The sequence below is a fragment of the Camellia sinensis genome, chromosome 12, assembly GCF_055761805.1.
Source record: "Camellia sinensis isolate YWXY chromosome 12, ASM5576180v1, whole genome shotgun sequence".
In the NCBI taxonomy this organism is placed as follows: domain Eukaryota; kingdom Viridiplantae; phylum Streptophyta; class Magnoliopsida; order Ericales; family Theaceae; genus Camellia; species Camellia sinensis.
In genome coordinates, this window is record NC_138972.1 from 117,013,525 (window position 1) to 117,085,613 (window position 72,089).

A 72,089-nucleotide genomic window follows, 5' to 3' on the forward strand; every position below is an offset into this window, starting at 1 on the left:
AAAGAAGGTGGCCACAGCCCCGCCTTGGGATGCGTGAATGATGCATTCTTGACTCATCTCGTCCAGAAACTCGCTGCCATAGTACTGCTGCCTCTGTTTTTCACTGCCCTGCTCCTCTGAGGACTGCCAAAGTCCAAGGGCATGCTCTCTGGATGTTGGGGAATACCACTGACCAAGTAGAAACACCACCGGCCTAACAGGATGATCACCGGCCACCTTTTAACCTGTCGGTTACAGATTACTGGCCGGTCGGCACTGTATTTAGCCGACCGGCCAAAGCTTCCTGCAGAACCTGCAATTGACAGCAGCAGAGGGCAAGCAGTGTATGGCATGGAATTTTCAGGCAAATGTATGCATGGCCACACCCCCTATCATGCAATGGACTCAAGGGAGCATGGCCCTCGATCCTCGGGCCATCAATCACGCATTTCAATGCATGATGGCCCAAAAGCCAAGTGTGCAACTTTGATATCAAATGAAATGCAAGCACAAAACGCATCAAAGGGCCCCAACCCCTATCATGGTTGATCAAGAGGCAAGGGATGCATGCTCAATGAAATGCAACCTAGGCATGGAGGCTAAGTATGCAACATGAACATGCAAATGAGCAATGTAAACTAGGCACGCAACCTAAACATGTAAGCAAACATGGCATGCAACAACATGCGATGATGAACTTAAACTAACATGGATAGCTCGCAAGCATGCCAAAATCAGTGGCCATGTGATGAAAATGAGGCAACCAAGATGCATGCAAACATGCACAATGCAATGGCCCCGAGTCTAAGGCACAAAACACAACTCCACAAAGGCATTGAAAGGATGAATTATGGCATACAATGGTATATGTTCCAGCACTGAAGTATGATGCTAAACAGCCCCGAAACATGGAAAAATAGCACCCGATGCATGAGATGAACCCCGAAACTTGAAACTAGGCACATGGAATGACTTATAGCTATACAAAGCATGCATTATTTAGTCATGAGGTCTAAAGACAGAGCCAAGGCAGTCCCAAAACATGAATATTTCTAGTTGAATGCATGGCCAAAAGATGCTAGCATGGTGGACTAAAATAGCATGCAACTTTTACTAGCAAACATGGTTTACATGGCAAGTGTGTGAAGTATATGGAATCTCACCAAAATAGAAAAAATAAGTGAACAAAACATGTGAAAATAGGCCCAAATAACCACTGAAATGAAGCCAACACATGCAAAAATGATGAGCTCCTTTAGAGGGCTATGCAAGGGATTCCTAAGCACATACAAGATGGACACTTAGCATAGCCAAATCAACTCTGAAAATCAAATATGATAGTCCCAAAACTCACCAAATTAGCCCTGAAAAGGGACTTCAAAGCATGCAAGATAGGGTCTCTTTGGAAGGCCAATAAGTCCACTAAACAAGATAAAGAGAGAGGGGGTCACCCCCCTCTGATTTTGGCCTTCAAGAACACACCTAAGACACTGAAAATCCACTAGATTTCAGTGGCTAAGAGGCCAAACCATGGCCAAAGCAATTGCTCACAAATATGGCTCAAAGCATGAAGAAATAAGGCATGTAAGGAAGGAGATGACTCCAAACAGAAAAGTGGCCTAATCAAACTCAAAGAGGAGGTCAAAACCTGACTTTTTTCATTTTATAGCAAACCTCGAAAATATTCACAAGTAGGGCTAAAATAGCATGCAAAAATGGCTCTAAAAAGAGAAATAGGAGGCAAGAGGTAGTAGATGGCCTCAAACAGAAAAGAGACCTTCAAAAAAGCTTAAGAGGGGCTCAAAATGAAGCACTTTACAGTTTACATCAAGTCTCTAAAATGAATAAAAGTGAGGCTAAACTATCCTGCAAGAAAAAGGCCTAAAAGAGGGATAAAGAGGCAAGTGGTAGCAGCTGACCTCAAACAGAGGAGTGCCCTTCAACAAAGTTTAAGAGGGACTCAAAACAAGACATTTCAAAGTTTATGACCAAGTCCAAAACAGCTCACAAGTAAGCCTAAAATATCATGCAAAAATAGGCCTAAAAGAGAGTTTAAACACAAAGGTGGAGGAGGAGACCTCAAACAGCAAGAGGTCCTTGATCAAAAATGAAAAGGAGCTCAAAATATGACTATTTACAGTTCAAGTCAGAGCCCAAAAATTTAAGAAACAAAGGCTAAGATTGCAAGCAAAATAGAGCAAAAATAGAGAGAAATGAGGCTCACCCTTGTAGTTCAAACTCCCAGCAGCTTTTGGTCCGAGAAATGGTGTTCCTAAGCTCTGAAAAATAGCCTCAAGTTACTGGAATAGAGTATGGAGGTTGTAGGCTATGAATGGTAGTATAAAGGGGGCAAGAACCTTAGGGTTTGAAGGGTTTGGAAGAGAGAGATAGGGAGAGAGAGCTGAGAATTTTTTTTAGAGAGAGAGAGAGAGCTTTTTTTCTTTTTTATCTCCCCCTTCTCTTCCTCTTGTAAGAGAGTTTGATTGATATAGATATATCAATCTGCAGCCCCCCTCAGAACTCCCACATCTAGGCATGGGCTGGCGTATGGCCTGGAATGACAACTGCTAGCTGTTTACAGAGATATTTGTTGAAAACCACATTTGGCCGGCCGGCCATCAAAGTGGTCGACCAGCAGTCAAATTGGCCGGCCGGCCATCACATTTGGCCGATTGAAAATCAAGGTGGCCGGTGGGCAGGAGACTTGGTCGACAGGCTACCCCCTTCCCTCAGGAACACATCTACAAGCTCTTGGTGAAACCAAGCACAAAATAGAGAAGTTAAGAGATTCTAAGGCAAGGCGCGCAGCCAAGACTTTTCGAAACTCAAAACAACACAAGCATGGATAATCATCGCGTGTTCAAACGATGACGTCCAAGTCTTGAGGACGGTCAAAAATGGGGTGTCTACAGTAGCCGGTGGGACAAATTGGAGACTGCGGTCACGGTCTCCACACTGGATTTCAAAGTGTAGTGATTGGTATCAATGCCACACTACGTTGCCATCCGTTGATCGAATGATAGCGCGGGAAAGTTGAAAACAACGGTGGGGGCAGGGGCACTCTGTAGACACCCCATTTTTGACCGTCCTCAAGACTTGGATCTTCTTGCAGGTACATCTGGTGGCAAGCTCAATTGCTCATTGAGTACTCAAATTTTAGAGCGGAACGTCACATGTTTGAGCTTTCCAAACCCTGTATCCTTTCTGCCCCTTTTTTAGACCATGTGTTGGTTCAGCATGCTTCTTGTGGTGCACTTCCGGCCATATTTTTGGCACTACTGGCTATGCATTTGGCCCTACCGGCCATTGATAAGGCCTGCCGGCCATCAATGAGGCACTGCCAGCCACCACTGATGGCCGGCAGGACACCTTGTTTCAGCAGATTTTGTGCTAGATCATTTGAGCCAACTGTTTTTCACTAAACCATCCTCCATGTATGGAGGGATGGAGGCCATTTTAAGCTTGTTAAACAAGCTTTGCATTGTATTGCTCTATATAAGGGAAGGCTCCTCCCCTTTTCCAACGGTTCAGCAATTTTAGAGACAAGATATCTCTCTCTCTCTCTGGAATTCTCACACTCTCTCTCTCTATATTGTGCTTAATAGTGTCTCAAAGTGTATTTTCTCTTCACTTTTGCACTACAACACCTAGTTAAACACCTTCACTCTTGAGCTGAGGTTCTTGGAGGTTGTATTTGAGTGGTTTCAGCTTGGTTTTGCCTCAGAAACTTGCTGTTATTGCTATGCTTCAAGGGTGAGTCTCATATCCTCTTCAAAGCTTTATTTTCATTGCTTATTTGGCCATCCTTGCATATTGTTTTAGGCCTTGCTTTCAACTACAAAAATCTTTGTTTTCAAGTGTTTAAATGGTTGTTTGAGGTCTCTTTGGTGTTGGGGGTGTTTCACCCCCTTATGTGCCTTATTTGCTTGAGCTAGGTGCCATCTGCCTTTGAGATCATCTTTGTTTGGCCTTTTAGCCACTGAAATACAGTGGATTTTCAGTGGTAGAAATGTGATTTTGAGGTCCAAAATGAGAGGGGGTGGTCTCCTCTCCTCTTATCTTATGCCTTGTTGGCCTAATTATTAAGCATGTTTTTCTAGCATGTGTTGGCTTGTTCTCAGCTTATTTTTGGCCTTATTTTAGCATGGCATAACACTGTTTTGGCCTGGTTGGGTCACCTCATGCAGGGTTTTTACACTTGTAGTGTAATCTTGCCTTTTAGCCTTACATGCTTGCCATTTTGGCCTACCATTCTAGCATGTTTTGACCCCACTCCAGCAAGTTTTTACTTATGTTTTAACATGCTTTAGCACTTTTTTGAGGCTTCTTGGTCGTATGATGCTTGTTATGCGTGCTTGTAGTGCAATAGCCTTGAATAGCATTGAGTTTTGAGGTATCTTACATGCTTGGCTTGAGGTATTTTCATGTTTTGGCATCATTTGGCATGTTATTTCAGAGCATATAGTGTTGTCACACTTCCATGTTTTTCACTCTTTAAGTGCTCTTGAGAGTTGTACCTTTATGCCTTGTTTGTGAGCCATTGCATGAGCATCATTTTCTTGCCTTTCAAGCCATCATCTCAGTTCATTTTGGCCACTATTTTGGCATGCATAAGGTCTATTTGGGGTTGGTTTGGCCATTTGAGCATTGTCTTGTATGCCTCTAGTGTAATACACTTCACTAACTTTGATGCTTAAGCCTTTCAACATGCATTACATGGGTTGTTTGCATGATTTTAAGTCATTTAGCATGAGATTTCAGTGCTGGAACATATGCCATTACTCTCATGCTTCATTCTTTCAATGCTTTTGGAGAGTTATGCTTTATGCCTTAATCCTGGGCTAATATGTATGCATGCATGCCTAAGTTTTTGGGCTACCATCTCAGTGTGTTTTTGGTATTATTTTTCCATGATACAACTCTATTTTTGGTTGGTTAGAGCATCTCTCATTTGCTTCTTACACTTGTAGTGTAATCATGCTCATTGGCCTAGCTTACTTGGTGCTTTGGGCTTTTATTCTAACATGTGTTAGCTTTACTCCATGCATGTTTTGGCATTGTTTTGACTTGCCTTGGGACTGTTTTGCGTCATCTTGGCCCTTTGGGGCTTGCTTGATATGGCTATGGTGCAAGTGCCTTAGCTAGTCTTGAGTTTTTAACCTTCTAGCATGCCCTATTTGTGGTACTTGGATGATTTGGCATCATTTAACACTTGATTTCAGAGCATATAGCATTGCCATCTTCTCATGCATATCACTCTTTGATTGTGTTTGAGAGTTGAGCATTGTACCTTGTTTGTGGCCCAATATGTATGCATGCTTGTCTTGTCCTTTGAGCTTCAATTCCAACATGTTTAGGCCGCTGTTTTGGCATGCATGAGGTCTATTTGGTATTGGTTTAGTCCATCGAGCATTGCTTTGCATGATTCTAGTGTTGTGTCTTTCACTAGCTTTTAATGCTTAAGTATTCTAGCATGTTGTGCATGAGTGTTTGCATGTTAGAGTCTTGCATTTCATACCAAGATTAGCATGTTGCTTGCTTTGCATTGTGTTCAATCGGATGTTGTATTGAACACGAGGAAGATTGGTTCATTTCATACTTGAAGTGATGAAATGAGCCAATCTCCCTTGGTCTCCATTGCCTTTGATCTCTCATAATAAGGAGATGGTCTAGGTGTCTTGTTTGTCATGCATTTATTGAGTTTGTACAAATTAGATCTTTGGCCATCACGCATTGCGATGCTTGATTGATGGACTTGGATCCAATTATGCCTCTCCCTTGATGTTTTGAGGTGATATGGAGGGGCATAGTACGTACATACCCTTGGGAGACCCTCCATTTTCTCTATTTTGTGCTCTATTGCAGCTTGGTGTCACAGCACACCAGTGGCCGGAAGTGTGCATCCTTGGCCGGCAGGGGGGTCGGCAGCCACCATTCATGGCCGGCAGGCCACTGGTGCACTCCCCAGCACTATTTTGGTAAGTTTCAGCAACAAGAACTAGAAGACACCCTGCAAACAGAGCCTCTAAAGAGCATTCGGAGAGCTTTTCGGGGCAAGAAACTGAGCACATGCATGTTCATTTTCCAAAAAAAGCTGTGGCAGCATATTTTAAAGCTTTATTTGTTAAGTTTAATTGGTTTTGTAACTTAATTAATTTGTTTAAATTAGTTAAAGTTTTGTAATAATTAATTAGCTTAGCATAGTTGATTAGTTGATTTGTAATAATTAGTCTAATTAGATTATTAGATTAGTTAAGTAGCTTAGCTTAGAATAGCTTAGCTTTCATTCGGACCCTTCGTCGAAAGGGCAAATGTTGTAATAAGGGTGCGTGAGTGTGTGCATGTCTTCCAACCCCCACTTCTTTCTCCCTTTTACTTATCAGCTTTTGATGGTTAGTTTTAGGACATATTTCAATTAGCATCCTTATTCTTGCATGCGTGCATCATTTATTTGTCTTGCATGCACCGGGCTCGGCGCATCATTCAAACTGCATTTTATTTCAAGTACTTACTTGAATACGTGTTTAACAGCATGTTATCGAGTGTTGCATTCATATGCCATCTTAGCTAGCCGAGCCTATTCTAGTTGCATTTTGCATGCGTTGCATAGGCATCTTGTATCATTAGGATCATGCATTGATTTCTAACATAGCTTCTATTTTGGCTCAGAGTACACTGTGAGTGTTTATGCTTTAGCATCCTTGCATGTGTGTAAGTGATTGCCATGATAGCATGCTTGCCATGAGGCTAACTACTTAAGTGTTTAACTGCATGAATGCCTATGGATGAAGGCTTTATTGCTTGAATTGGGACAATTCATCAAATGTGCGTTTTAAGCCCACTTTGCGAAGTGGCAAAATCATGTTTCAAGCCCACTTGAGGGTGGCAAATCCGAGTCTTAGCCTACTTGCGAGTAGCACTTTCCAACCATTTTCGAAAAACAAATATGAGATGTTTTGTTCTAATTCTTGTGATTGAGTCTATATTTGTATGTTGTGCGCATCACATAGTAATTTTAGATTAATAACCGAAATAAGAACACATGTGTTTACAAAAACAACATATCATGTGAGTAGAGGCCGATCCTTTGATTGGGCGAGCGAGGGTGCTCATTTCAGGACCTTCCCCTCTCGTATCCAAGTTCCTGAGCTGAGGCAACTTTGGTGATGATGGACACATGGCTTTTGGCACGAGTTGGGGTTTCCTAAATTTCCCAAAATAAAATATTTAGGTGGTGACTCTGAAATCTGGCAAAGCAGTCCATGTTTGGCGCTTTTTGATTAAAATCGAATTTTCAAAACAATTTGCCAGATTTGGACTCTTTGGTGATTTATCAATCTTACATTGCACTTTATGAGATTAGATTTAGAACTGTGATAGGAGTCCGAACTGTAGTAGCTATGAACACAATTCGCGCCCTTGCGCGCGGAGCGAGTTCGGACGGTCTACAGTTTCTGGTGACTCTGCTGTGGATTTAAAGAACTTGACTCGAACTCATGATATGTTTTTTTGTTTACACTTATGTGCTTCTTTGCATTTGCATTTGCATTGGTGCGCCTAGGACAATGTGTTTTCCGTTTGCTATTCCTGAACGGTTTGCTAGGGGCTTGCTTGGAAAAGCGTGCCATAAGGCTGACCGGTTACGGGCTCTGCCACGATGGGAACACAAACCTTGGTTTTACCGAGGCACCCTTTTCAACCATTCGACTTAGTCGGAAGCCATAGTGACCATTCCAAACTAGGACAGGTTGCTTACCCGATTGTAGGTTGTTTGAAACCGCTGCGTGCGTAGTGAAACCCTAGCTCCTGACAAGATAGGACAAGAAAACCCTACCCCTCCATAGGGGTATTTTGGCTCTCACTTGCTTGTTATGTGCTTTTAGAGTGTGTCTCTACAGGAACGCATGTATCAGTTTGCGAGTCTGAATATTAGTCTGAGGACATTAGTATTTGGAGGTATCAGATTTGAGGCAGTGATTTAAGGGCAGCGAGCAGTGTTTGAGAACAGTTCTTTCAGCTTGTGATTATCAACTGTGTGTTATGTTTGTTTAAACCGAAATGCTGCCTGTTTTTCTTCTTGTTGTTTCCTTATTTTTGCTTTATTTATCTTTTTGTAAGGTAGTATAGCATCATTGCTTCCGAAGAGGCAGTTTCCCCCAAGCACTCTGGGTTAGAGGTAGAAGGCTTCATCGATCTGAGGATCTAGTTGACGGACAAGCAGTGTTCTTTTCATTACCCCCAGTTACAAGATGGAGGACAGTTAGGCAGAGAGTATCGGTACAGCAGTCGTTGGTTCAGCGATCTTTGTCCACCCTACCAGTGAGTAGTCGAGCTGAGGTCTCCGTTTTTACCACAGAGAGAGATACACCTGTTCAGTTAGATCAGCACTTTATGGCAAGTATGGAGGACATGATGCGTCAGCTCCAAGAGACCATGCAAGCCATGCAGCAGGATACTGCCCGCCACGCAGAGTTTGCTGCACGTCAGGCAGAGGTTGTGGTTCAACAGGCAGAGCTGATTGCCAGACTTCAGCAACAGCAGCAACCACAATAAGTTGGAGCATCTGCTTTGCATCCACCCCCGCCCCCACCTAGATTTCTAACACTCAGGGGTACTGCAAACATCCAGGAAGATACGAATGCTCTAACAGGGCCAGTTCCGCCACCAGTTCTACCGTAGATTTCAAAGACACCGACCTTCTCAACAGATACACCGTTTGAATCTGAGATGGACCCAACCGCCCTGAACATGAGTAAGCTTGAAAAGCTGTTTAAACGGGCCCATGGGGTCAATTCCATTCCAGACATAGAGGATGGTTACACTGATTCAACGGTAACATTGCCGGACAGATTCAAGATGCCCCACATAGACTGTTTTGACGGCTCGGGCGACCCTATGGTTCATCTGAGGCTGTTCTCAGATATTTTGCGCCCGATGGGCTTGATGAGACTCCAGAAACTATCACTCTTCGGCCGGACCTTGTCAGGTATTGCGGCCATTTGGTACGCCAAGCTGGAGGACTCAGTGAAAAGGAGCTGGGAGGAGATGACCGAGGCCTTCGTCGCACAATATTCATATAACACCCAAATTGAGGTCACAACCCGTGATCTTGAAGCGACCAGGCAAGAGCCGAAGGAAGGCTTTTCTGCCTTTGTCACTCGATGGAGGGCCAAGACCTCCATGATGACAACTCAGCCGCTAGGGAAGAATCAGATAAGGATGGTTGTGCGCAACCTCCAACCCAGTCTGATGCAAAAAATGAACTCCTTACCCCTTCCCACCTTTGCAGACTTATACGAGATTGGGGTACAGATTAAGGACGCTATGAAGCAGGTCTGATCGACCAAGACAGAGAGCAGCCTAAGCAGGCATTTACACGCAGTTCGAATGCAGGCACGAGTAGTGCTACAGGTGTCAAAACTTCTGATGTCACGACCCCATTCCGCCCCTAGTAGAATAGTGTCGTGTTGGCCAGTAATTCGAGATTACCGAAGGCCCACTTTTAAAATTCACACACAATCAGAGTATTACATATGGGGCTAACATGTGCGGAAGCAATATATACAAACCTAATTAGTCCATAAGAGTTGTGCATAAGTCAAATGAAATGGCATACATCTTTACATAGCTTTACAGCTTGAATATAAGCAAAATAAAATACATATTACATCTTGACTAAAAGGCTTCTCAAGCCGACATATACAAAATACATGAAATACAACTAAGAAGCATAATCTTCAAGATTGCCGACATAACATGGATCAAACATCATCTTGCAAACATCTCGGCGTCACCGCCTTCATGCTTGTTACCTACATATATATAAGGAGAGGGTGAGCTTGGATACTCAGTGAATGGTATAAGTAATAAAGGGGTTAAATGAATGATTCTCGAGGTCCTTGTCAAAACAATACATATATCATAGCTTGTTCAAAACATGGGATGAATCAAGTTCATCAATCAAATCTTGGCCTTTCAAATCTTCTTGGGATGTTTAATAACATCTACATAATACATGGGGTGATGATATTCCTGACAAAACAAACCCACTCGTTCATAGACCGTCGGTGGCAAAACAAGACAAAACAAGGGAATAATCGACCCGGAATCAATTAGACAAATCCACCCGTATCCTAGACCGTCGGTGGGGCCATCCGTTCCCAGACTGTTGATGGCAGAGATCTCTCAAGCAATGGTGCAGTTGCATTATAGTCCCCTGGCACTAAGAAATTTTCAAGAATGTCATCAAAACAAGATAATACTTGATGTACAAAATAGGGATAATCATTCATGCTTGATCAAATACTTTTCAAAACAAGGTAAAGCAAAGCTTATCAAAACATGGTAACATAGCTTTAGTAAAAATACCACTCACATAGTTCTTGGGACGTCGGGATCAAAGCAAAGATCCAAGTCCTACAAACACATGGCAAAGTCTATTGATCGTAATATTAAAAACAAGCTTTACATGAATGCAAATGATCTAGGGAAAACATGCTGGAAGTTAAAACACTATTTTTCATCTAGGGAAAACATGTTGGATTCTTCTAGGGAAAACATGCTGGGTACCAACCAGGTCCTGGAATGGATGCACAGAGATGATCTAGGCTAAAATGAACTAGCTAGGTGAACTCAGGAGGTCTTGGCCGAGATCCCACACCTCTTGGCCGAGGTATGGTTACCTAGGCTTTAGTGTGCAGCTGTCTGCCGAGGTGTTACAAGGTGCCGGCAAGGGTGTACCATGGTCGGCCTAGGTGTGCAGTGGTTAGCCTAGGTGTGCAGTGGTTGGCCTAGGTGTGCATACAAGATAAACTAACGTGCAAGTGATCATGCAAGGTAGGCCAAGGTGAGATACGATGCTTGGCCTAGGTGTGTGATCTAGGCAAGAGTGGTCTCGGTGATCACACCTAGGGAAATGAAGCTTGGAAATCTGGGTTTCCTCCTTGAAGAACATAAAGAACATGAGCATGAAGAACATGAAGAACATAAATGTTAAAATCATAACTTGTTATTATAAAATCTGAGGTTTCATGCTATGAGTTCAAAAACATGGACCTTGGTACCCATACTTGAAGATCATATGAAAACAAACATGAAAACATGGATCTTGATACAAACTTTCGGATCAAAACATGACTTTTCCTCAAGAACACATGAATATCACTTTCTCTTTCTAAAACCGAACTTCAAAGCAATGCATGGTTCATGAAACATGCTAGATCATGCAATGCGATTAGATCAACATAAAGAATAACAAGAGTAGATCACGAATCTAACCTTAAAACACGGATCTAACGGTTTGATCTCTAGGGATCAAGCTTGGAAATCTATCTCTCTCTAGAATTCCTCTTCCTCTTCCTAGAGCTTCTCTCTCTACCTAGAACAAAGATATAGAAATGATAGGTTTTCTCTATCTATCGGCTGATTTAACTCTCTGCTGGGACACGTGGCACTACTGGGTTGGTCCTCCTCAAAAGGTGATAGAAAGACAAGACAAATGTATGACAAAGTGTGTACAACAAGCTAGATGACATGGGCACTCCGACAGGTAATGATCTCGGCTAAGGACAAAGGCTTCGGCAAGTAAGGTCTCAATGATCTCGGCTAGGAAGGATAACACTTGGCCAAGTTGTGCCACTCCTCGGCCTAGATGTGCCACACCTCGGTCTAGGTTATTCCAGTCCCAGAACAAGATCACTAGGTGCAAGGATCAAGGATCTAGGGCGCCTAGATGATAACATCTCGGCCTAAGTGATGCACACCTCGGCCTAGATGATGACATCTCGGCCAATATGCCTAGGTGATGGTGGAGGTCAAGAAAAGTGGTTCCAAGATGGTCCTAGGGGTAAGAGGTTCAAAGGTGTGACCTAGGCTTGACATGACCTAGGCTTGGCATGACCTAGGCTTGACATGACCTAGGCTTAACATGACCTAGGCTTGGCATGACCTAGGCTTAACATGACCTAGGCTTGACATGACCTAGGCTTAACATAGCAGGGGAGGAACAAAGCATGCAAGCAACACTTAAGCAAAACAAGATAAGATTCATGAATGCAAACTTAACAAGACAAAGTTGTGTAAATGCACATGAACATGACTAAGACATGAATATGGGTTGTTACATCTGATGTGGGCATGGTCACCACCACCACCGCAAAAACAGCCACACCTTTCACCGATACATCCAGAACCACCTCTCAACCAACAAACTATCCACCCCGAGGCAAGAGGGTTTTTACCCCACTTTATATTCCTTTGTCTAAAGCTCTAGGGGTCCTACTTAGGAAAGGACATCTCAAACCGTTAGAACAACGGCCTTTACCCGATCCCCTCCCTCCAAAGCATGACCTGACTAAATACTGTGCATTCCATCAACAGCAAGGTCACGACACCGACTTTTGCTTTCGACTACGTCATGAGATTCAGGATCTCATTGACAATAAGGTGATTGTACCCCCAGACAAACCAAATGTCACCACCAACCCACTCCCACCACATAACCAAGCTCCTCTACCCAAACACATCAACTTGATCCAAACTACGGCCATTCCATATGACCCAAGCATATACATCACACCCTTCCACCTACCCAAGCCGGAGGTGTTCATCCTAGACAGCATGGACTTGTGCATGTTGCATCTCCTAAACCCAACCGGAACTAGTGGTGGTGACTGTCGAAGACAGAATCGGGATGACTTTGAAGGCAGATGGGAATGTTGATTCAGAGCCTGAGGGGTCTGGGAGCTTTGCGTACAACTTGAGTGGTTATATCACATCAACAGATCAGGTTAAGCCGAGGGTAGAATTGCCAGCTGGGACCGAAATCAGTGTGGTCCGGGAAGATGGACCAAGTCATGGGTTAGATGACCTAGCAGAGCTGGAAGAGGATATTGCCAATATGTAGTTCTTCAACGAGCAGGACTCAGGGGATGTGAACATCAAATGGTTCAACTTGGATGAATTAGCAGAAAATACTGGGTGGCTCAGTGACCAGCCGGATGTTGTTAAAGAACCTCAGCCAGAACAGGGACCGTCAGGAACGAGAACATCAGCAGTGGCCGGAATGACCGAGAATCAGCAACCATCATCGGAGAGCACCGATGCTAAGAATTTGCTCAGGATTCGGGCAGTTTGAGCACAGTAGATACTGAATAGGAGGCTGCATTGAAGCGGCTTGAGTAAGAAAAGATCGAGGATCTTGAGAGGGCTAGGAAGGCCAAAGCCCCTGCAGGGACGAAATGTGCTATGAGCATAAAAGCAGTTGCAACGGGACCAGACAGCTGTCTGTCGGTTGCCGACGGGATGTGGTGGGAAGACGACGACTTACGTCTTGCCCACACCGACGAGGACTGGGGCCAGAACCGAACAAACGACACCTGGTATGTTGAGAAGGTCGACCATATGACCAGGAGTGGGCGGTATTTCAAGCCCCCACACTTGGACCAACCGGAGGCATCCGGGAAGGACAAAGAAGCAGAGAGGCAGAAAGAAAAGCTGCTAGAAGAAGAAGCTGTGCTGAAACAGCTTAAGAAAATTCAAGTAGACATCTCCATCTGGGGACTGCTTATGGCCTCGAGAGTTCACAAACAAGTTGTCCTTTCTGCCATGGACAAGGCGAAACTTTCAATTGATACCACACCTGGGTAGTTGGTAGGGCTAGTTTTCTCGGGAGGAGCTTCCCCGACCTTGACCTTCACCGACAAAGAACTACCGCCCGTGGGCTCAGATCATAACAAACCACTCTACATCTCTGTGAAGTGTAGAGAGAAATGGATACCGGTGGTCCTGGTCGACACGGGGTCCGCAATCAATGTATATCCGTCGAGAACGGCGTATGCTATCAGGTTGAAGCCCGCGGATTTTGTGCCTACGGCCTAGGTAATATGGGCCTATGATAATACCAACCGGGAGGTGATGGGGACCATGCAGATTAAGACTCAGGTTGGCCCGGGGCAATAGGACATTGAGTTCCATGTCTTGGATGTTCTTGTAACCTTCAATCTACTCCTTGGGCGGCCGTGGCTGCACCAAGTGAAAGCCATCTATTCCATCTTACACCAAATGCTGAAGTACCCAGACGGGAAGGAGGTGGCCATTGTTTTTGGGAATTCTTCGATAGATCCGCCGCCAGAGGTTTCTACACCAGTTCTGGAGATTGAGCATGGCGCGAAGGATGTATTTTTGTCAGGATTCACCCTAGCTGAGGCCCGGGTTGTACAGAATATACTAGCTGTTGATGAGGGGCAATACGTCAATGCACAATCTGTCTACCTTATGAACAAGCTTTAGCACATGACCGGGATGGGATTGGGATGAAATGGCCGGAAGGGCATCACAACATCGGCCGAAGTGCCGCATAACCCGTATACCTTTAGCTTAGGTTATCTGCCTACCAAAGAAGATTGGGCGAGGAAAAGAAGAGAGATGGCCGGAAGAGCCAAGGCAAAGCAAGTCGGGAAGCACTACGAGTTGGTACACAAGCCTATCCGGGGGACCCTAAACCGACGTTTTGTCTGGGAAGGGGAAGACTTCCCATTTTGTGGCTTTCCGGAGCCCTGGATGAATTCAGAGAAGCGGCGCTTGCCCGGCTTCGAAATCTCTTTTGATCTTCAGTTGTTCGGGGATGAAGTTGCCGAAGAGCAGACAGACCCATCAGTTGAGGCTGAGCAGTGCAAGGAGGAGGATTCTGAGAGCACATAAATTGAGATGGGGGTAGCGCTGGCTTGTCTCCTCTTAGATCCTCAGATCGTACCAGAGTGCTTGGGGGATAACTTCTCAGTTTCCATGATCGGGGATGAAGCAGCTGTGGGCCCATCTTCAGACATTTTTGATGCATCCATCGTACCCTCTCTCGTCTGGCAATACAATGAGGGCTTTTATCGAGCAGCACCGGGTCAAATAGTGAGCCAGAATCTGATTCCATTGAGTCTGTGGAGTCGGAATCAGATTCCAGCTTTTCTAAGTCTGAGTCCGAGTTCGGTATTCTTGGGGGTGATAACCCAGATGCCACTGTCCTGTCCAGGTCATCTTCTTCTTTTTCCTTTGAGTCTGTTGTAACAGAGGAATGAGGCGGACTGGATGTTATTAATGAGAATGGTACGACTGTGGCTTCCGAGTACTTTTCTGTGCCTTTAATTTATTGCATTAATCAAGACTTTCAAAATTTTGATGAAAACGACGAGGAAGAAATTCCTCCGGCTTTACAACGTTTGATTGATCAAGAGCATGAGAGGTTTGTAAAACCTTTGGTTGATGAAATCACCATAATTAATGTTGGTATTGAGAAGGACCCGCGGCTGGTCCAGATCGGGTCCACGTTGTCTTCGGAGGAGCGCGAGTGCTTAGTCGCTTTATTAAAAGATTTCAAAGATGTTTTCGCGTGGTCCTATAAAGACATGCCTGGAATCGATCCTGAGATTGTACAGCACCAGATCCCTCTTGTAACAAGCCCGCGGGGGACCTCGCTACAGCTCGGACTCGACTTTCGCAGTCACGGTTCTAAATCTGAACCAAAGAGTCCAAATCCGGCAAATCGTTTTAAGAAAACAGATTTTTGAAAGAAGTGCCAAACATGGACTGCTTTGCCAGATACAGAGTCGCCACCTAAATATTTTATTTTGGGAAATTTAGGAAACCCTGACTCGGTGCCAAAAGGCCACGTGTCCGTCATCACCAAAGTTGCCTCGGCTCGGGAACTTGGGTACGATTGGGGAAGGTCACTTCGTGAGCACCCCCGCTCGCCCGGTCATAGACCGGCCTCTACTAACCATGATATCAATTTTTGAAAACATTGTGAGTTCTTATTCCGGTTATTAGCCTAGGTTACTATGTGATGCTCACAGCATATAAGTATAGACCGGGTCGCCCGAATTGGAACAAAACATTTCATGTTTGCTTTTGAAAATGGTTTGCTACCCGTAGGTAGGCTTGAAACATTTTGATGATTCATTCCAATTCAGATAACCCAACCTTCACCCACAGGCATTCAGGCAGATATATCAGATAAGCACATAGCCTCATGGTAAGCATGCTATCATGGCATTCACTCACACACATGCAAGGATGCTAAAGCATAAAACACACCGAGTACTCCAAGCCAAAATAGAAACTATATTAGAAATCATGCATGATCCTAAGTGTACAGAAATGCCTAATGCAACACATGCAAAATGCAATTATAGTAGGCTCGGCTATTCTAAGATGGCATATGAAATGCTACAACTAACATGTATTCAACTTGGTATTGAAAGTACAATGCAGTTAGTATGATGCGCCGAGCCCGATGCATGCAATACAGATGAATGATGCAAACATGCTGTCATACTTTATGCTAATTAAAATATGCCCTAATCTAACCATCAAAAGCGGATAAATAAAAGGGAGAAAGACGTGGGGTTGGAAGACATACATCACACTCACCCACACTTATTACAGTTGTGCCCTCGCTCGGAGGGTCCAAATAAATAATACAGTCCAAATATTACAGTCCCCAAATAAAAGAATATTACAGTCCAAAATATTACAGAATTCTAATTAATTAATGAATTAACTAGAAAGCAAATAAACTGGCGTGCAAGCCAGGGGCTGTCTTGCTTCTGATGGATGATGCATGTCCGGACTGTCTTGCGCGGAAATCCACCGGAATGCCCCAATTAGCCTCTGTTTACACCTCTTCTTGAAATCCGTGCCAAGCCCAGGAAGATTGCTGATTCTGCGTTTTGCTGCAACAGAGAGCAGGAAAGGGGCATAGCAATGTATTTGCACAAATGTATGCATGTCTCGATCCTCGTGCCACCAATCACGCATACCGAGGCATGATGGCCGAGGAGTCGAAATGCACAACTCAATATAGGATGAATGCACATGAAACTACAGCTAAAACCTAACTCCATCATGGATAATCCGGAGTGTCGGTGACTGGGGAATTGAGACACATTCCGTCACTCGGAGTACGAAATGTACCTCGTTTCCCGTGCCCGGGCTAACTCCTATTCCGGACATGGTGCAATGTGCATGATATGCATGAAATGCAACTAGGATACAATCCTAACATACTCAAAGCTATGAAAATGAGATGCCTCAAAATGCGTGCACACAGGCACGCAAACCGAGAAAGTGACGGGATGTTGAAAATGAGATGCCTCGAAATGCGTGCACACGGGCACGCAAACCGAGGTAATGGTAAATGCAGTGAAAATGAGATGCCTCGAAATGCGTGCACACGGGCACGCAAACCGAGGCAATAACAGATGCAATGCAAATGAGGTGCCTCGAAGTACGTGCACACGGGCACGCAAACCGAGGCGATGACAGATGTAACGAAAATGAGATGCCTCGAAGTGCGTGCACACGGGCACGCAAACCGAGGCGATGACAGATGCAATGAAAATGAGATGCCTCGAAGTACGTGCACACGGGCACGCAAACCGAGGCGATGATAGATGCAATGAAGATGAGATGCCTCGAAGTACGTGCACGCGGGCACGCAAACCGAGGCGATGACAGATGTAATGAAGATGAGATGCCTCGAAGTACGTGCACACGGGCACGCAAACCGAGGCGGTGCTAAAGTGACATGAAAATGAGATGCCTCGAAGTACGTGCACACGGGCACGCAAACCGAGGCGATGACAGATGCAATGAAAATGAGATGCCTCGAAGTACGTGCACACGGACACGCAAACCGAGGCGGTGCTAAAGTGACATGGAAATGACAAATGGGCTTATACCAACATGAGTGAGCCTCAGCCACACTCACATCGGATGCCGATGGCAGAAAATGAAGTGCCTCGAAATGCGTGCACACGGGCACGCAAACCGAGGCAATGCATACGCAATGCATATGACATACAGAATGCAATATGGACTTATACTAACATGAGTGAGCCTCAGCCACACTCACATAAGATGCCGGCGGATGAAAATGAAGTGCCTCGAAATGCGTGCACACGGGCACGCAAACCGAGGCAGTGATAAAATGCAATGAAATGGCATGGAAATGACAAGTGGGTTTATACCAACATGAGTGAGCCTCAGCCACACTCACATCGGATGCCAGCGGATAAAAACGGAGTGCCTCGAAATGCGTGCACACGGGCACGCAAACCGAGGCAATGATAAAATGCAATGAAACATGGCAAAAATGATATGCAAGCATGCTAATGGAATTTCAGCAACAAAATATGGGGGAAAACAGTCCCGAAATGAAGCGAAATGACATGAAATGCAAGGAAATGACCCGAAATGCAACATTAGGCATCCGAAATGGCCTATAGCCATACTAAACATGCACAACATGGACATGCAATGCAAATACAGAAGCTAGACAGTCCCAAAATAAGCACTTTTCCAGTTATAAACATGGCCAAACAGCAAGTATAGGTATGGCGAAAATAGCATGCAAGAATAGGGGCCAAAAGAGGGGTAATGAAGCAAGTGGTATAAGCAAAACTCAAACTGAAAAATTTCCTTCTACAACACTGAAGATGGACCAAAAATATGAACATTTACAGTATATGGCAGCCTCAAAATCAGTATACAAACATGCTAAAAATATGATGCAAAATAAGGCTCAAAAGGTGCTAAAACATGAAGTGTATAAAATAATCACCAAACAGAAAAAAAGTGTGAATGAAACATTAAGTATAGGCCAAAATAAGACCACTTTAAGTTCGGACCAAGGTCCAAAAACAGAAGCAAAGAGGGCTATTAATTTATGCAAAAATGGGGCTAAATAGGGGATATAACTACAAGTGACATATGAAAACACCAAACAATGTTGAGCCCTTCTCCAATGTTGAAGAGGGGCTCAAAATATGCCTCATATCAGTTTACAACATGCTCGAAAATAAATTGCTCATGGGTCAAAAATAGCATGCAAAATTATGACATACAAGATGGTCAATGAAGCAAGTGTATTATGGAGGGCTCAAACAGGGTTGAGCCCTTAATGAGAAGTGAATATGAGCTCAAAATATGGCCCTTTTCAGTTAGGGCCGAAGCTTGAAACCAAAAATAAATGAGGCTTAGAAATAGATCAAAGGAAAGGGTCAAAAGGATCAAAGTGTAACTTACCCTTGAAGATCCAAGCTTTTGTTACTTCTTGGGTTGATTTGCAGCTTCTTTAGCCTTCAAGAATCCCTCCTAGCTGCTGGAAATGAGATGGTGGTGGTGGAGCTTGGTGGTGTAGAAGGAATGAAGATTATAGACTTAGGGTTTTTTGAAGAATTGAAGAAGAAGACAATGGAGTTTAGGGTTTGTCCTTGGAGAAGAATTTTTCTAACCCTCATGAAGAAGACCCTCAGCTGGTTATAAGGTCAAGAAAGGGTTGTAAAAGGGGGGTGAGTTGGAGAGGAATCCTCTCTCCCAAAATATCCCCCGGATACAGAAAATATCTGGGGGATATTGCCCCACAGCTGGAAAGGGTACAGTGAGGAGAGCACGGCCGGCCGCTCACTTTTGCTGGAGGTGGCCGGCCGGCCACACCCCCTAGCCGGCCGGCTAGGGGTCAAAAGGGTCAACCAGCTTTTCTGGCCGGCCAGGTATTGGGGGGGTAGCCCTATGTGTGTACAACACAACCATGTAATTGAAATTCCAAGAAAGTGGGCCCAAGGGGTTCAACAATGGCTCGGAAAGAGGTGGTCAAAAGGGTCAAGTTGACTTACTGGCCGGCCATGAACTTTTAGGGGCCTCTCAGGTGTGTACATCACAGATATGTGGTTCAAAGTTCAAGAAAAAAGGTCCAAGAGGTTTAACATTAGCCCGGAAGAAAGGGGTCAAAAGGGTCAGGTGACCTTAATGGCCAGCCATGAACTTTTAGGGGCCTCTCAGGTGTGTAGATCACAGATACGTGGTTGAAAGTTGGCAACGCTAGCTCTAAGGTATTCAACATTAGCCCGGAAGTGCGAAAAACGGGCGCCGGGAGGCTCGGGAGGAGAGATAACTGGTTGCTGCAACAATTGCTGGCCTCCCACCCTTCAGTGACCTTCCTCGGGATAAAACAGAGGTACCTGCCAAAAATGAGCGAAAACCGTTGCAAAACGAATGTTCCGGAGCCAAAACACGCAGTTCGGGGTCCCGGAAATGGGCTGTTAAGCACCGAAAATTGTATTCGACCTCGAAGTGGGTTTCTCAGCCCCCAGTGTCCCTCAAAATGGATGAAATAAGATGTATGCCAAAAATCAGAGCAATAGGAGATGGTTAAGCGGTCCCGAACCGAGGCACACGGCCTGACGGCTCCGAAAACCGGGAACCGGACTCCGAAATGGGCAAAATGGCCTACGGCCACCAAATGTAGCCTACGGACATTGAGAGATGGTCTACGGGACCTCTCCCTCCCTTCAGGAAAAGAAACAGAGAAAACCGAGTCTGGTTCGCAAACCGAGACAAGGCACAGAAAAGGGTTCGGAAGTCCGGAGGCAGGGCTTACGGCTGCGACTCTGAAACTTCTGAACGAGCACATTATGCAACATCACCAAGCGCTCAATTGGCGACGTCTGAGTCTTAAGGTCGGTCAAAAATGGGGTGTCTACAGTTGCCCCTCTTTGACAGAACTCGGAAGTCACAAGTGACGGGAGTGAATGTCAAAGCCAAGAGACGACCCATTTTTGACAAGGCCGAAGACTTAGACAAACATACAGGATAAACAGAGATGTGCCCGCAGGCATGCTCGCAGGCAGGGGGCAAAATGCAAATGATATACAAGAAACCGAAGGTAACCCAATGATCGTGCAAATGCAGCAAGCTGTAATGAAGCAAGTATTCGCAAATAGATGCAACAGTTTTAAGCAAGAATGCAAAGCAACAACTACATTTCATGCAGTTAAGAATGCGGAGGATTATTCAATCCCCGCCACGTCTCACACGGAGAAGATACGATACCTGCGCGATTCGTCTGGTCGCACCAGCCTCAATTGAACCGTACATACAATATCGTACAATATCGTGCCTGCAAAAGAGAGAAATTGCAACAAGTACAATATGCTAACAACACATATTTGATGTGATTCTGGAAGTTCGACACACGCAGTGTTGGTGAGTGAATGCATCGCAATGCAAGAATGGAATATGTGTGACAACGCATGCTCAAACACGGAGGTACGCCAATATCAAGAAATGTACATGACAATGTGAGTATGCCCATGAGAATGCAAGATGTGTGCATGAAAGTACAAAAACGAGCATGAGTCAGAGTGTCATTCGTCGTGAAACAACGAGTATGGAAACGTGTGTTTCGGCGAGGGTAACTCGATCACGGCCTCCGATCTGCTTCTTTGAAAGGTTACAGCTCATTCAAAAAGGATACACTTTGATTTCGATGAATGATGATGAGACATATGTCAGAACTTGAAACCGAAGTCCCGACGGAGCAATTTCGCGACCGGAAGTGTACTTTTCTTGAACTTTTTCAGGTCCCGGGAACTCCGATCTTCCTCAAAATTTGCAGAGAGCTAGGTGAGCATGTGGGGATGATGGCCGGCCGTTTATCTTCCCAAGGGGAGGTGGCCAACCGTTTTCCACAAAAGCTAATGGCTGGCCGGCCATTTCTGCAAAAAGCAGATGGCTGGCCAGCCAGAAACAGGGGCCGGCCGGCCATGCCCTTTTTCTGAGGGTATTTCGGTCTTTTTGCCTCCTTTTTGCATGCCTTTCATCCAAGGCTTGAAGCCTATAAATGGCAGCCGAACCCCACTTCATTTCTTGCCTCTTTCAACACTTTTCTCTCCAGTTTTGAGTTTTACGCGCGTTTTCCAACGCCTCGCGCAAATTGTTTTTGTAAAAACACTTAGTTTTAAACACTTTGGAGCGATTAAATTCCGGCTTCGGAGCTTCTTTTTGCATTTTCACCACTTGAGGTAAGTTTATCTTAATATTTGGAATATTTTCTCGGGAGTTGACTTTTGTTGACTTTTTCCAATTTTGGCCAATTTTGCTCATTTTTGCTCCCCTTTTGCAGATTCCTGAAAATGGCGGGTACTTCTTCCCATGGTGGAGGTTTTCCGGGTGCCGGAGATGATTTCGATCCCACGACTCTACCTCCGAGGACCCGACCTTTCATTCCCGGGAGGTACCGTCCGCCAGCTCACGTCCTCCCGCGTGCCGTCTTCCGTCATTTTACCAGCTTTGACGAGCGAGCACCCGTGGATCTGCTTCTCAGAGAGCCGGAGCAGTATCTCTCTCACGAGGCCCGAGAGGTATTTACCTTATCTTCTGTATTTTACATTTCGCACCTTTGCCATGCTTGAACATGTAGTTTCGACACTTGAATTTCTGAACACTCGGCTCATTAATTAATTGCGAACACACAGCCCACATTAGAACACACGGCTCAAATTTCAAATTCTCTGAACACGCAGCCCAGGTAGATAGTGAACACGCAGCCCACAAATTAACTGAAAGTTGAACACGCAGCTCAAATCTCAAATTTTTCTGAACACGCAGCCCAGGTAGATAGTGAACACGCAGCCCACAAATTAACTGAAAATTGAACACGCAGCCCAAATCTCAAATTTTCTGAACACGCAGCCCAGGTAGATAGTGAACACGCAGCCCACAAATTAACTGAAAGTTGAACACGCAGCCCAAAATTCAAATTTTCTGAACACGCAGCTCAGGTAGATAGTGAACACGCAGCCCACAAATTAACTGAAAGTTGAACACGCAGCCCAAATCTCAAATTTTCTGAACACGCAGCTCAGGTAGATAGTGAACACGCAGCCCACAGATTAACTGAAAGTTGAACACGCAGCCCAAAATTCAAATTCTCTGAACACGCAGCCCAGGTAGATAGTGAACACGCAGCCCACAAATTAACTGAAAGTTGAACACGCAGCCCAAAATTCAAAATTCTTTGAACACGCAGCCCAGGTAGATAGAATTTGCATGTAGCTTATTTTACTTCATCGGCACACAGCCCATTTCATCTTATTGGCACACAGCCCATTTCATTATCATTGGTATACAGCCCATTTATTTCATTATTGACACATATATTCATTCTGAATGCAGGGTGGTTCCCGCAGTGTGCGAGGATATGGTTCCACCATGGCGCGGGATTGGTATGCTGAGCTCCCGGAGGGCGTCAGGGATTTGGTAGACTTGGCAGGGTTTGGGCCCTTCTGCGCCGGGTTGTCACGCTGTCCTGCCAGGAGGACCTTGATGGCAGCTTTGGTAGAGAGATGGTGGGACACCACCAATTCCTTTCATTTCTCTGCCACCGGGGACATGACCATGACCCCTTTTGACTTTGCTGTATTGACCGGCCTTGATGTCGGAGGTTGGGCCATCCCCTATGACGAGGATATGGGCGAGTGGGAGGCCGCCTGGATGTATTTGTTGGGGGCTCGCCCACCTGTTGATAGGGTTTCAGGGAGAGTCAGATACACTTGGTTCTCCTCCCATTTCCGGCGGGCGGAGATGGTGCCCGAGACTCCTGAGGAGACAGAGCAGTATGCTCGTGGCTTCCTGATGTTCCTCTTCGGGACTACCCTGTTTGCCGACAGAGGGAACACCATTGGGCTATATCTGCTGAGCGCTCTAGTCGACCTATCATAGGTCAGTAGATATGATTGGGGTGGCGCTGGCCTGGCTACCCTCTACTTTTACATGAACGCGACCTCCCGCGGGCGGGGCGATTTGCTTGGTGGCTACTGGAGAGCTTGGGAGGTATTTTCTGTCCCCCTGATTTACATTTTTGCTTTTCATTATTTGTACATTGCACACACAGCGCACTTTTACAATCTGCATTTTGCTCTCAGCATTTCGTACTTACATTCTGCACTGCTTTTCTCAGCTATGGGCTTATGTATATTTCCCATCGTTAGCCCCAGTGTTGGAGGTGGTGGGGATTCCCGTGACCCCATATTCATTGATATTTGAGGGCCCGCACCGGGCGAGGCCTCGAGAGACCCTGGTTCGCTTGCGACAGTACTTCGACACTGTGCGACACTCAGAGGTACTTCAGAACTTTCAGTTCTTTTCATTTTCATCTTTGACTTGCTCTGTATATCCTCGTTTTCTGATTGGTTTATACATTTATCATCCGCAGATTACTTGGCAGCCTTGGGCACCTCTGGGTGATGATCTCCTACTTCAGTATACCGGAGCATCAGGCATCTCCCGGTATAGGGTCCTGCTCGAAGGGCCAGTCGGCAGAGTCTGGTTCCTGGGGGAGCGCTTTCTGTGCCAGGTACGGGGGTATCTTTCTCAGGATGTTCCCGCGGTACCTCCAGCTAGTATGCGGACCGCTGACAGGCTCTCTTACTCAGAGGTAGTCGGCGCCATGCTGGGAAGTGATGCTTTGTTATATGTTGCGGAGGGGGACTACGCCACCTATCGTCACATATATTTGATGCCTCCATTGACAGAAGCTCGTATTCCGATGATGAGACCTGCCGGTATGTCATCCTCGGATCAGGCTCAGGCTCGAGCTACAGACATCCCTTCTTCTAGCAGGGCTGGCGCATCTAGAGGTGGGAGTAGACCGTTTCCTCCGAACCCGTCGATTCATCCTCATCTGGGATGGCCAGATATGCCTACTGAGTTGATGGCGTGGCAGTATGGGACTAGCTCTCCGATTCCGATTCCACTAGAGCCTCCGATGCCCAGTGATCGATACGCCATTGATCCGGACTCACCGCCGGTATGCTCCACTTTCGTCATTCATCATTTCAGATGTTTAGACACTCATTTGTTCACTGATGATTATGAACTCATTTTTGCAGCCATCGCGAGGGTACATGGAGGAGATGGTTGGGCTGGTGGCCACACTCGAGGGCATGGTCCTACGTAGGGAGGCACAGTTGTCTGTCGCGGGCATTCAGGTACCCTTCAGTTTTTTGGCATTTATCATACTTCTGATGACATGCTGATTTCTACTGCATCGATAGACTACTTGTGTAGAGCACATCTGACACACACCTCACTTGTACACTGTATTTACATGCACCCACTTTACGTAGCTTTTGCTTGTATCTGCATCTGATGTATATATTTGGACTGATGTATTTGAATTGAACTCTTTGTTTTCAGATGCCTTCATGGTCCGGTCAGCCACAGACCAGGCCACCTGGGCCTCATTGGGGAGCTGGGCCATCCGGGCCTTATCAGGGGGAGGGGTCATCTCGGCCTTCCCGAGGAGCCGGGCCATCTAGGCCTTTTCGAGGAGCTCGAGGGGGGCCTGTCCGCAGACGCAGGGCTCATGTTGTGGAGGTGGAGTTTGATGAGGAGGAGGAGGAGGCTACCGACCGTCAGTTCGAGACATCTGTCGAGGAGGGAGGCTCCGGTTTTGGCTCGGGGAACAGAGGCGAGGCTGAGGAGGATCCTAAGGACGACAGCTCCGACTCTGATGATGGTGTGGAGGTTGTTCCACAAAAGAGGACCAGGCGTGCTTCTCGTTCCCGTTCCCGAGGATTTTGATGTTGCTATTTCCTGCTTTATTTTTCTTTTACTAGTAGTTTGTAGCACTTTGCACATTGTTAGGCAGTTTTGTTTTTGTAAAACCTGTACCTTTTGTTTGTTGTAAAGCATGATGAAATGAAATAGCTTTTGAAAAGGTGTTTGTATTTTGAACTTTTAGCATCGTATCGCATCATTTATTTCGCACAAAAATGAATTTGAAAGGAAATGTACGTTGTGTAATCACCAAATCAGGTAGTGAACTGACGCAACAAACTAAACAACTCAACTTACTAAGATATAACAGAATCTTTAGCAAGTTTACAACTCGATAAGCAAAATGCAACAACGCAAATAAACAAGACTTTAACAAAAATTGCTTAAACAGAGAGCAATGACTCAAAACACAAAACACGTCCGCTCGACAAACAACTCGATAAGCAAAATGCAACAACTCGATAAGCAAAACTCAACAACAACAAAGTGTACTTCTGACGATCTGGGCATCGGAACGCATCCGGAATGAAGGCCTTCGACTCTCCCGTTGCATGGAAATGCTTGGAGTTCTCCTTCGAAGAGTAAAACAGGGCCGAGGAGACACACTGCAGCATTGCTAGCCATCCCGGGGAGCTGGCCGGCCATTTTTTGCAAAAAGTGAATGGCTGGCCAGCCAGAGATATGCCACGGCATGGAGGACTAGAGAGCTTCTGGCCCCCTGCTTCAACCTTCAGTTGCACTTTGTCAGATGAATGCGTGGATTGGCTCAAAGAGGAGGTACAATTTGGGCCCAGCTTGGCATCAGATGCTCCGTCCAGCTCTGGAAGGGGACACAGAGATACTTGATTCAACTATGCCCCAAATTTATTGCTTATTTAGCATTTTCAAGTTTTCTTTATGACTGTACTAAAATAAGCAACCTCGATTGTAATGCAAGAGCAAGAGAACTCTATTTTGAAATCAATGAAATTGAAAGTTATGGTACTGAAAATTTTCCACTTTTGGTCCAAAAAATGGTCTAAGTCGTAAAAAGATTGATTTGAACAAAGTCAACTTTTATTAAAACTTTTCAAAACTATTTTCGATGTGGATCAGAACTGGACATGCCGAAAATCTGTCACTGAGATGCACAACCTCAGATCCCTGCAACTGGAAAGTTGCCCCTAGTCTGAAGAACAATGTGGCACTCCAAAGCAACGGAAAGTTGCCCCTAGTTTGAACAGCACTGTACCGGAGATCACGGTAAATGCTGATAGATAAAGATGACTGAGATGATCGAAATGGACAAAGTTGATCGGGGAAAAGTTTATGACTGAACTTCAAGACGAAGCTGCCTACGTATCCCAAAGATGGGAATCAAGTCTTACGTAGTTCAGGCTTAGGTTCGCTCGAGTATTTTCACTCTTCTTTTGCGCTCTAACTTTTGCCAAGGCCGCCCTTTGCGGGTTTTCAACCTTGCGAGCTCAGTTTTTATATTTTCTAATTTTTTGTGCTCTGAATCTTGCCTAGGTCGCCCTTTCGGGTTTTCGGCCTAGCGAGCCTCTCAAGGATAGTATTTCTTCAACTTGTCCATATTGATTGGTTGTGAAGACTCCAAGCCATCTAGATCCATCAAAACCACAGCCCCACCTGACCAGATAGCTTTGATGATGTAAGGACCAGTCCAATTAGGTTTGAACTTGCCCCTTGGGTCGTGGATGGGAGCTCGGTTGTCCTTGAGCACCAAATCTCCTTCTTTCAGATTCCTGGACTTAACCTTCTTGTTGAAAGCCCGGGCAATTCTGCGTTGATAACCTTGGATGTGGTACAGTGCTTTCAGTCTTCTTTCATCAAAGAGCATGAGTTCTTCGAATCTGCTTTGCTGCCAATCTGCTTCGGCTATCTGGCATTCAGCCAATACTCGTAATGATGGGACCTCGATCTCAATGGGTAGAACAGCCTCCATTCCATAGACCAATGAATATGGAGTTGCTCCAGTAGAAGTTCTGATTGAAGTCCTGTAGCCCCACAGAGCAAATGGCAGCTTGTCTGGCCAATCTCGATAGGTTTCCACCATCTTCTGTAGTATATGCTTGATATTCTTGTTGGCGGCCTCAACTGCTCCGTTGGTCTGTGGCCTGTATGTAGATGACTTATGAAAAGCCACATTGTATTTCTCCAACAAGTCTATCACTTCTTTCTTGAAGTGGGAACCATTGTCTGAAATTATTTCGTTTGGCACCCCGTAGCGACAGATGATGTTGTTCCTGATGAACTTTGCGACATGCGACGCCTTCAACACTGCGTATGATTGGGCCTCGACCCACTTTGTGAAATAATCTATCGCTACTAGGATAAACTCATGCCCGTTGGACCCCTTCGGGGTAACAGCTCCGATCACATCAATTCCCCAGACTGAAAAAGGCCACGGCGAAGTCATGTTGTACAGTTTTGACGGCGGGATGTTCATGCGATTTGCATGAATTTGACATTTGTGGCATCGCCGAACAAAGCTAATACAATCCTCCTCCATGGTTGACCAGTAGTAGCCCTGTCTGAGGATCTTTCTGGCCAGCATTACTCCATTCATGTGTGCACCGCACTCCCCCCCATGGATGGCTTCCATCAGGCGTTTTGACTCTTCAGCTTCTACACAGAGCTTATGCATTCCCAGATGACCCCTTTTGTACAAATTTCCCCCGCAGATAACGAATTGAGCAGCCATTCTTCTGACAGCCCTCTTATCTTTGGCATTTGCCCCTAGTGGATATGTCTCCTTTTCCAAGAAGTTCCAGATGTCGTAATACCAGGGGTTGCCGTCTTGAACCTCATCTATGGAGGAAATCGACTCGTATGCCGGCGCGAACTTCTGATCAATAATGACTGGACGCATCCGGACTCCGGACGGGATGTCTATCATAGAAGATAGAGTTGCTAGTGAATCTGCAAACCTGTTGTTCTCTCTTACGAGGTGGGTAAAATTTAGCTTCTCAAACCGAGGAATTAACAAATCCAAGGTTTGGTGGTAGATTATCATCCTTTCCTCCTTGACCTTCCAATCTCCTTTTGCTTGAGACACAACAAGGTTCGAGTCCCCAATGACGTCCAACCGTCTTGCCCCTAGTTCCAGGGCTGCTTCCAGGCCAGCAATGCATGCCTCGTACTCTGCCTCATTGTTGGAAACTTTGAATCGGAGCTTGAATGCTAAAGGGATACGGGAATCATCAGGCGCTATCAGCAACACCCCTATCCCATACCCATACTGGTTTGACGCTCCGTCAAAGTACATTGTCCAAATTTCATCTTCGACGTGCAGAATGGCTTCATCTGGGAATAGATACTCAACCGCTTCATCCCCCTCAACCGGGTGGTCGGCAAGGAACTCTGCTACCGCTCTGCCTTTTACTGACTTGCGCGTCACATACTTCAAATCAAATTCGGAGAGCAACAGCAGCCAACGAGCTAGCCTACCCGTAAGTGCTGGTTTCTCGAAAAGATATTTGATGGGATCCAAACGCGAAACCAACATTACAGAGTGGGCTAACAGGTAGTGCCGCAGCTTCCTGGTTGCCCATACCAAGGCCAAACAAGCCTTCTCCAGCGGTGTATAGCGGGTCTCGTAATCCAGCATCTTTTTGCTCAGATAGTATATGGCCCTTTCCACTTTGTCTTCTGACTCCTGCGCGAGCATGCAGCCCATGGTAGTCTCAGTTACCGAAAGGTACAGTATCAACGGTCTCCCAGGTTCTGGCGGTGACAACACGGGTGGGTTCTGTAGATATTCTTTGATCTGCTCAAAAGCTACTTGACATCGGCCATCCCATTGGAATTTCTTTCCTTTCTTCAGGAGACCAAAAAGTGGTTCACAAGTCAAGGTTAATTTAGAAATAAACCGTCTTATGAATTGCACTTTACCCAGAAAGCCTCGCACCTCCTTTTCAGTCTTTGGTGGTGGCATTTCTAAGATGGCCTTGATTTTGGAAGGGTCGACCTCGATGCCCCTTTGTGTGATCAGAAACCCTAACATCTTCCCTGCTGTAACACCAAACGTGCATTTCTGGGGATTCAGTCGCAGCCGAAACTCTTTGATCCGTTGAAAGAATTTTTGTAAGGCGGTGTAGTGGCCCTCTCTATCTTTGGACTTGACAATCATGTCGTCCACGTACACCTCGACCTCCTTATGGATCATATCATGCAATATTGTAGTCGCTGCCCGTTGATACGTAGCTCCAGCATTCTTCAGCCCGAATGGCATCACTCTATAACAATATCTCCCCCACGGGGTAGTGAACGCAGTCTTCTCCCGGTCTTCGGGTGCCATCACTATCTGGTTATAGCCTGAGAAACCATCCATAAACGAAAGCAAGGCGTGTCCTGCCGTGAAATCTACCAATTCGTCGATGTGCGGCAAGGGAAAATCGTCCTTCGGACTGGCCTTGTTCAAATCTCTGAAGTCTACACAGACCCGAATTCTGCCATCCTTCTTTGGCACCGGAACTATGTTGGCCAACCAAGTTGGATATTCAGATACCAGCAGGAACCCTGCGTCAATTTGCTTGGTGACCTCTTCCTTAATCTTGAGGGCCCAGTCCGGGCGAATCCTTCTGAGTTTCTGTTTGACAGGGCGGGCCTCTGGATCAAGAGGGATCCGGTGCTGTACAATCTCAGGATCGATTCCAGGCATGTCTTCATAGGACCACGCGAAAACATCTTTAAAATCTTTTAATAAAGCGACTAAGCGCTCGCGCTCCTCTGAAGACAACGTGGACCCGATCTGGACCAGCCGCGGGTCCTTCTCAGTACCAACATTTACAGTAGTGATTTCATCCATTAAAGGTTTAACAAATCTTTCCTGCTCTTGATCGATTAATCGTTGCAAAACTGGGGGAATTTCTTCCTCGCTGTTTTCATCAAAATTTTGAAAATCCTGATTTAAGCAATAAATCAAAGGCACAGAAAAATACTCGGAAACCACATCCACATCATTCTCATTAAATACTTCCAAGCCGTCAGATTCCTCTGTTACAACAGACTCAAAAGAAAATGAAAAAGACGACCTAGACAGGACTGTGGTATCCGGGTTATCACCCCCAGGAATACCGGACTCAGACTCAGTCGAGCTGGAATCTGATTCCGACGCAGAAGATTCGGTAGAATCAGATTCCGGCTCACTACCTGACCCGGAACTGCTAGATAAAAAGCCTTCTTCATACTGCCAGATGAGAGAAGGTGCGATAGATGCATCCAAGATCGGCGCTGGAAAGCCCGCAGCTATTTCATCTCCAATCACAGAAACCGAAGAGTTATCCCCCAAGCACTCTTGGCCGATCGGAGGATCTGATAGTAGACTCGCCAGTGCTACCCCCATTTCCAGCTCTGTACTCTCAGGATCCACTGCTTCACATTGCTCAATTTCAGTTGGTGGGTCTGTCTGCGCTTCGGCAACGTCATCCCCAGATAATTGTATGTCGAAGAAGATTTCAAAACCAGGCACGCGCTCCCCCTTCGCGTTTAGCCATGGCTCCGGGAAGCCGCAGAACGGAAAATCTTCCCCCTCCCGGACGAAGCGTCCGTTTAGGGTACCCCAGATGGGCCTGTGCATTAAATCAAATGGCTTCCCGGCCTTCTTTGCTCTGGCCCTTCCGGCCATTTCCTTCCCTTTCCTCACCCAATCTTCCTTGGTGGGCAGATAACCCAGTCCAAAGGCGTGGGGGTTGTGTGGCACTTCGGCCAATACTGAAACGCCTTTCCGGCCGCTTCTCCCTAATCCCATCCCAGGGGTATGTTTTAGCTTGTTCATGAGGTATATGGATTGTGCACTAACATACATGCCCTCATTCGCAGCCATGACATTCTGCACCACTTGAGCCTCGGCCAAAGTGAACCCCGACAAAAACACATCCTCCGTGCCGTGCTCGATCTCCAAGACGGGTGTAGTCACCTCCGGCGGCGGATGGATCGATGAATTTCCAAAAACGATTGCTACTCCTTTCCCGTGAGGGTATTTCAGCATTTGATGTAGGGTGGAAGAGACTGCTTTGACCTGGTGCAACCACGGTCGCCCCAAAAGTAAGTTAAAGGTTGCGGGAACGTCCAAGATATGAAATTCGACATTGTGTTGTCCTGGACCAACCTTAGTTTGAATTTTAACAGTCCCCATCACTTCTCTGCTGGTATTGTCATATGCCCTGATCACTTGGGTGGTTGGGATGAAGTCCGCGGGTTTTAACCCGATTGCATATGCCGTTCTGGTTGGGCAGACATTAATCGCAGACCCGGTATCAACAAGTACTACCGGTATCCACTTATCTCTACATTCCACAGAGATATAGAGAGGTTTGTTATGATTTGCGCCCTCAGGCGGTAGCTCCTTGTCCGAAAAAGTTAATGCCGGGGAACCTCCTCCCGGAAAAACCAGCCCAACCAGCTGTTCAGGCGTGGTGTCTATGGAAAGTTTCGACTTGTCCATGGCAGATAGGACAGCTTCTCTGTGCACTCGTGATGCCATTAGCAGTCCCCAGATGGAGATGTCTGCTTGTATTTTCTTTAGCTGTTTCAGCACAGCTTCATCCTCAATCTGCTTCTCCTTCTGTCTCTCCGCTTCTCTGTCTTTCCCGGATGCTTCGGGTTGGTCTAGGTGTGGGGGCTTGAAGTACCGCCCACTTCTTGTCATGTGGTCCACTTCATCAAGATACCAAGTATCATCTGGTTGGCCATTTCCCCAGTCTTCATCGGTGTGGGCAAGACACAAATCGTCATCTTCCCACCACATTCTGCTGGCAGCCAACAGACATCTGTCCGGCTCCAGTCTACTCGCACTTTCAGTGCTCTCTGTCCAAATGCTCGCAGCATTGTCTGTCTTTGTGCACACAGCACTTTCGGTCCCCTCAGGGCCCTTCGCCTTTCTGGCTCTCTCAGCTTCCTCAAACTTTCCTTGTTCCAACTACGTCAGTACAGTTGTTTGTTCAACAGTTCCCACATCCGTAATGCCCATGTCCTGAGCGGAATTCTTAACACCGGCGCTCTCCGGCGATACAACTTGATTTTCGGCCGTTCCGGCCACAAGTGATGTTTCTGCCCCTGCCGGGCTCTGTTCTGGTTGGGCTTCCCCCACTGCATCCGGTTGATCTTCAAGCCATCCAGTGGCCTCCTCTGATCCCTCATAATCATTCCAGTTAATGGACGCATCCTCCAACTCCTGATCATCGCGAAATTGCAAGTTAGCAAAGTCCTCCTCTATGGTTGTCGGCTCATCTGCCCATAGCCCAGATCCATCCCCTCGGATCATGCACAGTTCTCCTGTCTCGGGAAATTCTACAATTAGCCCACTTCGGCTCGTTGATAGGATGTGCCTGCTCGGATCATAAGCTCCCTCAGCAAAATTCTGCCCAGTCCCAGATTTAACAGACTCATTCTCTCCTAAAATCTGCCCTGCCTTGTCTTCGATGGTCACCACCACCGGCTCCGGTTGGGTTTTGGAGACGTCCACCATGCACAAAAGGTCAGTGCAAGCGGGGAGGAGCACCTCCGGCTTGGGTAGGTGGGTGGGTGTAATATAGATGCTAGGATCGTAAGACACGACCCCAGTCTGGATGAAATTAATTATGTTGGGAGGGGGAGGTTGGTTATGTGGTGGAAGAGGGTTAGTTGTGACATTAGGTTTATCAGGAGGCGCAATTACCTGTTTGTCAATAAGATCTTGGACCTCATGACGTAATCTGTAACAACGGTCGGTATCATGACCGTGTTGTTGGTGGTATGCGCAATATTTTGACGGGTCATATGAGGGGGGAAGTGGATTTGGTAATGGTTTTGGTTCCAGGGGTTTTAAATGATTTTTCCTGATCAGTATTCCCAGAACCTTGGACAGGGGCATGTATAGTTGGGTGAAGGTTCTTTGGCCCCGGGGTTGGAATCGGTTGTTTTGTGAGTTACTTCCGGACGCGCCGGAGAATGGTGTGGCAGTCATGGGCCTTGGAGGGGGAGGGGGAGTGGTGGTGACCATGCCAACTTCCGAGGCTCTTGTATTAGCAGCGCCGCTCGGGCCTGCATTGTTGTTACGGTTAAAGGTCCTCCTCGGTTGTTCTCTGTCCTGGTCAAACAGGCCTTGCCTCATAGCATCTTCTATTTGCACCCCCATATCATGTAAATCTGCGAAAGTAGGGAAGGGGACCACAATCATTCTTTGCATTAACTTGGGGTGGAGATTGCGCACAATCATCCGGATTTGATCTCTGTCAGTGGGCCTTAAAGTCATCGTCGACGCCTTTGCCCTCCATCGGATCACAAAGTCCGAGAAAGATTCCTTAGGCTCTTGCCTTGCTGTTTCAAGATCACGGGTTGTGATCTCGATCTGAGTGTTATACGAATATTGTGTGACAAAGGCCTCAGCCATCTCGTCCCAATTCTTCTTCGCCTCATCCGATAATCTTGCGTACCAATGGGAGGCCACACCCGACAGGGTTCGGCCGAATAGTGAGAGCTTCTGTTGTCGTGTTAGGCCCATTGGCCGCAAGACATCCGCAAACAGTCGGATATGGACCATGGGGTCACCAGTCCCGTCAAAACGGTCTATTTGTGGCATTTTGAACCTATCGGGGAGCGTTACGGCCTCCTCGGTATATCCATCTCCGATATCCGGCATAGCCTTAGTCCCTTGGGATTTTTTGAAAAGCTTCTCCAGTTTGCTCAATTTCAGAGCTGTTTGATCAACCTCGACCTCGGATGGAGAGTCCGGGTGATTGGATGTGTGGACCTTGGACAGTTGTGGTGGAATCGGGGGCGGGACAGGCCCTGTTGGAAGACTCGTGTCCTCTTGCAGAATTTGGACAGCCGGTATGGTATTCTGGGTGTTAGGAGGGACGTCCTGAATAACAGGAGCCTTCTCAGGTAATGGGGCTCCTGCTGGAGGAGGAATCTGGTGTGAAGCAGATGCTGTACTCTGTTGTTGCAGTCTAGTAATCAGTTCAGCCTGCTGAGTCATAATTTCATCTTGCTGCTTAGCGAGTTCATCTCGGCGGACGGCATCTTGTTGCATAGCCCGCATGGTTTCCTGCATCTGGCGTATCATATCCTTAACCCCTGTCGGTGCCGTCATATTGTTTCGATTTGTCTGAACTACCGATAGATCTGTCTCAATGGGGACCTCAATCCGATTGTCCACTGATGAAGGATACCACTGTTCAGATGCTCTCTGTTCAGATGTACTGCGTTTTCTCTGCTTCCTTCTTGTAACAGGGGGCAGAGAATGGAACACTGGCTGTCCGTCGATTAGATCCTCAGATCGGTGGAGTCGACGACCTCGTGTCCAAGGTGCTTGGGGAATGCCTGTTGGGTTGGAAGCAATCGTGCTAAAACTGACCTAGCAAAAGATAAATAAAGCGAAAAGGAAATAAATAAACAGATAAACGGACAGCACAACAGCTTAAAATAAAATGCAAGACACACAGTCGGGCACACAGTCAAAAAGCTGAATAACATACTGTCCTCAAACACTGGTTATTATCCCTGTATCACTGTCCCCTAACACAGAATCTGATATCCGCAGATGACTAATCCTCAAATACTGGCTGATGTTCGTAGGCCTAATACCGTCAATATTGAACTGGTGCTCGCAGGCTTGATACTCAAACTTGTATGCTGATCTGATGCCCGCAGGTCTGATACTGTCAATACTGAACTGATGCCCGCAGGCCTGATACTCAAACTCATATGCTGATACATGCATTCCTGTAGAGACGCACTCTAAAGCACATAACAGATAAGTGAGAGCCAAAACACCCCTATGTTTGGGGTAGGGTTTCCCTGTCCTATTTTGTCAGGAGCTAGGGTTTCACTATGCACACAGCGGTTTCAAACAACCTATAAACGGGTAAGCAACCTGTCCTAATTTAGAATGGTCACTATGGATCCGAATATGCACTAGGTCGAATGGTCAAAAGGGGTGCCCCGGTAAAACCGGGGTTTGTGTTCCCATACTGGCAGAGCCCACAACCGGTCAGCCTTATGGTCATGCCTTGACAAGACAAGCCTCTGGCAAACCGTTCAGGAATAGCAGATGGCAAACACAGTGTCCTAGGCGCACCAATGCAAATGCAATGCAAAGAAACACACAAGTGTAGTCAAAAACAGATATCATGAGTTCGAGTCAAGTTCTCTAAATCCCCAGCAGAGTCGCCAGAAACTATAACAAGCCCGCGGGGGACCTCGCTACAGCTCGGACTCGACTTTCGCAGTCACGGTTCTAAATCTGAACCAAAGAGTCCAAATCCGGCAAATCGTTTTAAGAAAACAGATTTTTGAAAGAAGTGCCAAACATGGACTGCTTTGCCAGATACAGAGTCGCCACCTAAATATTTTATTTTGGGAAATTTAGGAAACCCTGACTCGGTGCCAAAAGGCCACGTGTCCGTCATCACCAAAGTTGCCTCGGCTCGGGAACTTGGGTACGATTGGGGAAGGTCACTTCGTGAGCACCCCCGCTCGCCCGGTCATAGACCGGCCTCTACTAACCATGATATCAATTTTTGAAAACATTGTGAGTTCTTATTCCGGTTATTAGCCTAGGTTACTATGTGATGCTCACAGCATATAAGTATAGACCGGGTCGCCCGAATTGGAACAAAACATTTCATGTTTGCTTTTGAAAATGGTTTGCTACCCGTAGGTAGGCTTGAAACATTTTGATGATTCATTCCAATTCAGATAACCCAACCTTCACCCACAGGCATTCAGGCAGATATATCAGATAAGCACATAGCCTCATGGTAAGCATGCTATCATGGCATTCACTCACACACATGCAAGGATGCTAAAGCATAAAACTCACCGAGTACTCCAAGCCAAAATAGAAACTATATTAGAAATCATGCATGATCCTAAGTGTACAGAAATGCCTAATGCAACACATGCAAAATGCAATTATAGTAGGCTCGGCTATTCTAAGATGGCATATGAAATGCTACAACTAACATGTATTCAACTTGGTATTGAAAGTACAATGCAGTTAGTATGATGCGCCGAGCCCGATGCATGCAATACAGATGAATGATGCAAACATGCTGTCATACTTTATGCTAATTAAAATATGCCCTAATCTAACCATCAAAAGCGGATAAATAAAAGGGAGAAAGACGTGGGGTTGGAAGACATACATCACACTCACCCACACTTATTACAGTTGTGCCCTCGCTCGGAGGGTCCAAATAAATAATACAGTCCAAATATTACAGTCCCCAAATAAAAGAATATTACAGTCCAAAATATTACAGAATTCTAATTAATTAATGAATTAACTAGAAAGCAAATAAACTGGCGTGCAAGCCAGGGGCTGTCTTGCTTCTGATGGATGATGCATGTCCGGACTGTCTTGCGCGGAAATCCACCGGAATGCCCCAATTAGCCTCTGTTTACACCTCTTCTTGAAATCCGTGCCAAGCCCAGGAAGATTGCTGATTCTGCGTTTTGCTGCAACAGAGAGCAGGAAAGGGGCATAGCAATGTATTTGCACAAATGTATGCATGTCTCGATCCTCGTGCCACCAATCACGCATACCGAGGCATGATGGCCGAGGAGTCGAAATGCACAACTCAATATAGGATGAATGCACATGAAACTACAGCTAAAACCTAACTCCATCATGGATAATCCGGAGTGTCGGTGACTGGGGAATTGAGACACATTCCGTCACTCGGAGTACGAAATGTACCTCGTTTCCCGTGCCCGGGCTAACTCCTATTCCGGACATGGTGCAATGTGCATGATATGCATGAAATGCAACTAGGATACAATCCTAACATACTCAAAGCTATGAAAATGAGATGCCTCGAAATGCGTGCACACAGGCACGCAAACCAAGAAAGTGACGGGATGTTGAAAATGAGATGCCTCGAAATGCGTGCACACGGGCACGCAAACCGAGGTAATGGTAAATGTAGTGAAAATGAGATGCCTCGAAATGCGTGCACACGGGCACGCAAACCGAGGCAATAACAGATGCAATGCAAATGAGGTGCCTCGAAGTACGTGCACACGGGCACGCAAACTGAGGTGATGACAGATGCAACGAAAATGAGATGCCTCGAAGTGCGTGCACACGAGCACGCAAACCGAGGCAATGACAGATGCAATGAAAATGAGATGCCTCGAAGTACGTGCACACGGGCACGCAAACCGAGGCAATGACAGATGCAATGAAGATGAGATGCCTCGAAGTACGTGCACGCGGGCACGCAAACTGAGGCGATGACAAATGTAATGAAGATGAGATGCCTCGAAGTACGTGCACACGGGCACACAAACCGAGGAGGTGCTAAAGTGACATGGAAATGAGATGCCTCGAAGTACGTGCACACGGGCACGCAAACCGAGGCGATGACAGATGTAATGAAAATGAGATGCCTCGAAGTACGTGCACACGGACACGCAAACCGAGGCGGTGCTAAAGTGACATGGAAATGACAAATGGGCTTATACCAACATGAGTGAGCCTCAGCCACACTCACATCGGATGCCGATGGCAGAAAATGAAGTGCCTCGAAATGCGTGCACACGGGCACGCAAACCGAGGCAATGCATACGCAATGCATATGACATACAGAATGCAATATGGACTTATACTAACATGAGTGAGCCTCAGCCACACTCACATAAGATGCCGGCGGATGAAAATGAAGTGCCTCGAAATGCGTGCACACGGGCACGCAAACCGAGGCAGTGATAAAATGCAATGAAATGGCATGGAAATGACAAGTGGGTTTATACCAACATGAGTGAGCCTCAGCCACACTCACATCGGATGCCAGCGGATAAAAACGGAGTGCCTCGAAATGCGTGCACACGGGCACGCAAACCGAGGCAATGATAAAATGCAATGAAACATGGCAAAAATGATATGCAAGCATGCTAATGGAATTTCAGCAACAAAATATGGGGGAAAACAGTCCCGAAATGAAGCGAAATGACATGAAATGCAAGGAAATGACCCGAAATGCAACATTAGGCATCCGAAATGGCCTATAGCCATACTAAACATGCACAACATGGACATGCAATGCAAAGACAGAAGCTAGACAGTCCCAAAATAAGCACTTTTCCAGTTATAAACATGGCCAAACAGCAAGTATAGGTATGGCGAAAATAGCATGCAAGAATAGGGGCCAAAAGAGGGGTAATGAAGCAAGTGGTATAAGCAAAACTCAAAATGAAAAATTTCCTTCTACAACACTGAAGATGGACAAAAAATATGAACATTTACAGTATATGGCAGCCTCAAAATCAGTATACAAACATGCTAAAAATATGATGCAAAATAAGGCTCAAAAGGTGCTAAAACATGAAGTGTATAAAATAATCACCAAACAGAAAAAAAGTGTGAATGAAACATGAAGTATAGGCCAAAATAAGACCACTTTAAGTTCGGACCAAGGTCCAAAAACAGAAGCAAAGAGGGCTATTAATTTATGCAAAAATGGGGCTAAATAGGGGATATAACTACAAGTGACATATGGAAACACCAAACAATGTTGAGCCCTTCTCCAATGTTGAAGAGGGGCTCAAAATATGGCTCATATCAGTTTACAACATGCTCGAAAATAAATTGCTCATGGGTCAAAAATAGCATGCAAAATTATGACATACAAGATGGTCAATGAAGCAAGTGTATTATGGAGGGCTCAAACAGGGTTGAGCCCTTAATGAGAAGTGAAGATGAGCTCAAAATATGGCCCTTTTCAGTTAGGGCCGAAGCTTGAAACCAAAAAGAAATGAGGCTTAGAAATAGATCAAAGGAAAGGGTCAAAAGGATCAAAGTGTAACTTACCCTTGAAGATCCAAGCTTTTGTTACTTCTTGGGTTGATTTGCAGCTTCTTTAGCCTTCAAGAATCCCTCCTAGCTGCTGGAAATGAGATGGTGGTGGTGGAGCTTGGTGGTGTAGAAGGAATGAAGATTATAGACTTAGGGTTTTTTGAAGAATTGAAGAAGAAGACAATGGAGTTTAGGGTTTGTCCTTGGAGAAGAATTTTTCTAACCCTCATGAAGAAGACCCTCAGCTGGTTATAAGGTCAAGAAAGGGGTGTAAAAGGGGGGTGAGTTGGAGAGGAATCCTCTCTCCCAAAATATCCCCCGGATACAGAAAATATCTGGGGGATATTGCCCCACAGCTGGAAAGGGTACAGTGAGGAGAGCACGGCCGGCCGCTCACTTTTGCTGGAGGTGGCCGGCCGGCCACACCCCCTAGCCGGCCGGCTAGGGGTCAAAAGGGTCAACCAGCTTTTCTGGCCGGCCAGGTATTGGGGAGGTAGCCCTATGTGTGTACAACACAACTATGTAATTGAAATTCCAAGAAAGTGGGCCCAAGGGTTCAACAATGGCTCGGAAAGAGGGGGTCAAAAGGGTCAAGTTGACTTACTGGCCGGCCATGAACTTTTAGGGGCCTCTCAGGTGTGTACATCACAGATATGTGGTTCAAAGTTCAAGAAAAAAGGTCCAAGAGGTTCAACATTAGCCCGGAAGAAAGGGGTCAAAAGGGTCAGGTGACCTTAATGGCCGGCCATGAACTTTTAGGGGCCTCTCAGGTGTGTAGATCACAGATACGTGGTTGAAAGTTGGCAACGCTAGCTCTAAGGTATTCAACATTAGCCCGGAAGTGCGAAAAACGGGCGCCGGGAGGCTCGGGAGGAGAGATAACTGGTTGCTGCAACAATTGCTGGCCTCCCACCCTTCAGTGACCTTCCTCGGGATAAAACAGAGGTACCTGCCGAAAATGAGCGAAAACCGTTGCAAAACGAATGTTCCGGAGCCAAAACACGCAGTTCGGGGTCCCGGAAATGGGCTGTTAAGCACCGAAAATTGTATTCGACCTCGAAGTGGGTTTCTCAGCCCCCAGTGTCCCTCAAAATGGATGAAATAAGATGTATGCCAAAAATCAGAGCAATAGGAGATGGTTAAGCGGTCCCGAACCGAGGCACACGGCCTGACGACTCCGAAAACCGGGAACCGGACTCCGAAATGGGCAAAATGGCCTACGGCCACCAAATGTAGCCTACGGACATTGAGAGATGGTCTACGGGACCTCTCCCTCCCTTCAGGAAAAGAAACAGAGAAAACCGAGTCTGGTTCGCAAACCGAGACAAGGCACAGAAAAGGGTTCGGAAGTCCGGAGGCAGGGCTTACGGCTGCGACTCTGAAACTTCTGAACGAGCACATTATGCAACATCACCAAGCGCTCAATTGGCGACGTCTGAGTCTTAAGGTCGGTCAAAAATGGGGTGTCTACACCTCTTGATCCAGAGGCCCGACCTGTTAAGAAGAAGCTCCGAAGAATCTGCTCGGACTGGGCTCTGAAAATCAAAGAAAAGGTCACCAAGCAGATCGATGCTGGGTTCCTGTTAGTATCTGAGTACGCAACTTGGTTGGCCAATATAGTTCCAGTGCCAAAGAAGGATGGCAGAATTCGGGTATGTGTGGACTTCAGGGATTTGAACAAAGCCAGTCCGAAGGATGACTTTCCTCTGTCGCATATCGACGAATTAGTGGACCTCACTGCAGGGCATGCGCTGCTCTTGTTCATGGATGGATTTTTAGGCTACAATCAGATTTTGATGGCACCCGAAGACAGGGAGAAGACTGTTTTCACCACCCTGTGAGGAACCTATTGTTGTAGGGTGATGCCGTTTGGGCTGAAGAATGCTAGGGCTACATATCAACGGGCTGCGACTACGATTTTACATGATATGATCCATAAAGAGGTTGAGGTGTACATGGACGACATGATTGTCAAGTCCAAGGAAAGAGAGGGCCACTATACCGCCTTGCAGAAATTCTTCCAACGGATTAAAGAGTATCAGTTGCGGCTAAATCCTCAGAAATGTATATTCGGTGTTATAGTAGGGAAAATACTGGGGTGCTTGATCACACAAAGGGGTATCAAGGTTTATCCTTCCAAAATCAAGGCCATCTTAGAAATGCCACCACCGAGGACTGAAAAGGAGGTGCGAGGCTTTCTGGGCAAAGTGCAATTCATAAGACAGTTTATTGCAAAATTAACCTTGACTTGTGAACCACTGTTTGGTCTCCCGAAGAAAGGAAAGAAGTTCCAATGGGACGACCGATGCCAAATTGCTTTCGAGCAGATCAAGCAATATTTACCGAACCCACCTGTGTTGTCACCGCCTAAGTTGGGGAAACCATTGATTCTATACTTGTCAGTGACTGAAACGACAATGGGCTGCATGCTTGCATAGGAGTCTGAGGACAAAGTGGAGAAGGCTATCTACTACTTGAGTAAGAAAATGCTGGATTACGAGACCCGTTACACGCCGCTGGAAAAGGCTTGTTTGGCCTTAGTATGGGCTACCAGGAAGTTGAGGCACTACCTGTTAGCTCACTCTGTAATACTGGTTTCGAGATTAGATCCCATCAAATATCTCTTCGAGAAACCAGCACTTACGGGTAGGCTAGCTCGTTGGTTGCTTCTACTTTCCGAATTTGATCTGAAGTATATTACACGCCAGTCAGTGAAAGAGAGAGCGGTAGCGGAGTTCCTAGCCGACCACCCAGTTGAAGGGGATGAAGCAGTTGAATATCTGTGTCATAACCCGAACCCGCCCCTATGGGTTAAGGACATAATTGGCCAGTAATCAAGGGATTACCTATGGCCTCAAACCAAACCAGACATAACTCATCAGAGTAAAGGGGCCAAACGGAAGCAAACTTACAAATTGTCCATAGAGTTGTGCTTACATGGCACATCATAACAGTCCATATACATACATGTTAATAACTCATGTCAAAATAAGTAATAACATAAAGTTTTGTACATACAGGATTATTAAGTCTAAGTCGGTCAAACTCAAAGTTTATATACAAAAGTAATCCGATGTTTTCGCCAATATAACAAAACCATATCAAAAGAACAAAAGAGGCAAAGACAAGTCTCGTGCGTGAGACGTTTGGGCTGACTCTCCAAAACCTTGACTGTTTCTCACATATTTCACTGAGGTTGGGTTTGGGCGTCCCTTGGCTCACCTACAAAAACATGAATGAGCATGAGCGAAAGCCCAATGGATAATATCAAATAAGGAAGATACATGAATAATCTTTGAAACAGTTACGTTAGACGACCTTAGGCCCAATTCATGTTTCTATTTAATGTATCACTCGACTAAAGTTCCAGACGTGTCAAACGGCCTCGGGCCCAATTAACTCATACCCGACGGCCTTTGGCCCAACCGTTCCTGTCCGACGGCCTTTGGCCCAATCATTCGTGTCAAACGGCCTTTGGCCCATTCAGACACATCATACGGCCTCTGGCCCATTCATTCATGTCATATGGCCTCTGGCCCATTCATTCATGTCACACGGCCTCTGGCCCATTCATTCATGTCACACGGCCTCTAGCCCATTCATTCATGTCATACGGCCTCTGGCCCATTCATTCATATGTCAGACTATCATTCGTATCAGATGGCCTTTGGCCCAATCATCCATGTCCACCGGCCTTCGGCTGAACTAATTGTATCCAACGGCCTTTGGCTTAATCACATGGCATAACAAATATTCTTCCCCAATTCAATGTAACAAACTTACAAGACTTATAAAAAAATAAGCAGTTGGACAAATAACATACTTCAGATATCTTTGTTAAGATATTACTCACAGTGCTCTGCCAGTGGATTCACCCTTGAGCTTGACCCTACACATTACATAACACGTATGGGTCACAAACGATTCAATCCGTTCTTAATTCGTACATCCCTCTTAGGCTTCTTTCTTATCCTTTTAATTCATTCATAATGCTCAATGCATGCCTAAGAGTACTTAGAGGTGAAAGAGAACGGAAAACGAAACACAGAACATCTTTACAAAATTCCAGAAATAGGGGTCCTCGCTCGAGCGTGGATTTTCCCCTCTCGAGCGGACCCATTAGGTCTGCAAAAGTACTGGTTGCCTCATTTTTACGCTCGAGCATCAATTCGGACGCTTAAGCTGAAAATCTCACTACATGGCTCCCCGCTCGAGCGTGAATCTCCCCGCTCGAGCGGACATCCATGTCTGCAAAACTTTTAAGAGCTCGTATTTCCCGCTCGAGCGGCGCTTTCCCCGCTCGAGCAGACATGCCAAGTTCTTGAAAATCCATAATTGTTCTTAAGGCTCAAACTTGATTTTCAAAGGCTCCAAATCTCGAATTAAGGTACCAAAATAGGAAAACACATTATATAACATGAGTACACAAACAATATGAGGCCAATTGCTCAAAATCATGGTCCAATCTTCAAAATTAATCAACATTTCTTTAGTATAATCAAGGCTCATGCATTCAACCCTTATATGAGCTCCATATCTTCCATATTCAAACATGCATGCAAATTTTTTACTTCATTTCTATTTCAAATCATGCAAATGGCGCTTATTATTATGGAACCCATGAAAATCATGCATGCAAGTGAAGATTAGTGTCCAATTCTCCGTGTTCAACATTATTCATGCTAGCTCATGCAAATTTCAAGCTCAAACATACAATTCATGGCAATCTCCTATATACATGTGTATATTGACTCCCAATTCATCAATACTAACCCAATTCATGTTCTTGATCACCATTCAACTTTGAATTCACAAAGTTACAAACTAAAATCTATGAATTTACTCACCTAGGAGCTTTAAACACCCAAAATTCTAGCCAATTCTTGAGTTAATCTTCAAGATTTCCAAGCCTCTTGCTCAAATCTCCAATTGTTTCCCTCTCTCTCTCCCTCTCTCTAGCCGACCCTCACTCCCTTTCCTTAGAGCAATTTTCAGCTTTGAGCTCAACTAAAATGAATATAAGTATAATAAGGCTCCTTTTAGTCTCTCACTAATCACATTTGGTTAGAGTTAAATAATAAAGCTTAATTAATCGTTCTAAATCTAATTATTTTGATCCAAATCAATTTTCAATTAAATTTCACCGTAGGCTCTACAAATTACGCTAATCACAAAGGCGTAGTCAATTTCGGTTTCTGTGGCCGATAGGGCCTTCAATTTAAATTCCAAAGCAGAAAATCAAACAGATTTCCTACGGTGAACAGATAGAAATTCAAAACCACATATATTCATATAAATGGAACACCAAATCATATCAAACACATGACCACAATCACAATTAAGATTAATTAGCATAATACGGAACAGGGTTATCACAGTCTTCCCCCTTTTAGGAAGTTTAGTCCTCCAAACTTATTTTACCTTCGTCGGGAAACAAATGTGGATAGCGTAGTCGCATTTCCTCCTCTTTTTCCTATGTGGCATCCGTCCCATAGTGTTCTTTCCATTCCGCTTTCACCATTGGGATGGACTTGCTTCTCAATTGTTTCACTTGCCGGTCAATGATTCGTTCCGGCCATTTGGCGTACTCCATATTTTCATCAAGAGCTACCCGGTGATAATCAATCACATGAAAGGGATCTCAAAGATAACTCCTCAACATTGATACATGAAACACATTATGGATTTGTTCGAATCCCGATGGTAGAGCGACTCGATAAGCAATTGGACTAAGTCTCTCCAAAATTTGAAATGACCCAATGTAACGGGGTGACAATTTACCCTTCTTTCCAAACCTGACTTGGCCTTTCATCAGAGTCACACGGATAAATACATGGTCACCAACCTCATACTCGAGAGGTCTCTTTCAAACATTCGCATAATTCTTTTGTCGGTCCTGAGTTGTTTTGAGCCTTTGCTGAATTGTCACGACCCGAACCCACCCCTATGGGTTAAGTCCATAACCGTCCAGTAATCACGAGATTACCTATGGCCTCAAACCAAATAAAACAAAACTCATCAAAGTAAAGGGGCGAAACGGAAGTAAATTTAAAACTTTGTCCATAAAGCTATGCTTATATGCACACCATAACATTCCAAACATTTATATGTTAACAACTCACATCAAAATGTGTACTAACACAGAACACTATACATACAGGAGCATACAAGTTTAAGTCAGTCGAACCCAAGACTTATATACAAAAGTAGTCCAATGCTTTCGCCAACACAACAAAACTATGAACAAAGGACAATGCGAAGACAGTCTCGCGCGTGAGACGTTTGGGCTGACTCTTCAAAACTTTGACTGTTTCTCACAATTTCACCGAGGCTGGTTCTGGACGTCTCTTGGCTCACCTACATGAACATAAATGAGCGTGAGCGAAAGCCCAGTGAATAATATCAATAAGGAAGATACATAAGCAATCTTTGAAATAGTTACAGCAGACGGCCTTTGGCCCAATCACTTGTATCAATCGGCCTTCGGCCCAATCATTTATGTTAATCAGCCTTTGGCCCAATCATTTATGTCAATTGGCCTTCGGCCCAATCATTTATGTCAATCGGCCTTCGGCCCAATCGTTTATATCAATCGGCCTTCGGCCCAATCATTCATGTCAATCGGCCTTCGGCCCAATCATTTATGTCAATCGGCCTTTGGCCCAATCATTCATGTCAATCGGCCTTCGGCCCAATCATTTATGTCAATCGGCCTTTGGCCCAATCATTCATGTCAGTCGGCCTTTAGCCCAATCATTCATGTCAATCGTTGTCCACCATTCAAATTAATGAACTTACAAAACTTACATAGAAGTAAACAATTGGACGACAACATATTTCAAATATCTTGTTAAGATATTACTCACAGTGATCGATTGGTTGGTTTGCTCTAGAGCTCGACCCTACACATTCCATGAACACAAAAGGGTCACAAACAATTCAATCCGTTCCAAATTCACATTTTCCTCTTTAAGCTTCATTCTTATCTCTTTAACTCAATTACAATGCTCAATGCATGCCTAAGAGTACTTGAAAGTGAAAGAGAACAGAAAATGAAACACAGAATGTCTTTTCAAAATTTCAGAAAACAGGGTCCCCGCTCGAGCGTGGACTTCCCCGCTCGAGCGGACCCTTGAGGCCTACAAAAGTACTGGATATGTCAAATTTACGCTCAATCGCGAACTCTGGTGCTCGAGTGGAAGGCCTTTCTACATGGCTCCCCGCTCGAGCGTTAACTTCCCCGCTCGAGCGGAAACCATGTTTGCAGAAAATACTGGGAACACGAATTTCACGCTCGAGCGGCGATTTCCCCGCTCGAGCAGGAATCAAAATTCTGGAAAATCCATAACATGTTCTTGAGCTTCAATTCGACATTCTAACCAACATTTCTTGCATGCAATAGCTCAAACTTCAAATACACTTGTACTAACATGGTATAAACCCCAAATTACAACCCAATGAAGCTCAACCTCATCATTTAATCACATGCATGCCCAATCTACACCAAATTCACCTCCAACATAACAATTTCATGCATTCAAGCTCATATTCTTATAAATTGTACATGCATGTGAGATATAACTCTCCTTATCAACTCAAGTGGTGCAAATGGTGATCACAAACATGAATTCTAACTAAAATCTTACATGGATCAAACATTTTGTGGTCAAACATGCAATTTCAAAGCAATTACACACATGCATGCATACATTGACCTTTAATTCAACAAAACCAACTCAATTTCATCATACTCAATTAAACTTATGTTCTTGACCATTAATCGAACTTGGATTCAGAAGATGATAACTTAAAATTCATGAATTCCCTTACCTAGGAGCTCAATCTTCCAAACTATAGCAAATTCTTGAGTTTAATCTTCAAATTCCCCAATCCTTGAGTCCAAATTACACAATTCTCTCACTTTCTCTCTCTATAGCCAGCCCCTCTCTCTCTCAAGGCACAAAATCAGATTTTTGAGCTCAAGTGTACCAATTAAGTGTATAGTGCCTCTTTACATAAGTTCCCACTAGCACCAATTTAATAATAATAAATAATTGGGTACTAATTCAATGAATTAATCCAATTAATCTGATCCGAATCAATTTCCAATTAAATTTCACCGTAGGCTCTAAAAATTGCGCTAATCATAATGGCGTAATTAATTTCAGGTTCTGTGGCCGATAAGGCCTTCAATTTAATTTCCAAAGCAGATGATCAAACAGATATTCCTACGGTGAACAGATAAAAATTCAAAACCACATATTTTCACATAATGGCACACAAAATCATATTAAGCACATAATCATGCTCATATTAAGGACCAATTAACATATTACGGAACAGGGATATCACATGAATGGTTTTGATCTTGTCAGAAGTGTCTTGCACAATTTCAGGCCCAAGTAAAGCTGTATCCCCGACTTCTGTCCAACAAATTGGTGATCTACACCTTCTACCATACAAAGCCTCGTATGGTGCCATACCAATGCTGGAGTGGAAGCTGTTATTGTGTGCAAACTCTGCTAGTGGCAAATAGTCTTCCCAACTCCCTTGAAAATCTAAGGTACACATTCTCAGCATATCATCTAACGTCTATATAGTCCGTTCTGATTGCCCATCTGTCTGGGGGTGGAATGCGGTACTAAACCTCAGTTTTGTCCCCATAGCTTTCTGCAAACTCTTCCATAATCTAGATATAAATCTCAGATCTCTATCCGACACAATAGATACCGGAACTCTGTGTAAATGGACAATTTCATCAATATATATAATAGCCAGTCTATAAGCATCAAATGTAGTTCTAACAGGTAGAAAATGTGCAGATTTAGTCAGTCTATCAACTACAACCCAAATAGAATCCATACCTCGAGGAGTTCGAGGTAGACCAACAACAAAATCCATAGTCACATGCTCCCACTTCCGTTCAGGAATAGGGAGAGGTTGAAGTAGACCGCATGGCTTCTGATGTTCAGCTTTAACTTGATGACATTGAAAGCACTTGGACACATATTCTGTAATTTCTTTCTTTATTTTAGGCCACCAATAGCTTTGTTTTAAATCCCAATACATTTTATTGTTACCCGAATACATAGCAAACACTGATTTATGGGCTTTATCTAAAACCCTTTTCTTTAGTTCCGGAATATTTGGGATACACATTCGGTTTCGAAATCTCAACACTTTGCCTTCGATGCTGAACTCTGCTTTCGGACTTGTCTCAAATTCATCAATCACGTTCTTGGGGAATTCATCCTCTTTGTGTTTCTGTTTAATCTCATTAATGATTGCCGGTTCAGCTAGAATAGCGGCTATCAATCCGCCCTGTTCACACAATACCACTTCAATCTCAGACTTCTCAAAATCTTGCAAGATCTCTTTCTGTTCAGTAAGTAAACAAGCCATACTCCCTATCGACTTTCTACTTAGGGCATCAGCAATTGTATTAACTTTCCCGGGGTGATATTGGATTTCAAGGTCATAATCCTTTATCAATTCAAGCTATCTCTTCTGCCGCATATTGAGTTCTTTTTGTGTAAAGAAGTATTTCAGGCTCTTGTGATCTGTGTGGCCTTCACATTTTGCCCCATACAAATAATGCCGCCAGATTTTCAAAGCAAAAACAACTGCGGCCAATTCAAAATCATGTGTCGAGTAGTTCTTCTTAAGTGGCCTCAACTGTCGAGAGGCATAGGCAATTACCCGTCCGTTCTGCATTAGCACACAACCCAAACCTTTATAAGATGCATCACTGAAAATTACAAAGTTTTCCGTACCTGTGAGCAATGTTAATACCGGTGCAGTGGTCAGTCTTGTCTTTAGTTCATGAAAGGCAGATTCTCTTTTGTCATTCCATTCAGATGGTTACCCTTTGTGTGTCAGTTGGGTAAGAGGTACAACTATCCTTGAAAAGTCTTTCACAAATCTCCTGTAATAACCGGCTAAGCCCATGAAACTGCAGACTTCTGTCACGTTTGTCGGTGTAGGCCAATTCACAATTGCCTCTATTTTCTGTGGGTCCACTGAAATCCCCTCTTTGTTGATCACATGTCCTAAAAATATGACTTCATCCAACCAAAATTCGCATTCTTTAGTTTAGCAAATAATTTCGTTTCTCTAAGTGCTTGCAGGACAGTTCTCAAATGATGTTCATGTTCCAGTCTATTCTTAGAGTATATCAAAATGTCATCAATAAAAACCACAACAAATTTGTCAAGGTAGGTTTTAAAAATTTGGTTCATTAAGTCCATAAATGCTGCCGGAGCATTAGTTACCCCAAATGGCATAACAAGAAATTCATAATGACCATACCTTGTTCGAAACGCGATTTTCTCAACATCTTCTGTTTTCACTTTCAACTGATGATATTCGGATCTCAAATCAATTTTGGAAAATACTTGTGATCCCTGCAACTGGTCAAACAGGTCATCAATACGAGGTAAGGGATATTTATTCTTTATTGTTACCTTATTCAATTCCCGATAGTCGATACACAAACGCAAGGTTCCATCTTTCTTTTTAAAAAACAACACTGGTGCACCCCATGGCGAAGTGCTGGGTTGGATAAACCTTTTGTCAAGCAGGCCTTGCAACTGTTCCTTCAGTTCTTTCATTTTAGCAGTAGCCATTCTGTAGGGAGTTTTAGAAATAGGCTGGGTGCCTGGCATAATTTCAATCGTAAACTCTATCTCATTATCTACCAATTCCCCTAGTAATTCATTTGAAAACACATCTGGAAATTCGCTAACAATAGGGATACTACTCAATTCAACATTCACAGATTGTTCCAATAACACATAACACAGATAACCCTGGCATCCTTTCCTGATTAATTTACATGCCTTCATTGCAGATATTAAATACGGTGGAGGTACTACCCCGTTACCCACAAATACAATTTCTTCCTATTCTGGTGGTCTAAACACAACCCGTTTTGTCACACAATCAATGGTGGCACAATATTTAGTTAACCAATCCATGCCCAAAATTATATCAAAGTGCCTAAAGTTCAAGGGCAACAAATCCACATACAAAATAGCATTCCTAATTCGTATGTCACAAAAACGATATACAGATTCACACAATACAGATTCCCCAGATGGTGCAGATACACATAGCAAATATGGCAATAATTCTAAAGGTCTACTTAATCTAGATGCAAATGCACATGTTACGAAAGAGTGTGTTGATCCGGAGTCAATTAACACAAAAGCATCTTGATTACATATAGAAATAGTACCTGAGACAACTGCGTTAGCATTCCGTGTATCACCCGAAACAAGCACGAAAACTCTCCCTTGCCTCACGATATCCCCGGAGGTAGTAGATCTCATAGTATTTCCCAGGTTCGGGATTAATGTAATTGAGCTAGCAGCTAGCTTCCCACTGTTCTGGTTACAATCTCTGGTCATATGCCCTTGTTTACCACATTTAAAACAAGCTCCTGACACACGGTAACAAACCCCACGATGCCTTTTACTACAAATATTACACATTGCAGATGTATCTCGGGAAGAATTAGAAGTACTCGAGGAGCCCGTATTCTGTTTTTCAAAAATTTCTTCTTTGAAAAGAAGCCTTGTCTCTTACTGCCTTTCCAATCTGTTGTTGGTTTAGTTTGTCTAGCTATGTTAGCTTCTGATATTATGGCCCGGTCTAGCACCCCAATGTAGGTTTCCAGCTTCAGGACATTTACCCTTTCTAAAATATCACTTCAAAGCCCACCTTCAAAATGCCTCGCTTTCTTATAATTAGTATCAATCACATGTGGTGTAAACCTGGCCAATTTAGTGAATTTGGCCTCATACTCAGCCACTGTCATGCTGTCTTGTTTAAGTTCCATGAACTCTGATACTTTCCTGTCACGAACACATTGCGGGAAGTATTTGTCATTGAAAACTTCCAGGAATTTCACCCAGTCAACATCTTTATGATTTTCACGCATTAACATCCACTATCTTCTTACTTCATCTTCTAGCATAAAGGTGGCTAGAAGCACTTTTTGTGTCTCCGAACAAGGGAACACCTCAAGTAGCTTTTCGATACCGAGGACCCATGCTTCGGCTTTCAAACTCCGGTTCAAAGTATCGAACAATGAGGCAGAATATGAGGCATGTATTGTTGGATTGGAAGCCGCCCTGGAACTAGGGCGAAACGGTTGGATGTCATCGGGGACTCAAACCTTGTTATATCTCAAGCTAAAGGAGATTGGAAAGTTAAAGAAGAAAAGATGAGAATCTATCACCAGACCTTGGACGTTCTGATTCCTCGGTTTGAGAACTGAACTTCGCTCATCTGTTAAGAGAGAACAACAGGTTCACTGATTCATTAGCAACTCTATCTTTTATGATAGGCATCCCTTTTGGAGTCCGGATGCGTCCGATCATCATTGAACATCAGTTCGTGCCGGCCTATGAGCTGATTGCTACCATAGATGAGGTACAAGATTAGAACCCCTAGTATTACAACATCTGGAACTTCTTGGAAAATGAGGCGTATCCACCAGGGGCAAATGCCAAACATAAGAGGGCAATTCGAAGAATGGCTACTCAGTTCATCGTCTGTAGGGGTAAACTATATAAGAGGGGTCATCTCGGGATGCATAAGCTATGCGTTGATGCTGAAGAATCCAAGCGCTTGATGGAGGCCATCCATAGAGGAGAGTGCAGAGTGCACATGAGCAGGGTGATACTAGCCCGAAAGATCCTTGGACAGGGTTATTATTGGTCAACCATGGAGGAGGATTGTATTGGCTTTGTTTGGCGATGCCACAAATGCTAGATCTATGCAAATCGCATGAACATTCCGCCGTCAAAGCTGTACAACATGACTTCACCATGGCCGTTTTCAGTCTGGGGAATTGATGTAATTAGGGTTGTCACACCAAAGGGGTCCAACAGGCATGAGTACATCCTGGTAGCGATAGACTACTTTACGAAGTGGGTCGAGGCCCAATCTTACGCTGTGTTGAAGGCATCGCATGTCGCTAAGTTCATTATGAACAACATCATCTGTCGTTATGGGGTCCCGAATGAGATTATTTTGGGTAATGGTTCCCACTTCAAGAAGGAGGTGATCGACTTGTTAGAGAAGTACAACGTGGCTTTTCATAAGTCGTCTACATATCGGCCACAAACCAACGGAGCTGTTGAGGCCGCTAACAAGAGCATCAAGCACATTCCGCAGAAGATGGTGGAAACCTACAGGGACTGGCCAGATAAGCTGCCATTTGCTCTTTGGGGCTACCGGACTTCAATTCGAACTTCTACTGGGGTAACTCCGTATTCCTTGGTCTATGGGATGGAGGCTGTTCTACCTATCGATGTTGAGGTTCTGTCATTGCGAGTTATGGTAAAGTGCCAGATAGCCGAGGTAGATTGGCAGCAAAGTAGGTTCGAAGAACTCATGCACTTTGACGAAAGAAGGCTGAAAGCACTGTATGACGTCCAGGGTTATCAACGAAGAATTGCCAGGGCTTTCAACAAGAAGGTTAAGTCCAAGAATTTGAAAGAGGGGGATCTAGTGCTCAAAGACAACCGAGCTCCCATACACGACCCGAGGGGCAAGTTCAGACCCAATTTGACTGGCCCTTACATCATCAAGTCTATCTGGTCAGTGGAGCTATCATTCTGATGGATTCAGTTGGCCTTGAGTTCTCCCAGCTGATCAACACGGACAAGTTGAAGAAATACTATCCTTGAGTGGCTCGCTAGGCCGAAAACCCGAAAGGGCGACCTATGCAAAAGTTAGAGCATGAAAAATTTGAAATAATAAAAACTGAGCTCGCAAGGTTGAAAACCCAAAAAGGGCGGCCTTGGCAAAAGTTAGAGCACAAAAAAAAAGTGTTAATACACGAGTGAACCTGAATCGAACTACGTAAGGCTTAATTCTCATCTTTGGGATACGTAGGCAATTTCATTCTGAAGTCCAGCCATAAACACTTCCCCGATCAACTTTGTCCATGTGATCATATTGGTCATCTTTGTCTGTTTTGCATTCAAGAGCTCGGTTGTGATCTCCAGTGCAGTGCTATTCAGACTAGGGGCAACTTTCCAGTTGCTGGATTCGGCGTTGCACATCTTAGTGATAGATCTCAGGTGTGTCCAGTTGTGATCCATATCGAAAATGGTTTTGAAAAGTTTTAATAAAAGTTGATTTTGTTCAAATTAATCTTTTTGCAACTTAGACCATTTTTGGACCAAACGGAAAATTTTCAGTACCCATAACTTTGAATTTCATTGATTTCAATATAGAGTTCTCCTACTCTTGAATACAAATTGAAGTTACTTTTTATTATATTCATAAAGAAAACTTGAAAGTACTGATAAAGCATTAAACTCGGGGCATAGTCAGGTGTTCCTGTGTCCCCTCCCAGAGCTTGTGAAAGCCTCTGATGCCAAAGTAGGCCCAACCTGCGCCTCTTCATCGAGCCAAGTAATGCAATCATCAGAGAGGGTGTAACTGAAAGTGGGAGCGGGGGCCAGAAGCTCTCTCGTCCTCCATGCTGTGGCATACCGAGCTAGATGGGAGCCTCGGACTGGAAATGCAATAGGGTACTCTATCCCTTCTTCCGGGCAAGTCTGATCATGGCCAAACTAGTGCCAGAATCAAAATGGAAAGTAAAAGACGCTGTGTGTCAGGCTAATCAACTGAATCCCAGGCTGGCAAGACATATCGTAGCTCATCGCCGGCAGGTTAAGCGAGGGGCAACGCCAAGCAATATTGACAGTGGACAGACTGCACATCCATTCACACCACCATCCCTTATCTGGGGCATCAACTAGTCATTGCCGGAAGAAATAGCTGCGTGCTGAATTTGTTGGGCATAAGTCCACTTCTTTCAACTTGTCCATCAACCATAACTAGAGAGGGATGAAAAATGAGAGATTAAAGAATAGAGAAGTGTACGTGGAGAGACAAGTGAGAAAAGGGTTTTGAGAGAAAAACCGAGCCTGAGGGCCGACTGATGTGAGGAATACACATGTGAGTAGGGAGGGAAATGTTACCTGCAGCAGTAGTGGACTCCCTGCGAATCTAGTCGCTCTCGGCGATGGAAAGCATCCAAACCCATCAATGTCTCAGCTAGTGTCATGGCAATGCAACTCTTGCCCTCTTTTAAGCCTTAGGTAACCTCAATCCAACAGACGCTAGATCCACCGGAGCCTGGGGCAAGCAAGAAATGAGACAACATACACAAGCAAAGCGCATGTCGCCGAAAACTCTGCCAGTGATGATCGCTACAGTCACCGGCATCAGAAAACCAATGAACCAAGCTGGGGATGTCCAATTCTCCGTCGCGAATCAAAGACCAAGCATCATGCGAAGTAAGCCTACACATCCGTTCTACAGCTTGGACGTAGCCAAAACGAAATTGGGGCAAGATCTCTTCCTCGCATTGAGACTCCATCAAAGCTTGGAAATCTTCAAAAGTGGGACATATCTCTTGTCCGCCAAAGCTAAAAACATGAGTTACCGGATTCCAACACCTAGCCGCGGCATAGAGGAACAGAAAATACAGCGGGGTGTGGCTCAGTGTGAATGATGCATTTATTCCGAAACCCCAGAAATTCAACTTTTCTGAGCCATCTAAGCTTGCAATCCAATTTGCGAGGTTTTGGGCAAGAAATGCTTCCATTTGAGGCCAAAATGGAGTTAAAATGAAGGCACGATGAAGTTGGAACCTTTACAGAAGATAAGGTAGGAGTGGAGAACAGATGGTGACGTTTCGGAGGTTCTGTCATTGATGGCCGGCAGTGGCTCATTGATGGCCGACAGTGGCTTATCAATGGCCGGTAGGGGTGAATTGATGGCCAGCAGGCCATTCCCTATGGCCGGCAGGCCTTTCCCTGTGGCTGGCAGCCTCTCCTTCAGACTCCCTAACCTCCTCAGTGAAGATCCAGTTGTTTGCTGCAGTGGAGTCTTGTTATTTGAGCCTTTTAAGGTCTTGTTTTTGTCCTGTTGGACTTTGTTGTGTTTCGTTTAAGACGTATTAGTCTTCGTTTTGTTTATCGAGTTGTAATTATCTTCCTCTCATTTATCAAGTTGTTGTAATTTGCTTATCGAGTTGTAAACTTGTTAAGGTTTTGTTGTTGCTTATTGAGTTGTGTTGTTTTTGTTTGTTGTGTTGGTTCACTATCTGACTTGGCAATACACGGATGTTCAATAAGATCAATCTCACTTTTATGAAAAAATAGTGCGATGCGATGCTTAGAATATGAAATGCAACACCTTTTCAACAAACAAAGCTGCTTTCATTCCATCCTGGGTTCTTTTTACAAAAGAGCACAAGTTTTAAAGAAAATAAAACTGCCTGGGGCTGTACAATGTACAAAAACTACAGGCAAAAAGAGAAATACAGCAAAAATAGAACATCTGAATCGGCGCCAGTCGACTCAAGAACGGGAAGCCCTCCTCGTCCTCTTCCTCAACGAAGGCCTAGAACTACTGCCGTCAGCTCCGCTACCTGAGTCTGAACCCAAGCCATCTCCAGCCTCATCTCCATCCTGAGACGACTCTGACTGTGGACTCACGGCCTCCTCACTCATCTCGTCATCATCATCACTCGGCACGGGCTCTGAAGGGCCACTCTCGCTATGGGTGCCTCGGCCTCTACCTCGGCCGTGTGTCTGAGCCTATCTCCCTCTCCTCTCTGCTGATGGAAGAGGTGCTGAAGGACCCGTCTCTGCTCCTGTTGGGGCATCTGATGGGCCAGGCATCAGGAAGGGAATATAAAAAAGAAAGTTCGCCAAAATGCGTTAGTAATGAAATGTATCAGACGCAAAGAATAATGTGCTGTGAACAGTGAATGATTTGCAGTGTATGTATACCATAAGCAATGTATGAGAGCAGTGTATCATATCAGTGCAGTGTGGAACTGTGCAAATGCTACTGTGTTAAGAAAAGATTTTGTGGCATGAAATGTAGTTTGAAAGAACTCACCGGGATCCTGTAGAGGCTGAGCAGATCCAGACTCGTCTCTATCATCTCTGTCGAGGAGGCCACTAGATCAATGGCCTGTTCTGTGTACTCTATGGGCGCCTACGAGTGCATCAAAAAGATCAGTATCCGATGAAGCATAATTGAAATGAAGTAAATATACAAAACGTGGAGTTTAGTACATACCGCAGTCGGGCCTCGAATCCCGGCGAGTGCACACCCAGCTGATGCAGGCGCAATAGGGATCTGATAAGTCTCCCTAGAACGTCTCTGATAAGTCAATGAAGTAGGCATCTCTGGCCATCCAGTCTCCTGTCTCTCCTCAGGATCTCTCCTACTACGAGATTTGGTCACTCTGCATCTCCTTTTCGTAGCTGGAGCCCTCGCTCCCTCTCCTCCCCGGACACCAGACCAAGGTGGCATCAGGTGAGTTTGAATGAAGGTCGTGTAGTCGCCCTCTGAGCGGAAGTAATCCGTCTCTAGTCCTACCATGAACTGAATCACCTAGTCGGCGAACAACCTATGTGTCTCCCTCATCGATGGTGGAGGTGCCATCGATATAAATGAAGCAGGCAATCCCAAGGTCTGGCGTACAAAGCGCTTGCTCAAAAACCAAGCACGACAGATCAGGCCCTCGAAGAGGATGTGGTAGCGGGAGACAGTCCGGGCAGCGTTGTACTTATCTTGGAGTCCTGACGATATTGCATCCCACGACTGCCACGTGATCTGAGGAAAAGAGAACGAACAAGATGATCAGTCGTCAAATAACTAATGTGGGTGCATCAGGTTAATTGAAATAATTTCATTGCAGAATTACCTCGCGCGCCGTGACCGAGTCGAAATACTGCTGGAAGAACACAAAGCTCTCTTGGGTCCTACGACGGAGCTGGCCGTCGTATGCATCAGAGAATAGGACAGTTGCTGGTGTCTCCTCCACAGGCTCCGGAGCAAGTGTCAGGAAGTATGCGTACATCCACAGCTGTAAGGAAGATGTGATCAATACAGTATATGAACAGAGTATAGAACATGCAGGAAGCAGAACGCAGTATAATGCATAAGGACTAGAGCAGAGATTAGACTTTGTGTGTGCAGTGTATGGTATGCAGTGTGCAGTATGTATGGTGTACAAAAAATGCAAAGCAGAAAGCATACAGTGCAAGAGCAGATACAGAGAATGCAGAAAGTACAAGTGTTGAACAAAGTGAAAGCAGAAAAGCTAAGCAAATAATGAAAAGGGGAAACTAAACTGTGTACCTCCCAAGCTCGCCAATAGCTGCTGATCAGGGTCCCGCACACTCGAGAGGTCGAGCTCATGTACCCATACAAAGTCATAAGGCCGGCTGCGTCCCAATCATAGAAATGGACCCGCTGGAGCACCACCAGGGCGCTCATGAAGTATAAACCCACGGTATTTCACCTGTTCGAAAACAAGGTGATACTGAAAAAGAACAAGAGGAAGCCCCTGGCATACTGCTCCGCCTCCTCATCAGTCTCGGGATCCTCTCCTCTGTAATGCTCCCCGAACCAAGTATATCTAACCATACCTGCTCGAAGTGTCGGTGGACACACTCCAAGTAGTGTATCCCATGCAACCACCCACTTTCCCATGTCAGGATCGAGAGGAATCGGGTCACCTCCTACGCCCAGGCCAGTGATCATGGCGAAGTCGAAGGGAGCCATTGTCATCTCTCCTGTCGTGGAGAAGGGGAAAGAGTTGGTGGTGTCCCACCACCTCTCCACAAGAGCCCCTAGGAGAGGGCAACTTGCTATGACCCGTGTCAAGCTGGAGCAGAATAGGCCGAAGTCGGTCCCGTCTATGATCTGGCGGACCCTCGCGAGAAGCTCATCATACCAATCCCAAGCTGTCATCGCACCATAGCCTATGAAAGAGTGGGATCCGTCCTGTGGTAGTGCATGTGATGTAATCAGATCAAGTAACAAAAGTATAGTTGAAAGTACAATTGAATACAAAGCAGTGATGTATTGAAAATACAGTTGAATTCAGAGCAGTGATGTATTGAAGATACAATTGAATTTAGAGCAGTGATGCATGAGGTACAGTCGCATATAGTACATGCAGAGCAATGATGTGTGAAGTACAGTTGAATGCAGAGCAGCAAGGTATGAAATACAATCAGATCAAGGCATGTGATGCAATCAGATCAAAATAGTGCAAGAAATGCAAAAAGTTGAAAGTAATACTATAGAAAAATAGATTTGGTACCTCCACAACAATGGCCGACAAGTGAGACATCGGCTCTCTCAGTAAAAGGTCGTCTGGCGCGTCCTCATCGAAATCAGTGAAGGCATTGATGCCTCCCACAACAAGTATAATATGAGTCTCCGGGTGATATCCCGCAGGGTCAAAGGGGCGTACGCTCGGTGGTAAAGGCTGAGGCTCAACCCCCAGCTCAGCTGCAAAGTCAGCGGCAAGCTCTACCGGAGGGAGTGCGGGGAAGCCCCCATCATGCGGGATGTCGTCAGCCATCTGAGATAGATGCAAAAATGAGAAAAGGTGAGCGAAATGGCGAAACTTTGAACAAATCAAACCCTAAGAGAGAGAAAAGTCAAAGAAAATCAAAAACCCGGGAAAAATGAACTAACCTTGAGAGAAACTCGGGGGAAATGATCCTTGAATGGGGGAAATGGCGAAAGAGGCCTCAGAATCAAATTTTGATCGGTTCAAATCGAAGAGAACAAGGAGATTTTAGCGATTCAAGGTTGTTTAGGGTGTTGGGAAACGCATAGAACGCGCGGATCTAGAAAGAAGGCACACCTAGAGAGCAAGGGAAATGATTTTTGTGCAAGGGGTGTAGAGGAAATGAAGTGATTTTGGGCATATTTAAAGACCCATGGCCGAAAAGACCCAAATTGCCAAATCTGCCATTGGTAGCCGGCACCCCCTCATCGGTGGCTGGCACCCCTTTATTGATTGTTGGCAGTTGCCATTTATGGCCGGCAGGGGGCCGACGGCATCCCCTGATGACCGGCAGGCCTTCACCAACTTCCCCTACCTCTTTTACGTTGATATGTGTCCTTCGGTTCCAAGAAATGCAGGGTATGTACAAAATTTGATTCAAAGTGCTTCCGCGGAAGCTCGGAATGGCGTTCACGATGCGCAATGGCCATCACTCATCAACACATGCGCGGTGTATCCTTTTTAACATGTTGTAACTCTCCAATAGGTAAATTGGAAGCTATCGCTGAGTGTCCTCTATCATACGTGCTATGGTCGCCGCAAAAGGGTATATATTGCTTTGTTGTTATATTGAATGTGCGCTTTGAATCCTTGCATTGTTATGCATGTTCCACTTGCATTACTGTGCACCTCTTCATTTACGTTGTTTTGCATTTTTTCGTTTACACCATGCATATACACGCATATATCTTATCTTGAAGTGATATCTTGATATAACGTTGAACATGGGTTTCTACTATATTGTACCTGTCACAGTTCTCTTTTGTGCAGACACGATATTGTATGTACGGTTCATTTGAGGCTGGCACAACCAGGTGATATTGGATGTGCGGTTCATTTAGGGAAGTTCCGTTTAAGAATGTTCACTTAGTGTATCTATCACAGTTTGTTCACTTAGTGTATCTATCACACTTTGTTCACTTAGTGTATCTACCACACATGCTCACTTAGTGTATCTATCACACTTCGTTCACTTTTGTGTATCTATCACACATGCTCACTTAGTGTATCTATCACACTTCGTTCACTTAGTGTATCTATCACACTTTATTGATATAGTATATCTATCACACTCTCTTCACTTAGTGTATCTATCACACTTTGTTCATATAGTGTATCTATCACACTCTCTTCACTTAGTGTATCTATCACACTTTGCTCACTTTGTGTATCTATCACACGTGTTCACTTAGTGTATCTATCACACTTTGTTCACTTAGTGTATCTATCACACTTTGTTCACTTTAGTGTATCTATCACACATGTTCACTTTTGTGTATCTATCACATATGTTCACTTAGTGTATCTATCACACTTTGTTCACTTTTGTATATCTATCACACATGTTTGCTTTGTGTATCTATCATACATGCTCACTTTTGTGTATCTATCACACATGTTCACTTAGTGTATCTATCACACTTTGTTCACTTAGTGTATCTATCACACATGCCCACTTCGTGTATCTATCACACATGTTCACTTTGTGTATCTATCACACGTTGGCTTTGTGTATCTATCACACATGCTCACTTTGTGTATCTATCACACGTTCATTTTGTGTATCTATCACACGTTCATTTAGTGTATCTATCACACTTTGTTCACTTAGTGTATCTATCACACTTTGTTCACTTTGTGTATCTATCAGACGTTCACTTCGTGTATCAATCACACATGCCCACTTCGTGTATCTATCACACATGCTCACTTTATGTATTTATCACGCATGCTCACTTCGTGTATCTATCACACGTTCGCTAAGATTGCATAGTTTTCTTACACCCTTTCTGCATGAGATGTAGTTTGGTTCGTGTTAACTTGCTTATGTTCGAGTTTGCTATAGCATTTCTTTGCATAACATTTGCATCTAGATGTTTCATTACAGCCCTCTTTGCATAATCATACGTTATGATCTGCATCGTGCATGTCATTTGCATTTTGCCCCAGCCTGCGGGCGTATCTCTGTATGGTTATATTGAATGTTTGCCTGAGTCTTTGGCCTTATCAAAAATGGGTCATCTCTAGGCTTTGACATTCACTCCCGTCACTTTCTGACTTCCAAGTTCTGTCAAAGAAGGGCAACTGTAGACATCCCATTATTGACCATCCTTAAGACTTTGATGTTCTTGCAAGTACATCCGGTGGCAAGTTCGATTGCTCGTCGAGTACTCGAATTTTGCGGCGGAACGTCACAAGTTTGAGCTTTCCAAACCCTGTATCCTTTCTGCCCCTTTTTTTGGACCATGTGTTGGACCTTCGCGCACAATCAATCATTCTGTGCATCTATTGCGCAAATCACTTCGTGCTTCTATTGCACAATCTCATTGTGTATCGCACTGTCTTGTGCAAAGTCAAATCAATCGCGGTATCGTGCGCATCGCACTGTCTTGTGCAATTTCAAATTCAATCGCGCTATCTTGCACATCACATTGTCTTGTGTAATTTCAAATTCAATCGCGCTATTTTGCGCATCGCATTATCTTGGGAAAATTCCATCGCACTGTCTTGTGCAATCTCAATCCCCGTTCGCACTATCTTGTGCACTCGCTGGTTCTAGGAGACCTTAAATCCTCTAGAGATGCAATTCCTTTGGTGTTTGTCATGCCCGAACGACTTTAGACGGTCTGGTATAGCCATCTGACTATGTTTGTAATGAGTTCCTAGGAGATCAACTGAGACGGTGGAAACTAGAGTTTGAATGGCGATGCCTAGAACGCAAAAGGTTCGGGATTTCTGAGACTAAAGTCTGGTTTAAATACCCAGGGGTGTATCCCCGGCTTGAAATCTATATGGCAACCCCATAGGTTGAGATAGCTTGTATGCTCCTCAACTCTGGAAACTAAACCAACCTAGTCTGTCACCCTGTTGGAGAATAGGAAAAGTTGCAAACATAGCCAGGTAGAAATATGGCTTGCTTTGTGTGTTTTGCACTAAGCTTGCCTCCCATGTTGCCATCTTCATATCTTTATCATCACTCCATGACATTGCATTGCATTGCATAAATCAAGAATTTTAACCGGCTTCGCGAAGCATGTAGGTCCAAATTTCAAACTGCATTTTGAGCATATCATTTGCATTTTGTCCCTAAACTACGCTGGTTTGATTCCTTACAAAAGGATACATAGGCAACCTTCGGGTTCAACCACTTCCATTGCATCTTGTTTGTTTGCCCAAGTCTTACGGCTTTGTCAAAAGGGTCGTCTTCGGGCTTTGACATTCACTTACGTCATGAAATGACTTCGAGCTCTGTCAAAGAGGGACAACTGTAGACACCCCATTTTGACCGGCCCTAAGACTTGGGCGCTTTCTTTTGATTACCCGATGATGACAATTAGAATGTGTTTCTCACAGAATCCTCAGTAAAAAAAGATGGAATTTAAACTTTAATTCCAACCTTTGCACATTTTTTTGGCCAAACTATTTTAGACCTGAGAAATATTTAAAAACATCTTATTTATAGGTTTGGAGTTGAAGGAAATAGGAGGGGATGAAAGAAAACTAGTTTAGGAAAAGAATGAGCATCAAATCATTAAGAGGGAAATGAATAGCCTTCACTAAATTAAGCATATCTCTTTGTACACTTGGAATTTAAATGTGAGGCCATAACCATTGGAAAGTAACTTTTGGGGCTTCAATTTAGACCCAAGAACCACCTAAGCCCAAGCCCAGATGAGGGAGATATGCCCATTTGAAGTTAGGCTTAAGAGCAGATTTTGTTGACCTGGCCCGAGGGAAATGAACAGCCTTCACTAAATTAGGCATATCTCTTTGTACAGTTGGGATGTAAATGTGAGGCCACCACCATTGGAAAGTAGACTTCTGGGGCTTCAATTTAGACCCAAGAACCACCTAAGTCCAAGTCCAAATGAGGGAGATATGCCCATTTGAAGTTAAGCTTAATGGCAGATTTTGTTGACTCGATCCAAAACAACAATAGCCCATTTTTCTTGATTTTAGTTCAGTTGGGACACCCCATTTACCTACTTTATGATCCATTCAAGTGCATCCACTCATCCTTTATTATACCTAATCATCCCCAATTGTCAAAAAGAGGTTTTGTTTGCATCTATAAAAGAGTATTCCATGCAACCACCTTGAAAATTTGCCCTCCTATCACATTCTTGTCTCCCACCTTCTTTTTGACCTTTACTCTCCCTCATTGCCTCTATAGAATGATCATATTGTAAGAGAGAGAGAGAGAGAGAGAGGACCACGAAATTGAAGAGAAAAGTGTGATAATCCCGTTTCTTATTATGCTAATTAACCTTAATCGTGATTGTGATTATGTGTTTGATATGATTTGGTGTGCCATTTATATGAATATATGTGGTTTTGAATTTCTATCTATTCACCGTAGGAAAATCTGTTTGATTTTCTGCTTTAGAAATTAAATTGAAGGCCCTATCGGCCACAGAAACCGAAATTGACTGTGCCATTGTGATTGGCGTAATTTTTAGAGCCTATGGTGAAATTTAATTGAAAATTGATTCGGATCAAATTAAATAGATTAAATTAATGAAATGGTGCTTAATTGTTCAATATTAAAGAAATGTGTTTGAGAAGGAGCTTATAAAGGGCCATTATACACTCAATTCCTCATTTTTTATTCAACTTGGCTGAGATTGCTCTAAGAAAAGAGAGTGAGGGTCAACTAGAGAGAGGGAGAGAGGGAAACAATTGGAGATTTGAGCAAGAAGCTTGGAAATCTTGAAGATTAACTCAAGAATTGGCTAGAATTTGGGTGTTTGAAGCTTCTAGGTGAGTAAATTCATAGATTTTAGTTTGTAACTTTGTGAATTCAAAGTTGAATGGTGATCAAGAACATGAATTGAGTTAGTTTTGATGAATTGGGAGTCAATATACACATGCATGTAGAAGATTGCCATGAATTGTATGTTTGAGCTTGAAATTTGCATGAGCTAGCATGTATTAAGTTGAATATGGGAATATGAGCATTGAAGCATACATGCAAGTATAGTTTTGTTGATTTCATGTTTATGAGCATCATTGGTGCTATTTGTAAGGGAATTGAGGTAAAAAATTGGCATGCATGTTTGGTTGTTGGAAATATGGAGCTTACATGAGGTTTGAAGGCATGAGTTTGATCATACAAAAGAAGTGTTGAATAATTTGAGAATGTAACCATGATTTTGAGCAATTGACCTCATCTTGCTTGTATACTCATGATATATAATGTATTTGCATGTTTTGAAACCAAAATTATGAGTTTTGGACCTTTGGAGGTCGAGTTTGAACTTGTAGAACAATTCTGGATTTTCCAGAATTTGGCATGTCTGCTTGAGCGGGGAAAGCGCCGCTCGAGCGGGAAATGCGAGCTCCCAGAAGTTTTGCAAGCATGGATGTCCGCTCGAGCGGGGAGATTCACGCTCGAGCAGGGAGCCATGTAGTGAGAATTTCAGCTCGAGCGCCCGAATTCACGCTCGAGCATAAAAATGAGGCAACTAGTACTTTTGCAGACCTAACGGGTCCGCTCGAGCGAGAAAGTCCACGCTCGAGCGGGGACCCCTGTTTCAGAAAATTTGTAAAAGTGTTCTGTGTTTCATTTTCCGTTCTCTTTCACTTCTAAGTACTCTTAGGCATGCATTGAGCATTATGAATGAATTAAAAGGATAAGAAAGAAGCCTAAGATGGATGTATGAATTAAGAACGGATTGAATCGTTTGTGACCCATATGCGTTATGTAATATGTAGGGTCAAGCTCAAGGGTGAATCCACCGGCAGAACACAATGAGTAATATCTTAATAAAGATATTTTGAAGTATGTTATTTGTCCAATTACTTATTTCCCTATGAGTCTTGTAAGTTGTTAATTTGAATTGTGGACAAATATTTGTTATGCCATATGGTTGGGCCTAAGGCCGTCTGACACATGAATGAATGGGCTAGAGGCCGTATGACATGAATGAATGGGCCAGAGGCCATTGGACACGAATGAATGGACCAGAGGCCGTATGACACGAATAAATGGGCTAGAGGCCGTATGACATGAATGAATTGGCCAGAGGCCGTTGGACATGTATGAATGGGCCAGAGGCCGTATGACACGAATGAATGGGCCAGAGGCCGTATGACATGAATGAATGGGCCAGAGGTCGTTGGACATGAATGAATGGGCCAGAAGCCGTATGACATGAATGGACGGGCCAGAGGCCGTATGACACGAAAGAATGGACCAGAGGCCGTATGACACGAAAGAATGGACCAGAGGCCGTATGACATGAACGAATGGGCTGAAGGCCGTTTGACACAAATGATTGGGCCAAAGGCCGTCGGACAAGAACGATTAGGCCCAAGGCCGTCTGTTGTACATTGTTATAGTGTATCTTCTTTATTCGATATTATTCACTGGACTTTCGCTAACGCTCATTCATGTTTATGTAGGTCAGCCAAGGGACGCCCAAACACTGCCTCGGTGAAATATGTGAGAAACAGTCAAGGTTTTGGAGAGTCAGCCCAAACATCTCACGCACGAGACTTGTCTTCGCCTCTTTTGTTCTTCTGATATGGTTTTGTTATATTGGCGAATATATCGGATTACTTTTGTATATAACCTTTGGGTTTGACCGACTTAGACTTAATGATCCTATATGTACAGAACTTTATGTTATTACTTATCTTGACGTGAGTTATTAACATGTATGTATATGGACTGTTATGATGTGCCACGTAAGCACAGCTCTATGGACAATATGTAAGTTTGCTTCTGTTTGGCCCCTTTACTCTGATGAGTTATGTCTGGTTTGGTTTGAGGCCGTAGGTAATCACTTGATTACTGGACGGTTATATCCTTAACCCATAGAGGCGGGTTCGGGTCATGACAGGTGAAAAAAGGGTGAAAAAAGAGAGAAAATTTGAGTTTTTGAGCCAAAAATATTCCTATCTTCCATATACACCCCATACCTTCCATAACTACTGAAATTCCTCATTTCCATACACCAAAACCACTCCAAAAATTCTGATATAGCCAAAGATCAATTGCCTTGATCATAAGGAAGAGTGTTTAATAATTGAAAATGAGAAAAAGTAGAGAGTTAGCCACTTTTCATACCACAAACTCCATAAACTCCATAATTTTGAATTGAGGACTTGAGAACACACTTCCTACACTTGAGGGTGATCAAGAGGAAGTTTGGAAATCAAGAAGTTCAATCTTTCTTTGGAATGTGAATTTTTAGTCTTTCATTTTCTTATATTTTATATCTCATATTTATTTTCTTACTTCTTATTTCATAGTGTTTTGTTATAATCCTAGTGGTTTGTTTAGCTCATATTTATTTATTTATTTATTTATTTTTATTCGCATGCTTTAATTTCATATTAGTTTTGTTGTAATCTTTCATGTTCTACTTCATATTTATTTTTTTCTTGTATTAGTCTCATATTAGTTTTGTTATAATCTTGCATGTTCTATCTTATATTTATTTTATTGCTTTAGGTTTATGTTGTGAGTTTGCACTTTTCATTTTATTTTATATTTGTTTTCTTGTTTTTTAATCTAATCGGTAGTGGTTAGTTGAGCCACCTAAATATTTTTTGTTTGTTCCTTTTCTTGGTTCCGCAACAAGACAGGTTTTGTTTGGCCTAGTTGGTCGGCCGGCCGATTTGGCCGGTCGGTTAGCTTCTTCCGAACAAGATGGCGTAATCTCCCAATGTTGACCAATTTCCACCGGCGGTTCCAAAGAATATGAAGCTTCTATTTTATTTATTTTTATTTTGAGTGTTTTGCGAGGTTTTTTTTATTTTGATGTAATACTCTCCTCATCCCTCTCCAATTTGGTTTGTAATTATTCTTTCAAGTGTTGTAATAATCCCCCGCCCCGCTTCTTTCGATCCCATTCTTTTACTTGCCTTCTTTATCTGTAAATATGCATCATATTTTGTCTTTCATTATATCCATGCTTTGCATCTATGTTTCATACATCTTGATTCGGCTAAGTTTGCATTTGTGAATTTAATCAAATTCCTATGTGATTATGTGCGCTACCTCATGTTCTTGAGATGATTCGCATGTCATATCTTAGAAGCCGAATCTTTAGTTGCATCTCATGAGTGAATTGCATTAAGATTTTGTATATAAGATCATGCATGTTTTACTAACTTTGTTTTGTAGCTTGTTCGTGGGACGTAAAACATGTAAGTTTTTATGCTTTAGCATCCCGTTTGTGTGTGTTTTTCTTACTATGTTTAGCATTCTACCATGAGGCTATTTGCTTATATAACTCTATGAATGCCACTGGATGGAGGTTATATCGCTTAATTTGGAATGATGTTGACTTTCATGTTTGTAAACTCAATTTATTTGGATTGTACATCTTTAAAACTACATGAAAACAAGTTATTCCAAAGTGGGTGACATAGTCTATACTTGTATGCTTCACATAGTAAATTGTAGGATTTATTAAATAATCAGAACATGAACATATAAAGAAAATAAAATTTATATCATGGTTAGTAAAGGCCGATCTCTTGATCGGGTGAGCAGAGGTGCTCAATTAATGACCTTCCCCTCTCATACTTGAGCTTCCAAACCGAGACAACTGTAGTTACGACGAACAGTGGCCTTGGCACGAGTCACGGATTTCCTAATTTTCCCAAGTAAATATTAGGTAGCGACTCTAAGATCTGATGACGCAGTCCATTTATAGCAAAAGATTTTTGCAATAAAATGGATTTTCTAAAAGTTGCCAAATGTGGACTCTCATTTGTGTTTCACATTACACTCGTGAGACTAGATCAAAGAGATCTCTAGGGTCCGAACTGTTTAACGCGCGTGGGCACCCCCCGAGGATGTTACACTAGTTGACCGGCCGGCTAACTTATTCTAGACAGAACAGAGCAATCTTCCGACATTGAGCATAACGGTTTCTGGCGTTCCTTGAGACCTAGATCTTCTGTTTTATTTTATTTGAGAGACTTGTGAGGTTTTTATTTTGTGGTAATATTTTATTCCTCTCCTCTCTTATTCGGATATGTAATTATTCAAGTGTTGTAATAATTTCCCGTCCCGCTTCTTTTTATTTTATTCTTTTATTTGCTTTCTTTTTTTGTAAACATACATCATATTTTTCTTTTCATCATATCCATGCTTTGCATCTATGTTTCATGCATCTTGATTCGGCTAAATTTGCATTTATGGATTTAATCAATTCTTATGTGATTATATGCATTGCCCCATGTTCTTAAGATAATTCACATGTCATATATTAAAAGCCGAATCTTTAGTTGAATTTCATGAGTGAATTACATTAGGATTTTGTATGTAAGATCATACATGTTTTATTAACTTTGTTTCACAGCTATTCGCGGGACGTCGGTAAATATGTAAGTTTTTATACGTCAGCATTCGCTTGTGTGTGTTTTTCTTACTATGTTTAAGTATCCTACCATGTAGTTGCTTACTTACTTGATATAACTGTATGAATGCTGATGGATGGCGGTTGTGTCGCTTAATTTGGAATGATGTTGATTTTCATGTTTGTAAACTCAATTTTTTTAAGTTGCACATCTTCAAAACTCTTTCAAAATACATAAAATCAAATTGTTCCAAAATGAATGATATAGTCTATACTTGTTTGCTTCACATAGTACATTTTACGATTTATTAAGTAATCGGAATATGAACATATAAAGTAAATGAAATTCAATCATGGTTTCGTAGAGACCGATCTTTTGATTTGGTGAGCGGGGGGTGCTCAATTAATGACATTCCCCTCTTATACCTAAGGTTCTGAGCCGAGGCATCTTTAGTTACAACGAATAATGGCCTTGTCACAAGTCATGGGTTTCCTAATTTTCCCAAAATATTAAGTGATGACTGTAAGATCTGGTGATGTAGTCTATTTCTAGCAAAGATTTTGTAATAAAACGGATTTTTTTATAAAATTGTCAAATCTGGACTTTCATTTATATTTCACATTATACTCGTGAGACTAGATCAAAGAAATTGAGGATCCGACAATTTAACGCTCACGGGTACCCCCGAGCATGTCATAGATACCAATTTCAATTGTGGATATTTATTTTCTATTTTACAGATATTGCGAATTTAATTTAAAATTAACTCTTACAAAAAATTTCATTGGTAATCTACGCTAGCCTTTTCTAAAAATATTTTATTTTTAATACTATCACTTCTCTGCTTATAATTTATTATAGATTGTTCAGAACAAATAGCCAAAAGAAAATTTAATTTATTTAACTCACTTTCTAATTTATAAATATAATCTAAACTATATATCTTTTATTTAAGCTCTAAGTGCTGTAATTAAACGCATATAATTATCAGCTATAAGATTCTACAAAATTTAATTTTATCTTATATATTAATTTTATATTTTTGAAATTTTTTTCTCAAATTGTTAAACTTAGTTTATAATTTTAAAAAAGGGTCAGCTTGTCTCCAGTTGGAAATCAAGATTGGATTGTCTAGTTTGCTCCATGGGCCCACTTTTGGGCCATGTTTTGATAATCCGAACTGTTTATATTTTAAGATTCGTCAAGTAAATTATCTCTATACAAAAATCAATTCGATTGGATAACGACAACTACGTGTTCAAATCAATTTTGTATAAAAACAAAATAGCACTACTAGAAATATGACTTTCTGCGTCTATTTTTTTGCGACCGTTTGTTTTGCGGTCGCAAAAAATCTCTTTTTAATTGACCCAACCGTGTTCTTAAAAAAAAAAAAAAAAAAAAAAAAACCCCAAATCATTAAAAAACTTGACCCGTCCCCCTTTTTTCCCCTTATTTCCCAAATCTGAACTCTCTCTCTCTCAAAATATGTCTCTCGCTCGACTCTCTCGCTCAAATCTCACTGTCTCTCTCACTAGACTCTCACTTTGAAGAAGATTTGAAAATTTTGATCAATTGTTGATGAAGATTTGAAGATTTCAATCTGCTGTTGATGAAGATTTCGATCGATCCATAATCGAGATTCATAATCGGTAAGCCTAAACACTTCTCTTTGTCCCTCTCTGTAATGTTTGGCACATCTTCATCGATTCATCTTCATCGCTCGAATCTTACTCTTTGTAATGTTTGACGTATCTTCATCGATTAATTTGTAATGTGTAAATTGAAACATTAATCGATTCAACTGTCTCTCTCTCTCTCTGTAATCTTGCTCTCCTCTCTGCTCTTCGTACTCTCTCTCTCTCTCTATATATATATATATATATATATCCATGTAATGTATCACCGATATGTGTTGTTCAATTACAACAGTGTGTAAATTACAACAGTATCACCTCCAGATGGAATGTTGCTAATATATTGCTTAGTGTTGGTACTGTGAACGCCTATTTCTGAAATGTTTACCAGTTCTGAGCATTACTAAATAAAGACCTTTTTTTAAAAAAAAATGACTCCTAGACATGTTGTTGTTGATGAAGGTACCAGAAAACAGGGTGCTTCAAAGCTCTCCTTTGTTCATTTGACTTTGTTCACATGTTTGATAGTTTTATTTGATGGATTTAATCATACCTCTGTAGTCAAAGTGATCTTTAATGGAGTGTTCGAAAAGACCTTCATTTTATGAGAAAATTATGATCCATCATTTTCTGTACTGCTTGTTGATATTAGGCATATGAGCTTTTAAAGGAAGGTGTAGATCTTCAAGCTTTTTATAGATACTTTCAGTTTATGTTCTTCACATAATTATTAAGAGAAAGTAATTGTTTTATCTATGATAATTGTTGATGGTGCAATTGATTATTGAAAATGATCACTCTATTATTGGGGTTTGTACTTTTGGGTAAGAAAGTTGATGGAAAATTTGTGATGGAAAAAGGTCTTCACATCCTTTCTTTGACTCAGTTAACAGTCCTCCGCCGGACTTGTTGACAGTAATTTGGAAGCTCCTTACTGGAAACACTTCATCGCTTGAATTGTTCAAATTACTTCTCTCTGCAAAATTGTTGAATATGCTGTTCATTTCATGGCTGCTACATGTGCTTTGAATATCAATCAGACATGTTCTATTTAGGAAAGAAAAAATTCTAGATCTAATATTTTTTTAACTCTCGTTTCTGTCATTACAGGTCAAGCCCAAACCTAACTCAGCTAGCGTATAAGGACTTCTGAGAGACTTAATGTTGACAGTTATTTCATTGATTTAAGGTTAGACAACGACCTCAATGCCTTCATTTCAAACTAATCGATGCGTGTTTTCTCACTATATATAACTGAGTTGTAGGATTTTAAATTAGTTTTAGCATGATTGGATTGATTGATTGTGATTAAATTAGTTTTGTGAGCAAGCATTGTTAGGATAGACGTTCTCACTTAGAAGCGTGCTTATGAGATAAGCCATGGGGCACTGATGTTAGTTTTCTATTCTTTGGAGGCATCTTAAATATATTTTGGTTTTTAGGGTGGACTTTCTAACTTTTTAGTATTGCTATTACCACATCTGGCTAACTAGGTGACATGCATAAATTTTATTACAAGTCTTCTAGCTACTTTGGGCTTCATGTCATTTTCTTTGCTCTGACTATATCTTGATATCTCTTACTAAACCAAATTTGTCTTGTAATAGATTTTTTTCTCCAATTTTTTCCTTACTGGAAAGTAGAAGTTGATATTAGAAATCTGGTTTCTTACCCTCGTACCTTTTCTCATATTCATTCAATTAGAAATTGGACTGCTGGCTATCAATTACCAAGTGTTAAAACAGCATTTGATCCTTGATTTTCAATGTGTGGACATTTTGATGTAGAAGGATTCATGCATCTTTATCCATTCACCCATTTCTATTGCTTAGATATACTGATTTAAGCCACTATTATCCTTTGTTAATCATAGTAGAAGAAACTTTGGTGTTTTTCCTTTGGCTTTTAAATTTTGAGTTTTTGATGAGTTGTTAAACCTTTCTTGTCCTAAGTGTAAACATGCTTTTAATAAAGATGTTTCAGGCCCTCTTTTCACAGTGGTGACGTTGACTTCTTGATCAGTTATGCTAGTCCTTACCTCCCCTGTTTTACCTCAACAGGTGAATCAGGGACTTACCGTCTATGGAAACAAAGGGAGCACAGATCAGCATGCGTGAGTTTTTGTTATCGTGTAATACTTTTTCATATGTCTGCAGCAGATTTAAACCATGATTAAGCCTTCCATGTCCTTTTCTACAGCTACATCCAACAACTGAGGGAGGGTGTGCACAACTTCTTTGCAACATTCATTGAAGTGCTTCGTGATAGACCCCCTGGCCATGATTGGGAGCTTGAACCAGGTGTCACATGTGGTGACTACCTGTTTGGAATGCTACAGGTTCGTTTTTTGATA

At 43.6% G+C, this 72,089-nt stretch overlaps 1 protein-coding gene across 1 annotated transcript; it reads left to right on the forward strand.

Annotated features, from left to right (window-relative positions):
• Positions 1-24,028: 24,028 nt before the first annotated feature.
• Positions 24,029-24,845, forward strand: LOC145803834 (uncharacterized). Its single transcript, XM_082897203.1, has 2 exons — positions 24,029-24,616; positions 24,699-24,845. The coding sequence occupies exons 1-2, from the start codon at positions 24,212-24,214 to the stop codon at positions 24,843-24,845; spliced, it is 552 nt and encodes a 183-aa protein (XP_082753329.1). The 5' UTR covers positions 24,029-24,211.
• The last annotated feature ends 47,244 nt before the right edge of the window (positions 24,846-72,089 follow it).

Excerpts from the sequence above, each read along its gene's own strand:
- LOC145803834 (XM_082897203.1), top strand. The coding sequence starts at position 24,212 with ATGCGGACCGCTGACAGGCTCTCTTACTCAGAGGTAGTCGGCGCCATG. Across the intron at positions 24,617-24,698 it reads TTGATCCGGACTCACCGCCG|CCATCGCGAGGGTACATGGA; the intron begins GTATGCTCCACT and ends TCATTTTTGCAG.